Source organism: Papaver somniferum, unplaced genomic scaffold (assembly GCF_003573695.1).
Source record: "Papaver somniferum cultivar HN1 unplaced genomic scaffold, ASM357369v1 unplaced-scaffold_133, whole genome shotgun sequence".
Lineage (NCBI taxonomy): Eukaryota > Viridiplantae > Streptophyta > Magnoliopsida > Ranunculales > Papaveraceae > Papaver > Papaver somniferum.
Window position 1 is genome coordinate 8,345,454 of NW_020622492.1, and position 72,089 is coordinate 8,417,542.

General features: G+C 36.9%; 2 protein-coding genes across 2 annotated transcripts; one reads left to right on the forward strand and one right to left on the reverse strand.

The window, feature by feature from the left end:
- Positions 1 to 26,269: 26,269 nt before the first annotated feature.
- Positions 26,270 to 28,867, reverse strand: LOC113333591 (zinc finger MYM-type protein 1-like). Its single transcript, XM_026580015.1, has one exon. The coding sequence runs from the start codon at positions 28,865 to 28,867 to the stop codon at positions 26,270 to 26,272; it is 2,598 nt and encodes an 865-aa protein (XP_026435800.1).
- Positions 28,868 to 30,321: 1,454 nt separating this feature from the next.
- LOC113333507 (basic blue protein-like) lies at positions 30,322 to 31,128 on the forward strand. The gene is made up of 2 exons (XM_026579953.1): positions 30,322 to 30,595; positions 30,700 to 31,128. Exons 1-2 carry the CDS (start codon positions 30,403 to 30,405, stop codon positions 30,903 to 30,905), a joined length of 399 nt encoding a protein of 132 aa, XP_026435738.1. The 5' UTR covers positions 30,322 to 30,402; the 3' UTR covers positions 30,906 to 31,128.
- Positions 31,129 to 72,089: the final 40,961 nt, after the last annotated feature.

Consider the following 72,089-nt stretch of genomic DNA (forward strand, 5'->3'; position numbering starts at 1 on the left):
ACTCTTTTTGAGAAAACAGAAATTATATTTAGAAATTTAATACTTTGAGGATCGTTCAAGCATAATACGCCTTGAGCTACTTTCCATTGATGATGTTTCATTCAAATCCTCTATTAACAGCTAAGATTTTGTAATATCCGCTAGATACTTCCTTCATAACTACGTAAGTCCCTTCCCATTTAGGAGAGAACTTGGGGGCGGACATGTCTTGCTGGATATGTTTTGCTGTTTTCAAAACAAAATCTCCTACTTGAAATGTTCGGGGTCTTACCATTTTGTTGTATGCCTTGGAAATTCCCTGTTTGTAGGTTTCCACATATTTTTCTACCTTGGTCCTTCTCGACTCAAGCATCTCAAGAGATACTTCGGCTTCATCCCATTGCACTCCACTGGCCGCCGCGATTCTTGTAGAGGGAATCTTGATCTCAACTGGGAGGATAACATCAGCGCCATAGACAAGAGAATACGGTGAAGTCCTAATTGAACTCCTTGGTGCGGTACGGTAGGCCCATAAATCCATGGGTAATTCCTCATGCCACGTTCGTGGATTGTCATGAACTGTTCGACTGAGAATCCAGATCAAGGTTTTGTTGGTACTCTCCGCTTGTCCGTTTCCTTTGGGATAGTATGGTGTGGAGAAAATCTGTTTGATTCCATATTCCTCGAGCAATTCTGCAACATGTTTGTTGGCGAAGGGAGTTCCATTATCTGTGATAATGTGTTTAGGAACACCGAATTTGGTGAAATACTCGGTTGCTGTAATGATGTATTCATGTTGCTTCAAAGATGTTGGATTGATTTTCCCGATAATATCTAGTCCCCAGCTGTAGAAGGGCCATGGACTGCTCATAGAATTTAACGGGAGACAAGGAGTGTGAATGAGGTTACCGTGAACTTGGCATTGATGACATCTCCGAACATAGGCGGCTGCATCATCTTCCATGGTTGGCCAATAATATTTCTCATGGATTTGGAGAAATAATTTCTTCTTTCCTTGGTGTTCACCTTTGTGCATCTCTTTCAAGATTGTAGGAATTTCGTGTTCAGTCAAGCATCTCAGGAGGTTCCCACCAAAGCTTTTGCGATACAAAATACCTTCCATGTAGACAAAATGTTTGGCTCGCTCAATGAGTTTGATTGCTCCCTTCTTCTCTGATGGAAGATCGTTGTCGCGAAGATACTTTATGTAAGGTTCTCTCCAGTCCCAGTGTGATAGATTGTTAGAATATCCAAATGATGAGGCGGTGTCTGACAATTGGGACATGATCCTTGCAGCATCCTCGAATGAGCTTCCATAGAGGTACAATAGTAACCAATCCTTTGAAGCCTTTTGTAGAGTGTGACCACTAGGGTTTTCCCATATATTTCCTCATGTATGCGTTTGAGTTGTTCACTGGCTTATTCATCTCCAAGGCATCGTGACAGGGATCCATTAGGGTTGCGATAATATAATGCTCCGTGCAGTAGGAAAAAGTTTCTCAACTCCTTGAGACTAATTTTCCCCTCCGTAAGAGAACTGCTCAATTCATGAATGATGGGCGCCCGCCAATCGTTCGATTGAGAATCTTCGACTTGAGTAATCCAGGTAGATGATACAGAGCGCCTTTGTACAATGATGGATTTCTCGGACCCTTAAAATTGCAGTTTGGATGCTAGAGTTGATAGACAATAAACATGGTTATTATTGGTACGGCCGGTATGGACAATTGTTGCATCAGAAAAATGAGTTAACAGTCGTTGCGCCTCGGTTCTGAATGGATCAAGTGTTATTTATTTGAGAGAGTATATGCCATTCATTTTATTTACCAGCAACTTTGAGTCACCTCTGATTTCTTAGTGCTTTGCTCCGGCTTTCTTGGCTAAAGATAACCCTAGAAGAAAAGCTTCATATTCTGCCGAATGTTGGTGCAGTGAAAATCCAGCTTGAATGAATGTGAGAAGACTTCACCGGATGGAGATACAAGCAAAATGCCCGCTCCACCAGTATCATTTCTAGGAGTGGCAGATACATCAAAATATAGTAGCCATGTTTCTTCCTGAATGATTGAAATTTCTGGAAACTCACCGGGCACTTCTTCATGCAACATCGTGATGTCTTTTCCAGGGAAAGGAGCAAGTAAGTCTGCAACTGCTTCTCCTTTGATTTTTTTTGGAGGGACACATGCTATGTCAAATTCTGACATTTGAAGTAGCCATTTTGCTGGTCTCCCGATCAAAGCAGGTTTCGACAGTAAGAACTTTATGGGATCAGCTTTGGACACCAGCACGACCCTGTTCGAGAGTAGATAATGTCTGAACCTCTGAATTACATGAACCAATGCTAGACACGCTCTTTCATCCTTTGGGTATCGGAGTTGAGCATCCCTCATTGTGCAACTGAAGTAGTAGATTGGACGTTCGATGTCTTCTTTATCCTCTTGGGCGAGGAGTGCTCCAATAGCAACATCGCTGGAGGCTGTGTAAAGTATCAGCGGTCGTCCTTGCACTGGAGATTTCATGATAGCAGGTGATAGTAATATTTGTTGTATTTTCTGAAATGCTTCTTGTTGAACGACTGTCCACGCAAAATTTGCTCCTTTCTTTAACAGAGGAGTGAATGAAGCAATGAGTTGAGCAAGTCCAGGAATGAAATGTCGGATATATTTGACTTTGCCCAAGAAACTCTGGATCTCTTTCACAGTTCGTGGAGGAGGCATGGTAGTAATAGCTTTTGTCTTGTCTGGATCGACCTTGATTCCTTCTGCAGTGACCAGGAATCCAAGAAACCTTCCAGAAGAAACACCAAAAGCACATATTAGAGGATTCATCTTTACTTTGTATTCCCTGCATATTTGGAATACTTGTCTTAGGATGTCTAGGTGAGATGCCCGAGTCTTCGATTTCACCACTACATCGTCAACATAGTCCTCTACTTGCTTGTGCATCATGTCATGGAATATTGCGGTCATGGCTCGCTGATAAGTGGCTCCTGCATTCTTCAAGCCAAAAGGCATCACTGTGTAGTGGAAGTTTCGAATGGAAGTTCGAAATGTGGTCTTGTTAGCGTCATGATCGCACATCTTGATCGTTGTATCCATTGTAACCGTCCATGAACGAGAACATGTCGTGACCGCTGGTTGCGTCGACGAGCATATCAATGTTTGGAAATGGAAAGTCATCCTTCGGGCAGCACTTTTCCAGGTTTCTGAAATCTACACAACATCGGATCTGGCCATTTTTCTTCTTGACTGGGACAATGTTCGCCAGCCACGTTGGATGTTGAATGGGTTTGATGAATCCTGCTGTTAGTAGTTTCTGGATTTCCACCTTAATTTGTTCTTCAACCTCGTGTTTGAATTTCCTGGGCGGTTGTTTGACAGGTTTGGAACCGGGAGTGATGTGCAGATGATGAGTGATTAATTTATCGTCTAGGCCGGCCATCTCTTCGTACGTACAGGCGAATATATATTGGTACTCTTTCAACATACCTATCAATCCTTCTCGTTCCTCAGGTGAGAGAGCAGAACTGATTAACATTGGCCTTGGGTTCTTGTCTGTTTCGATAATGATAGTCTCAAGATCGTCAGTTGTGGAATCTGTGCCATCATGCAGCTGTCGTGGTGCATCTCGAATTTCCTCATCGGGTGATTGCTCACTCTGGAATGATTTTTCAGGGCAGGGAGACTTTTCATCGAACTGTCATGTTAATTGCTAATCCTTACGACGTAGATAAATGACTATTCCTTATGCATCATAATCAGTAATAAAGTTGGACTTTTTATGAGTCGTACCTTGACCCTGACGTCGCTTGAGTGGTGTGGTAGACAACTTGAAGGATTTAGCATCTGTTGATTATGGTTTGTTAGATTTCTCAATAGACTTCCAACTTGGAGTGGAGTACTTCATATCTTGCTTGGAGGTTTGGGAATACTCTTTGGGGGTTCCAGGAACTCAGCATCATAAACTGGAGCATAAGGAGACACTGAAGCTGGGATGCGGACAATTTTGTTGTTGAACAAAGCCTTCGTACACTGGTGGTACGTTGAAGGAACAACCTTATTGTCATGAAGCCAAGGTCTTCCGAGTATCATGTGATAGTCAGGGTCTTTCTCGATCACATGAAACTTGACAGTGGATTGAATTGGCTCTACTTACAGATCCACATAGACATACCCTTATATGTGACTCTGGATTCCTTCAAAACCCTTCATCAATATGGAATGATGAACGACCTTTATTTGTGGAACTTTGGCCTCCTTGAGAGTCTTCATAGTGATAAGATTCATGGAAGAACCTGTGTCGATGAGAACTCTCCTGAATTCGGAATCCTTAATGGAAACAGTTACGAACATGGATCGAGTATGCCCTTCCTCCGCCATTCGGTCTTCCTCAGTCAAGGTGATGTTGTTGATCGAAAGTTCAGATACCATGGACACTTTTTCAACCACCGGAGATGATGGAACTATTTATGCGTCAGATGATATTTTGTTGAGTGCGGAAAACGTGTCCCTGCGCTGATCTCTGGAGAAATGTAGGAGTTCACATAGACTCTCGATCAAATGTGTGACCTCTTGTTCCACCAGCTTTTCATATGTGGTGAAGCTGTTGGCTCGAGGATGATCATCGGTCGAGGGATTAGCCATCAGCATCGTAGTTTCTTGAGCAGGAGTGCCACTCAAGTCTGATGTCAGTCTGATGTGGAAATTCAATATGTTGTTCAGCGTCTCTTTCATCAGATCCATGTTCCTTGTATGAATCTCCTGTACTCGTGCTAGTTCGATCAAAGTTGGATTTCCGCGTCGGCTGTTCCATTGGAAGGAGTGTTGGAAGGAGGAATATTTTCATTCGAAATATTCTGTCTGGAATTAGAAGTAGTTTAGTTAGACCTAAAACCAACCATTTTGTAAAAATGAGAGATTGCAACCGAGAGATTAATCTACACTGTGGTCTCCAATCTGTGGATGGGGAAAAAAGGTTTGATGGTTTTTTAGGAAATGAGGGAATCACCGTGTGATGGAGATTCCTCGAACCGACCAAACTGCTCAATCTCACATAGATGCACTGCAAAGGGAGTGCTTATATTCGAGAGATCAATCTATAGGACTCCGACCTAAACCAAGTCAATGGCCGTTCTAGAGTCAATTCGGTCGCAAAGAGGGAGATGGGTTGATCTGTAGGAGGGAAGCTGAGAATTGTGCGGGATCAAGGATTGTGGATGTGTTGAAGGTTTCTGCAATAATAGTGAACTGCTGAAGTTGAGTTCTGTGAATAAGTTTTAATCTAGTTGTTGACGAATGGTGATTGATGATAATGATGATAATCAGTTGCCCTCGATTTTGACTTATTTATATTGCAAGAATTATGAAAACCCTGATCCCCGTAAGTGTGACGGTTTCTTGAGTGAAAGAGTGGGAAACTGGAAGATCGTGGTGAAACCAGTCCCAGGTCGTGCGGAGACACGATTGATCATTCTCCCACTACTTTGCTAACTCCTTCAACCGTTTGCACGACATACTCATATTCTCATCATGGATGTATCCACGTGCCGTAGGCCGCCAGACCAAAACCCTAAGTGACATCCCCCATTTGTGACGTGATTGATGTCTCATGAATCGTGTAGTCTGCATGACAGACGTGTATTTAATTAGTCACTTTGACTGATTTAGACAATGAGTCTAAGTTTTCTTGAATTGAGCATGAATAACGAATTGCTCAGTGGAACATTGAGAAAGTATTGCTCGACAAATTACTGGATATCGATGGTTGGATCAATATTCTAGCAATTGAGCAAGTATTGCGAATTACTGAATATTGATAGTTGGATCAACAATTGAGCAATTGCTCAATTTGACGGATTACTGATAAATTACTGAATATTGATAGTGGATCGATATTCGATCAACTGAGAAAGTATTTCTTATTTTAGCAAATTATTGATAATTTACTGAATTTTAATGGATTGAGCAAGTATTGCTCAATTCAACAAATTATTTAGGGATGTCGTGACCCAGTAAAAATATTAATTAAAATATTGGTAGATTACCAAATATTATGCAATTAATCCGCGTGTCGTTTGCTGGATCAACGTCAATTTATTCAGTGTGTGAACATGCTCATAATGATAACTTGTTGAGTGTTTGTTCGAAACCCTAAATTTTGATCGATTGCTCATTAATTAACGGATTGCTGAAAATAGGTCATGAGCGAAGGAGGGACCGACCACATGGGACTATGGACGTCCATGTGATGCCCAATTTCTCGAGTGAGCGTACACCATGGTCCTGAGTTGACCGGTTGGTGAAGGAATTACGATTAAATGTTGGTTTCATCATTTATTGAAATAGTGCTCGATTGAGCATTAGGTGATAAAACCTAATTATGGAAAAGTGAGGGACCGGAAAAGAAGGCATGGAACCGGCCCTTGAGGGTGTGGGACCAGCTGATGGTCGATTGATAAAATCCCAAGTTGTTCGGAAAGAGCTTGGACCCAATATGAGTAATTGCGCAAATTAGGTCAAAATTAGGAAAACGTGTGGGACCGGCTTTGTGCAAGCCCTAGGGACGACCCTGGTCGGTCAAGAGGGAATGCACGTGTTACCATGGTGTCCGTTTTTCCGTACTGAGAGTTTCAGCATTTTCTGATGTGCTTTCGAGCAACATTGTGAATTTTCATAAGAGTTTCATCTTGACTGAAATTCTTGATTTTTGCTGGAATGAGCATGAATGCTCAATTGATCAATATTTTATAAATATCAAAATTAAAATTTTTTTAATATTCTTTTCGCGAATAGCCTAGTCGTTCATGGAACCATGTTGACTTTTGGCTTTTTCATGGTTTGAGCAATATTTGAGAAAATATGGAGAAACCATGATTTTTGCTGAAACAGGGAAGTTTCACAAGATGAGAGAAGTAATAGTTTATGAAAGATTAAGGATTTCAAGGTGTTGGACCGGCCACATCTAGGGCATGGACTGCCGACTAAGTTGCCCGGTCCCGTGACTCCTTTCCCTATTTTATCTTATTATTTTTCATGAAACCACGAAAATATGGAGAAACCATGAAAATATGGAGAGACCATGAGTTTTGCTCGAACAAGGAAAGTTGTTAGAATGGAGGAGTCTTCATGGGTTCATGAAAACAACAAAATAAGGAAAATAATGGAGGAAGCATGGAACCGTCCACGGCTAAGGCATGTCCGGGCGGCCGGTGGACCCGTCCCATGGGCGCTTCTCCATTATTTTATTGTTATTATTTTCTCTCTCCTTTTTTGTGCGGGATTCCTCATTTTTCCATATTTTGGATGCTCGTTCGTGCATTTGGGTGCTCGTTCGTGCATCACGGTTGAGTACACTTGCACCATTTTATGGAACAGCCCAGATGCCCGATTACTGAGTATTTATTACTAATTTATGAAATTCAGTGGAGAATGATCCATGAATTGAGCAATAAAGGTGAGTAGTTTATTATTATCAATTCATAGGATCAATCGTAGATTCGACCATGAATTCGGAATAATAATAAAATAGGTACTACTATTCCATGGGATGATGGATTCGACCGCAGAACCGGAGTAATAAGATAGGTGGTGATATTACCATTTCATGAGATCAGCCATGGATTCGACCATGAAATAGAAGTAATATCTATTACCATTTCATGAGATCAAGCTGTGGATTCGATCATGAAATCGGAGAAATACATTTATCTATTACCATTCCATAAAACCAGTCGTGAGTTTGACCATGGAATATGTGCAATAAGATAATATAGATTATTTTCTAGGAATCCAGTGGTGAATGTCACGGTAGAATTAATCTATTGCAGAAGGGATATCAGCCAGTTAAAGCGTCATACCCATTCTGAGGTGCATAGTCAGGAAACAGCGGATGTTTGCCGAAGTCCCGAAGACGTTATTGCTCTCAACCTTAATGAGAACCTCCTGGGTCTATACACGGTCTCTCTACATAGTTAGGGAACAGTGAGTGTCACCGACGTCCTCAAGGCGTTATTGCTCTCAATCTTACGGAGAACCGCCCAATCATTCTTCTATGTAGAGTGGGGTCTCTCTCATGTATTCAGGGAACAGTGAGTATCACCGACGTCCTGAAGGCGTTATTGCTCTTAATCTTACGGAGAACCGCCCAATTATATAATTCTGCATAGAGGGCATGATGAAATGCGAGGTATCGAACGCTCAGCTAGTGGAGGCCTTCCGAAATGCATAATCACCATGGCTTTGCAAAATATGAATCGTCACATGCCTGAAAGTCGTGTCACAAACATGTATCATAATTTTACGGTTTTGACCTTTATTGAAAATCCACCATCTACACCGTTGCACGCCGCACGCTGTAAACCGCTAGACCAATACTCCAGTAAGTATCAACAGTTTGTGACATGTTTGATGTCTCGAGTAGGTGGGCCAATTCGCGGTACTTGCCGCAAAGAATAACACATGGCGTTGTTAGGTTAAATAACTAAGTTATTTATGAAGCCGATATTTATAAAATATCGCATGTATTCGATGCATGTGAAGCATCACTTTTAAGCAAACAACTCAAAGTAATCGATGTGCATGTTGCATCGTTGTTTTAAAGCTTGATTGAATACGTCGCGGATAAGCGTATTAAAGGAGGCAACATGATCGACCACTTTTGGGTGATCGTTTGGTGGCTCTAGGGACACACCATCACTTGGTCGGTCACCGCTCGTGGAAGAGGGGTGATCGGTTATCTAAACCATCCGACCAAGCTAGCAAAGTTGGTCGGACAAGATGATTTTCGGCAGTTGAACGCTGCCGCTGATTATTTTTTAGGGTTTGAAGCTGCACAACCAACCCTCTTTGAGCGTGCGTTCTAGGACATCGAACCCTTTTCCGAACAGGCCGATCGGCCATGTATAGAGGTGGGTCAACGGTGATCACACTGATATCTTCGGGGCGCCTGAGATTGAATCTAAGCCACTTGATTATATTTTTTGATGGTGTTGTAGTAAATAGGATTCGTTTTAGACTTGTGAAGGAAATGGAATTTTTTGATTTAAAAAAAATATATATACAAAAATATTAACAATGGGCGAGAGGTACTGGGACTAAGGATTTGGCCGAATTCACTACACAGGGTTCATTCATATATTCTTTGACAATTTAAAACTCAATAAAATTAACATGGACTCTGATTTTGCCAAGATAGATTCTCAAAACATCGTTGTAAGTCCTAAGCATGATGTATCAAAACACCTAAGCTAAGCATACATCATCAAATTAAATAACAACCAATTAATTCAAATCATATTTTAATTTTAAATTAATGCAAAAGTAATAAAAAAGAATAAAATAAATTTACCCGTGTATGAAATTCACCCTCCTCCGTCGTCCCAGTGTTGGTTTTAGCTCATCATGATAAAAACACGCTCAAAATATTTATTTATTGCTCAAATGGTGTTTACAATGAAGAAAAGAAGAGAAAATGGTGTAAACAGCTAATGTGCGACCCACAAGAAGCGTCACAAAAGAACGATAAAAGAGAAGTGTTATTGTCGCTGTGGTTCTAAGACCCACACCTACGACCCACGCCTGTGAGTCTGTTTCACTGTTGATAAACGACTGTCCCTGCGAGTCTGTTCTTCGTGTTCTTGGTGTTCTTTATCATCAGCAGCAGCAGAAACAGAGTTTCATCAACTCTTGATTTCTCGCTCCTGAGCTCTCCTATCGACCCCAAACTCTCGACACCCCTTCCTTGTACCTGTAGAAACTTATTTATACTCAACAGGGCCCTCGAATCTCTCCATAACTTCAAAATATTTCCCATGACTCGGCAGTAAAGAGAAAATATTCTCGGATTGTTTTCTTTCCTTTCTTGCCTACTCACGCTGTCAACCAGTGTTTACACGCTCCAAACATGCTCCCAGATCATCAAGGAATGTGTCAAGACGTTGCAAACGCATGACATCTTCCATACAACATCGACACAATCCCGAGTATCTTTTCTCAACCACGTATTCCTTGATTTCTTTAAACCGAGAATCAAGCCCAACTGGATCGATTCCAACAACCAAAATAGCTTCCCATATCCATATCACGTCTACCCAACAAGAATCAGAGGTTTAGTCTACCTCTAACCCCTCCAAATATCCGATTGAAATCTCACAGGGAAGAAAAAAAATTTCCCTCCAAAACTGAAATTTGAATTTGAGAAGAAGGACACCCCTTATCAGTGGTCGCCCCTTATCCGCTGCTGGAGTCCGAATAACACATGTCCCTTGGGGTATCTTTAGTAATTTTTCTGGGGTGCTTCCGGTGCATTTTTGCGGTGCCTTTAGTACTTTTTCCTGGGGTGTAAAACACTACTTTTCGAGCCCATTTCGCCGCAAGGACTTGTTTCTCTAAAATTTCCTACAAAGACATAAAATAACACAATAAATACAAAATCGAGCACTAACAATACATACAAATGAGACATATTAGACACATAACTGCGTCTATCAACACCCCCAAACTTATTATTTGCTAGTCCTCGAGCAAAACTAATATGGAAAATAAAATCTTAACTCACTAAGTGTCCCTAGTGACCGAGTTAATCTCGGGAGGGTTTACCAGAGGTGTGCCCACAAAACCATTACTCCAGACCCTAGCTATCTACGCAGAACCTTGGAAGGCAATAAAGAATCTCCTTGGTTGACATACTTATTGACTACAGGAGGAAGTACCCTGATGCGAAATTCCAATTGTTGTACACGAGTTTACACTCAAGCATACTAAAATTCATATAAAGTGGCAGAGCTCTACTCCGATAGTTGTACTATGGACATCATATTCGGAGTCAAACTAATCATATGGATAGAAAAAGGAGATGGAAATAGAAAAATTTAGATGGTTTTGATGTTAACTAAATGATCGATGTTTCACATATTTGTCTGAAGGCCACTGCCAGAATGAACCTATCCTAATAGACTGAGATACCGGTCTGACTAATATCAACACAACTGGCATATACAAGGGAACCAGTGGTCAATAACTTAAATCTAGATCAACAAACTGGCAAATACAAGGGAACCAGCAGTTGACTACACAGAACAATAACCATTTTTTTTTAACTTAACGACATGAATAGATCTTTTTGATCCAAGCGCATGCTTCTTGTCAGCAGATTACACGATAGTTCCCACGGGTCCTGCATTCCACGCTTGCTTAGGCGACGGAAACAGGGAGAACACACGCATATTGCTATCCAAGTGTTAATACTTATTCCGATTGGTCTAACTGGTCCAATCTCTTTTTTTTTTTTTAGTAACTCAGTCACTCTAATTCTCCCTAGCAGTGGTAACAACTTGAATCGTGTGCCCCACCTAATCACTTAGAGAAACATAGCTTAAAATCAAAAAAAAAAATAAAAAAAAAATGAAAAGGACTCAACGAGATATGGTGCAACTATCATGTTATTTCTAACACCTGAGCTCTGTGCTTTTATGAATAGACTCTATAGATATTTCCATCTAATCAGATTGGTTCCTCAACTCCTACAACCAAGATGCTTCCATCCACTTAGATTAGTTAGTGCCATCCTGAATACGCATAAATTTCTAGGCTATGGAGTTTAATAATTGAAACTAAAAAGTTTCTCCCATACCCCCAAACTTAAATCTAACATTGTCCTCAATGTTATAAAGATGAAACTAAAAGCATGAACAAGGAGAAACTGTTACCATTTGAAGAGAAAGAGTTAAGGAAAGATATTACCGTGTTGCATGAGCATGGGATACCTCCCAAGAAGTTCTAAGTTTAAAGTCTTCAGCCAGACTTAGGAAAGGATTAGTCAACTCGAACCATAAAGTAACAGTCGAAATAATTGTGGGTCTTCAAAATTAAATAGAGATGACCAAAGGAAACTGCAATGAACCAAGAAAGTGAACAAGACTAGCATGCCCTTACTTAGTTTCCTGATTAAGAAATTTATATCTAATTGTGGTTCAGGTTCTATGAAAGGGTCTAAATAGAAAATTTTCATTGGCTGCGTTTCTTCATAGGTGGGATCCGAATCATTAGGTCCTAGAGTCTGAAAAAACTCAAATATGATCTTAGAAGCGCACAATAATAACCTAAATAACTGAGGATCCTCTAAGTCAATAATATTTGACTTACATAATTGACCACAATGAGAGTAGTGGTCATTCTTAAGCAAATGTGTCGATTCTAATTTCCTGAAGCATTTAGGTTTAGTCTCACAACTTAATATTCGACACATTTGGAATATAAACGTTCCCACAGTTGGAAGAAAACTATTTGGTGGGAAAAAAAAGTCAATCTGGGGATCATAGCCTGGGCAAACCACATCAACCAGAGGATGGGTTTCTAACGACTGAACTTCTTCCTGGACATCATTAGGTTCGGGAAAACGAGTATGAAGGTAATCTTGTAAAATTGTCGAGGAAGAGATATCAAGTCCTAAGTGAAGGGACTTTCTGAGAGTTAAATGTAAGGAACTAGGAAGGTGATAATCACCCCCAAACTTAGAGTTTTCAGTGTCTCTAGATAGACTAGTTACAATCTCCCTAATTTCTGGATCATTAGATTCTTGAAAATGGTCAATTGATTCTTCTAATTTATTATCAGGTATTGCATCTTTACTCATCTCTATGGGTATATCTTCTTCATCTAATACTATTGTTTCTAAGTCTCTAGACTCTAAAACAGCATTTTCGGAATAGACTTGTTCCTCTAAACCACTATCGGCTTCGTAATCAAAAGGAAAAACTACATCGTCTAAAACGGTGGCATCCCTAATCAAATCCTCGTCCTTTTGAATAGGTGAATAATCATAAAAATTATTTGGATTTGAACTAGAAATAATATAATCATTATAAAGCTCAATTGGATTAATAGATTCCTGATCACTATGCCTACATATTTCAGATTCTTCATTACTACTATCCTCATCATCATAATAGTACAAAGATGATTGAACATTATCTAAATAAGTAGTGTCTTTTATTCTAGCCTCGTCCTCTAAATTAGGAAAATATTCACTATTGATATCAAGGGAAGAATTAGAAACCCTATTTTGGAAATTTAGATTATTTCGAGCAGCATTAGCCAACTGTTCCTTTTCTGCCTCTAGACGTGCCTGAATTTCACTGAGCATAACACTTATACGTTTACCACTCTCGTTTATCATCTCAGAATATCGTGTAAACTCTACTTTTGAACTATTCATTGCAACTAAACGTTTATACGTCCTTTCAATCCGTTGTTGGGTCTCTTCTAGAGATGGAACAGGTTCAGAAATATCATAATCAGGACTAGTTTCCAAAAACGAGTAACCCGTACTACAGTGTTCCTGATTTTCTTGCTCGTAAGACCAATTCGCGTGTGGATAGTAATTGGGCTCACCATGGTATGAACCATAACCTTGAAAAGGTTGGCGTTCCCAACTACTATTCCCACCATGGTCATAAAAATGATGATGTCCATATTCAAATTCAGATCGATACTCATTGTATTGGCTTCTGTCATACCAGTTCGACATTCTTAATTGCAAGGGAATTCTACACAATCACAAACAAGGCTGACTCGACCAAATCAAACCTACTGATTTCTAGCAAACAAAAAGCATGATGGCTCCACTTAGATTGTTTTCTAGACCAGCTTCTATTCCTTCGAAAAGGAATTCGTTACAATTTGAGCACACCCCTCTGGAATCAATCCGAGCTAATGTAAGTTGAATCGAGGCGAGGGAAGCTCAGTGGAGCTTTGATACCCAAAGCCTCACCGGTATTACAAGGCGCCGCAATCACGCATTCAACTTACAGAAACCATCAAGAACTTTGAAGTATGCTTAAATGAGTAACCAATATTTTTCGAAAGATTTTCCTACCAAGCTCGTTACCCTATCGGTCTCGTTCTAATCAAATTTTAAGCTTGGGTTCGCGTTAGGTTTCGTTTTCCTAAGGAAGGCAAGAAGGGAACGGTGATGAAATCCGAACCCTTATCTTATATGGCCAGTCTTGCCCTTTACTATGAAATTAAAGCAGCCGGTTCAGTCCTCAACATATAATCACCTTAAGGCAGACAGTAAACCCGCTGACAGGAGATTCGCGGGTGTTTAGAAGTTTACCTCTCGTACCAGACGGGCGAAGAACCGCTGTAGTCGACTCGGGCCACTGACTCCGGTGTCAGTGTGCGAACCCGAGGGGCCGAGACGATATTGTAATCGTCGTCCTTCCCTGCAAACAGTTTTTTTATTTTTTTTATTTTTTTTTATATAACCCTTCTGTAGGGTTTAAAATTAAAATAAATTGTCCAAAGTCCAGTCCAACGAAAAGAAATACAAATAATAATAATAATAATTACAAAAATAAAATAAAATGGAAAGTCTCTTAAAAAAAAAAAAAAAAAATCTCTCTCTTCTTTTTTTTCTCTCTTTTTTTTCTTTATTTTTTTTTTGCTTTGTCTTTTTTCCTTCTCTTTTAGCTTTAAGCTTTGATTCCAAGGTCTTTAGTATCCAACTTCAAACCTGTAATACAAAGACACAACCAAAGAGAAGTAAAAAGAACAAATGGAATAATAAAAAATAATAAAAACCTAAAAATTCTACCTAAGCACAAATCCGCGTCGGCGGCGCCAAAATGATTATATTTTTTGATGGGGTTGTAGTAAATAGGATTCGTTTCAGACTTGTGAAGGAAATGGAATTTTTTGATTTAAAAAAAATATATATACAAAAATATTAACAATGGGCGAGAGGTACTGGGACTAAGGATTTGGCCGAATTCACTACACAGGGTTCATTCATATATTCTTTGACAATTTAAAACTCAATAAAATTAACATGGACTCTGATTTTGCCAAGATAGATTCTCAAAGCATCGAATGTAAGTCCTAAGCATGATGTATCAAAACACCTAAGCTAAGCATACATCATCAAATTAAATAACAACCAATTAATTCAAATCATATTTCAATTTTAAATTAACGCAAAAGTCATAAAAAAGAATAAAATAAATTTACCCGTGTATGAAATTCACCCTCCTCCATCGTCCCAGTGTTGGGTTTAGCTCATCATGATAAAAACACGCTCAAAATATTTATTTATTGCTCAAATGGTGTTTACAATGAAGAGAAGAAGAGAAAATGGTGTAAACAGCTAATGTGCGACCCACATGAAGCGTCACAAAAGAACGATAAAAGAGAAGTACTATTGTCGATGTGGTTCTAAGACCCACACCTACGACCCACGCATGTGAGTCTGTTTCACTGTTGATAAACGACTGTCCCTGCGAGTCTGTTCTTCGTGTTCTTGGTGTTCTTCATCATCATCATCAGCAGCAGCAGAAACAGAGTTTCATCAACTCTTGATTTCTCGCTCCTGAGCTCTCCTATCGACCCCAAACTCTCGACACCCCTTCCTTGTACCTGTAGAAACTTATTTATACTCAACAGGTCCCTCGAATCTCTCCATAACTTCAAAATATTTCTCATGACTCGGCAGTAAAGAGAAAATATTCTCGGATTGTTTTCTTTCCTTTCTTGCCTACTCACGTTGTCAACCAGTGTTTACACGCTCCAAACATGCTCCCAGATCATCAAGGAATGTGTCAAGACGTTGCAAACGCATGCCATCTTCCATACAACATCGACACAATCCCGAGTATCTTTTCTCAACCACGTATTCCCTGATTTCTTTAAACCGAGAATCAAGCCCAACTGGATCGATTCCAACAACCAAAATAGCTTCCCATATCCATATCATGTCTACCCAACAAGAATCAGAGGTTTAGTCTACCTCTAACCCCTCCAAATATCCGATTGAAATCTGCCAGGGAAGAAATAAAAATTCCCGCCAAAACTGAAATTTGAATTTGAGAAGAAGGACACCCCTTATCCAGTGGTCGCCCCTTATCCGCTGCTGGAGTCCGAATAACACATGTCCCTTGGGGTGTCTTTAGTAATTTTTCTGGGGTGCTTCCGGTGCATTTCTGCGGTGCCTTTAGTACTTTGTCCTGGGGTGTAAAACACTACTTTTCGATCCCATTTCGCCGCAAGGACTTATTTCTCTAAAATTTCCTACAAAAACATAAAATAACACAATAAATACAAAATCGAGCACTAACAATACATACAAATGAGACATATTAGACACATAAATGCGTCTATCACCACTCAACTAGGCTGGCGAAGATGGTTGGTCGCGATTGATTTGTGACGGTAGGGCGTTGCCACAAGCACAATTTTAGGGTTTTCAAAGCATCTCGTTTAAGCTACTTTGGGAAAACGATTTGGTATGCTCTGGTTTTTCCATGGAAAGGTCGATCTACCAAGGAAGGAGTTGGGCCAACAGTGAACACGTTGGCACTTCTTTGGTTGCTCGAGATGCGATCCAAGCCGTATAACTAGGCCGACTAAGTTGTACGGTCATGATCGATCTGTGACATCTGTGTATCGCCGCGACCCAAATTAGGGTTTTGCTCACAACGCGTTTGCTCGAGTTTGGAAATCGATTTAGTGCCCTATAGGCTTGCCGAGGGAAAATCGGTCAGGCAAGGGGAGAGTTGGGCCGCCAATGTGCATGCTGGCGCCTCTTTGATCATTCCAGGGAAGATCTCGGTCGTCCAACTAGGCTGGAAAAGTTGGTCGGTCATGATGTATTTAAGACCCTTTTTAACGGTCTTGGATCGTTGGAGCTTTCTTTCGAATAGCTCGAACACCCATTTTAGGGTGGACGTTCGGAGCACTTGTGGATGACAGAGTGGGACTCGATCAACTAGGGCGCTAGTGGGACCGCTGGCGGTCAATACCGTGATTGCCTAGTCCTGTTAGGAGTAAGCTATGCTCGTTAAATCGTGCGGCCAAGTTGTGTGGCCGTGATCGTTTCTGAGACTGATATTAACAGTCTAGATTTTCTTTAAGGAATAAATATGTGTTCGATCATGCTAAATTTAATTAAAAACTGTGTGAACGCGTTGATCTCTTTGTCAGAGAGATGTAGCTTGTATGAGTGTTTTTATGCAGATCCCAATTCTAGCACTTCGGGAGATTCATGCTACTCTGCTGAGAGTGAGCATTGATCGTCATGTCATGTCAGTATTGAGAGTTCGGCTGGGAACATAGCATGGAAAAATACCAGGCGAGTCATGCATTAGTTAATAATGTTGGTATAAAGTAGAATTCACAGAATATTTGGGATTGCTACTACGCGCACCATTCTGAATGAATTTAATATATATACTGAGTTGTTCAATACATGTATAAGTAAAGAGGTTTGAGTACTCGTTACCTTCAAACTCTTTTATTCCTTTGCAGGATGAAAGCGCTAAATATAGGGTTTTACGACTTTTACCTTAAACTAAAAACCACCATCAACAATCTTATAATTCCAATTCCATTCCCTTCCAGGTGCCCATGTATGAATATTTTCTTCGGAAATGGGAGCCAATAAATCTATCCGGAGCCCCTCATGGACCTCATGGATGTAGTAAAATAAAAGGAAAACTCCGAACATGACCATCTCAAGTGATGGGTAAGAATTTATCCAAAATTCACTCCCAGGAATATTATGCGGGGGTAGAGAATATTTATGGAACGTCTCAATATCCAAATTAAAAGATACTATGCCGATATCCTGTTGATAACAATCCTTCCGAAAAATACAACCATATGGGTACACACCTGAACTCCGAAAAGTATAAGGAATCTCCTCTGCTATGTTCCTCCATCCCCTCTTGTCTCCTAGAGTGTGTATTTGAACTTTACCATCCATGTGAATTCGAAATACCTTATACTCATTGGTACGCTGACAATAGCCGAAACCCCCAAAGTTGTATCGTGGATACCACGAAAGTACTTGATCTCGTGCAATTGGGATACATAGTTGTGGCAGATGGAGGTGCTCACCAGTTTCTGGATTCAAAACATATACAGGATCTTGTATGTCGTTGTGTGAAACATAATAACATACCATACCATTGCAAGATCCAACTATTGGGTGCAACTTAGTCCAATCATCATAGGTTCCATCATTCGGGGCGTCGTAGGTTCCATCATTCGGGCGTCGTGATTGTCGGCTGTTACGATCGGGCTGAAATCTTCCTTTCTATAAAAGAGTTGGATAACTTTATCTTTCCTCATTCTTGGTGTGACACCAAAAAGGAATTCAATTTTTTTGTCCCCAAGGATAGTATTCCATTCTTTGCATACACATTTGCTTGCTAAAGCGCTTTCTACAGTTTGGAGGCGCTGTAGTATCTCGGTAGTTAATTCCGGCAACATATCCATCACTATTATACTGATGAAAGATTATGAAAACAAATTACAAGCATTTAGGATTTTCTTATTGTAGAATGCCACAAGAAGATACGAGTAAAGCTTATATATATAGACATCCAATACACCTGTTGGCGAATGGTCGCGTCCTTAATGACCAACCATCATTCTAGGAGATTTTTGGATCCTCTCGTCAACTTCATATCAACAGTCCCTCTTAGCAGAAATCATTTTCCTCTCCCTCTTAACAGAACTCAGTTTTATCTTAATACTCTATGTTTTTTTTTCTATGCTTGGTGTAATTTGAAAACTCTAATTTTTTTGGTTTTCCATCATTATCTTAAATCACTATTCTTTGATATTTACACCAAATATTTCAATTTCCATATTACTGAGATATTGTAGCAATATAATGAGATATGAAATGAATATTTTCATGTTTATATAATTTCCTTTTTAATCTAATATACATTTTGAACATAACAAACTAAAATAAATCACGATCTCTTAGGAAATACCCAAATAATTTTTCTACTTTTCAACTAATTACCTAGGTCAGTTAGGGTGGCCCGGCCGGCTGGATCATAGGTGTAACGCAAAAAAAGGAAAAAACCAAAGGTTGGCTAGTTAAACAACGGCCCAACATTTAGAGGCAACACTATCATGTTGAAAACTGAATTGTACATTTCAACGTAGAAAAAAATTCAAACACCAGAAAAAAAAACAACACAACTACAAGAAAAAAAGAGCTACAACCCAAGGAATAATTGTACATTTCAACATAGAAAAAAAATCCAAATACCAAAAAAAAAAAACACAACTAGAAGAAAAAAAAGCTACATAGATAACCTAAGGAATGTGTTAGTGGCATGGACATCATTAGTACACGTTTCCGATTGTCCACCAAAATTCTTCAACGAGACAACGCTCCTCATTGAGGAATAATTGCAACCTTGCTTGTTTCCCATGGTAGTGTCCCCCAAATTTCCGTCCAAGTTCTGGTGAGTGTATTGTAATGCAATAAACGCCTATTCTGCCACAATAGGTGAAAAAGCGGGGGTCTAACAGCACCACCCAATATTTCGCTTAGCAATCTGTATGGACAAACTCGAATATACTTTTAAGAGAATCAACAAGACTCAATCAATTAAAAGTATATCAACGAGTTTATATCTCTCTTCTTGATTTGATTTACTCAAGCAAGAACTGCGAGTTCTAATCAAATACAAGGAATAACTTGGATGGTACCAAAGACCAATATCCAAGGATCAATCAATGACAATCAACAACCAAAGGTTGGATTACTCTAATTGATGATCTAACACACAACCTGAATTATTTCAATTATAAAGATAAAACAATATAATGCGGAAATTGAAATAACACAGACACCAGAAATTTTGTTAACGAGGAAACCGAAAATGCAAAAAAACCCCGGGACCTAGTCCAAATTGAACACACATTGTATTAAGTCGTTACAGACACTAGCCTACTCCAAGCTAACTTCGGAATGGGCTGTAGTTGAACCCCAATCAATCTCCCACTGATCCAAGGTACAATAATGCTGCCACATTTCCATCTAAGACGCGGATCTTATCCGTCCAAGGTTACCAGCTAACGCAGGGAAACCTTTTGGCTCGATGCCAAGCCCTAGTTTTGGTCGCGCCCAAACAATGCCAAAACCCTAGCTTTTGGCCGCACCTAAACTAGGCCATATTAAAGCCATGTCGGTCATGCTTTCATGCCACTGGATACCAAACGAAGGGTTGCAATAATAAACGGCTACCCTTCCTCTTAAGATGCAAAATCTCGACCGTCGAAGGTCACCAACGAGCCGGCAAGTCTCCCAAGCTCAACTTGCCAAACAACAGCAACATGCTACATGTTTTCCACGAAAACACTCGAGACATCAACACATGTCATAAACTGGGGGATGCTCATTGGGTATTGGTTTGGCGGTTTACAGCGTGCGGCGTACACTACGCCCGTTACAAGACAGTGTCATAAGGATGAGGCGGTTAGTAAATACAGGGAGTAATGGTAAAACACTTTTTTTTATGGAACATCAATTCCAGGCGTTACCGGTGACCACCTCCTCCCATTTACTCATCCGTTTTCCATTTCTTACGAGACCAGAGTACGTTTCACTTCGACTTGTATAAATAAGTCTTACCTATTTCCACCGAACAACAAGTTCTGATCAGGAACATACAACACTCAGAAACATTTGCTAGATTTCCCATCTGTTAGCTTCCCACTTTCTGATGCAAGTCACAAAACAACTACTCTTCCAGGATCAACTATTCTGGTCTCAACACTTTCTTCGCTTCCCTCCCCAAAACCAACCCTTCTCCTCCTCTTTGTGACCGAAGCAAGTCTGGAACGACCATTTATTTGTTTAGGCCGGTGTACATATTGATCTCTTGAATCTAAATTACTCCCTTGCGGTACATTGTTTAGGGTTTAGACTCGTTTCTCACCCACACACCCGAAATTACCGAAATCAGCAGAAACTGTTTCACCCTCAAACAGTAACACTGCGAGTTATTGGAGGCATGCTCGGTTATTTAAAAGGGATTACCCAGGGTTTCAAAATACAGGAAAGATATTGTTTTCCAGTAAGACACAAAGTTTCGGACCTGAAAATCTTGTGGAATACCAAAAATATACGCAGAATATATTTTGTTTCCATTGTCCGAATCTTCCCAAGCTGGAAGGTTTATTTAGAATTCGAAAATCTCAAATAAATCCTATTTTTTTGGAAGATCATGTTGAACACGAACATTTTTAGACAACCATGGATTCGCAGCTATCCATAAATTGCACTCAACTTTTTCAGATAAAAACACATATTGATATTGTGCTCTCGTTTTATGTGCTTTTCCCATCATGAGCACAACAGAATGGGTTCGCACAATCTCCATACAACTAGGTTGTATTGGAGTAAGCCTTTTCTGGCTTACATCGAGTATCAGAAACATAATTCATGTTTCTCTTTGGGAATTTCTGCCCAAAATATTTTCTTCCAGAATAATGATATTTTCTAACTCTAGAGATATGATCTTGTGGAGAAGATGTACTGATATGAGATTCTTCAGAGATAGTTAAATCTCTCTTAATTCTATCAATGAGATTTTCATAAGATTTCTCATCTTAAGGATTTCCTTATGATGCACATCAGTAAGATTGTCTGAAACAATTATCCGGAATTCCTGATTGTTTCTTTTGGAAGAGATTCTTTCTTTCCCTTTCTTCTGGAGTCGTTCTTCATCAAAACGGGAATTGTTTCGATATGAGTGAGGTGGAACCTTTTTCCATAAGCGATTATCAACTCTTTCCTTTGATTCTTTTGAGTTAATCTTATTGGGTAGAAATAAGTTATGTCTTTCTACTGAGGAGTGATCTTTCAGTTTTTTAAGACAATAAACTTCTTTCAATAATTTTACAACCATCTTTTGAAGAAGTATGAGTTTCCTGTCAAGAGATTGAAAATTCTATTCCTTAGGATCACCTTTACGGAATCGGTTCAAAGTTTCCTTTGGACAAGATTTCGTTTGATCATCAGTAGATCTAAAAGCTGGTTTCTTATCTTCTTCTGATTTGATGTAGTTCGGTGGACTACCATCATCATGATTTATTTCCGTTGTGACCAGATTATCACAATCTTCAAAAGTCGAGCTAGGACTTTTTGTTTTCTCATTATCAGAAGAAATTAAAACAACATCATTAGTCAGGATCATATAATGATTCTCTTTATCATGAGTAAGAGATTTACCCAGAGATTCTAGTTTGACGGTGAGATCCAAATTTTCTTTAGCTAAAAGATTTAGTTGAATATCTTTATCTCTGATCTCATGTTTAAGAAGATTTGACTCTGTCTTTAATATTAGCATTCTTGTAGACAGAGATTTAATTGGCTTTAGGAGTTTTACAAACTCTTTATCAGCATCTTCTTTTTAATCAGAGATAGTTCAGATGTTCTCTCAATTTTCGTAACTCCTGGATCATGAGTTAACAAAATAGGAACATCTTCAACATTTGAGTATTCATACTCTTGCATTATGTTAATTGAATCAGACATGAATTCAATTTCTTATAGGTTGGATCACACCAAACACAGATTGTTAGATTTTTTCGTGTTTGCCGGCTCTGATACCAATTGAAAAGACGAGGGTACCCAAATATAGCTCAATCTAAAACTTTTCCACCTATACGTCCTTTTCTGAAAGTGATTCTCTATGGACTGATTCGAGACAATACAACTAATCGGTTCACACTTCGTGTGATCGTCTATGGATACAAGATAGAGACAATACAACAGTGAAGTATGTTTACTTGATAATAGGTTCGGACTTAACCAAAATCTAGGGATTGTCTATCAAGTAAAATAGGAATTAACGTTTGTGCAATTTACTTTAAATTATAATAAACACAATTATAATTGCGAAAAATAAAAGTAAATGACACAGCAAGATTTTGTTAACGAGGAAACCGCAAATGCAGAAAAACCCCGGGACCTAGTCCAGAATTGAATACTCTCAGAATTAACTCACTAGACAAAATCAAACCAACTTCGTATGGTTGAAACCAAGCAACTAAACCTATAGTTCACCTAGTTCCCTCAGTATCCCTGCGCCTCCAACTTACGCCTCTGATCCCAGCAGGATACTGCGCACTTGATTCCCTTAGATGATCTCACCCACAACTAAGAGTTGCTACGACCCAAAATCGCAGGCTTTGACAATAAAAAAATATGTCTCCCACAGACAAGTCTATCAAAGAATCAATATGTCTCCCACAGATAAACCCTAAAGGTTTTGTTCTGTTTTTGGATAATAATCAAGGTGAACATAATTGATAATCCGGTCTTATATTCCCGAAGAACAACCTAGATTTATCAATCACCTCACAACAATCTTAATCGTATGGTAGTGAAACAAGATGTTGCGGAATCACAAACAATGAGACAAAGATGTTTGTGATTACTTTTTATATCTTGCCTATCGGAGATATCAATCTCAAGCTAATCAATATGATTGTACTCGTACGATAAAAGATGCAAGATCATATCACACAACTACCATAAAAGTAGTATCGGTCTGGCTTCACAATCCCAATGATGTCTTTAAGTCGTTAACCTGGTTTTAGAAGAAGAAAACCAAAGGTTAAAGGAGAATCGACTCTAGCACGCAAACTAGTATCACATGTAAGGTGTGGGGATTAGTTTTGCACAATATTAGATGTCTCCTTTATATAGTCTTTCAAATCAGGGTTTGCAATCAATGTTAGCTTAATAACAAAGCATTCAATATTCACCGTTAGATGAAAACCTGATTTAGATTCAAGTTAATATTTCTCAACCGTTAGATCGAAAACTTAGCTTGTTATACACACTTGACAATGCACGCTTCTAGGTTTGTTAACCGTACCCAAACGTATGCACTTGTTGGATCAAAATAATTGTAACGATGGACAATACAATTGCGGGATTGATTGCTAAGATTCCTTGATTTATTATAAAACAGAATGGGGGTTAGGCTTACCTCAGTAAAGCATGATAAGCCTTTCAAGGCTAGACATTGATCCAAATCACCAGCTTGGTGAGCTAAAGAAATGCAACTGGGGGCTGGATCTATTTCCTTATCAGAGCTCAGAGGAATGATTTGAGTACTTCTTTGAGTCCCTGGTTTTTGCAATAGTTTCCTTTTTTTTCCGGTTGTAGCAAGAGGTACCTGGAATCCGACTAGAGTGCATTAGACTTGATAGAGATTTTAATTTACTTTTGTTAACTGAGAGGAGATTAGAGAAAATTAACAGGGTAAGATAAAAATTGAAACCAATCAATTAAAGGCTACAAGAAAAAAAGAGGATAGCTTAATGAAGGGTCAGCTATGATAAAGAACCACTGCAGAAGAAAGGTTTCAGAAGAGTAGATTCAATCAATCAAAATTAAATTCGAATTGAGTCTAGAGGATTCAAAGACCAAACCGATATAAGCAATCTTAAATAAGTACCTATTACACTAGCAGAATCCAAAAAAAAGACAAGAAATAAGAGAAAGAGAGTAGCAGATAAGATGGAGAAAAAAAGGGGGATTCCGGTGATTTCAGATCTGAAAAAAGAGCTTTGAAACTCTGAATTAATCAAGGGGTCTTCGAACCAAGGATGGCGGCAGCAAGGAGTCTTAGTAGCAATTGGTAACAAAAGAGTCTTAGAGATTGTATCTTGATTTGTAGCACGGTGTCTTAGTAACAGATGAAACAAAGTGGCTTAGTAGCAAAGGTGGACAAAGGGTCTTTGAATCTGATGAGAAAACACTCTTAGGGGCATTCGGATCTTGATTTTTAATTATGAAATTTTTTTAATGGTGATTTCCGATTGCCATCACCGCCGTATGATGGTGGCTACTGGCTATATTACGGTGGTTAACGGTTTCATTTTGGCTGTTTTAGTGGTGGGGAGTTAATACCAAGAGAGAGGAAAGAGAGAGTCTCTTGGAGGTTTGGAGGGGAGGTTTGGTTCATGGGCGCGTGTGAATCACATCATTCATACAGTGATATGACAACATATAATATGTACCAAATATTTGTTGTCTTAGTTGAGAAGCTGTAATTGTCGCATTTCTAGCTCCATATTCTGTGGTTGAGTAGTTTAAAGCCCTCGTATATACAAATGTTGCCATAACATGCCTGGGTGCGTGAAGTTGATTATATGTTCTCGGCGAGGACAACCACATATATGTATGAATATTTTTGTGGGAATGTTATAAATACCCTCCATTTTTGTTGATTTTGTACAAATATTCTTGAGGGGTAAAAAATATATTTTTTGGAAGCAACTTGTGCTAGTTGCGTCCACTTTTTGGAAATAACTTGTGCTACTTGCGTCCACTTTTGAAAGCAACTTGTGCTAGTTGCTTCCACTTTTCAGAAAGCAGGGATATTTTTAAAAATTGAATAAGGGTATATTTTAAGCGGCGGATTTTGAGGAGTATTTTAATAGGGATAATTGGAAAAATGCCCCAAAATTGGATGCCCCGTTGGGAAAATGCCTCGTCAAATAAAATTATGAGAAAATGTCCCACCGTTACATTTTCCATCCAATACTGGTTAAGAGGTCAAACTGTTGATACGTGCGGGATTGCATGTGCGAAAAGAAAAACGTTTCATTGTAATCCAACGGCTACTGGTATGCCACCTAATCTGTTTAGTGTTGATGAATAGCACGAAATCATCATCTTCTTCGTTCTTCTAAGCCCTCGAACAGAAAACTGAATCCTGAAATCCCAAAGTTTATGAACCCTAAAAATCTATATCCATTACAAACCATTGAAAAAGTTGATTATATATGGTTTTACGGAAGAAAAAAAAATGAATCGAAATCATTTATATCATCATCCTTGTCATCAGTAGTAGGTGTAGTTAAGGTTTGAGGAGGAGGCCAAAGGATAGGAAATAAATGCAATAGAGGTACACGCGATGAATTATCAGGGATTGATGAATTGTTTTACGTTCTCAATCATCGGTTTGAATGTTTAATGGAGAGAGACGGTAGAGAAGAAGCCCGTCGGAGAAGATATTGACTAATAAATGTAGCGAGTTTGACCATTTGACTGAGATTGGAAGAAAAGTGTAACGATAGGGCATTTTCCCATAAGTTTTATTTGGCGGGGCATTTTCCCAACGGAACATCCTTGTAAGGGGCAGTTTCCTAATTTTCCCATTTTAATAATGTTCCCTTATTTTTCCCCTGGCACCAAAACAGCTTACAAGGACTCAGGGTCGGCCCTGGCATTTTGCTGCCCCAAAGCTTACCTAAAAAATATTCCCCCCCCTCAGCAAACTACAGTCAGGAGCATAAGATGGTGTACAAACTATGTTAGCCTCATTTTCTGTCATATTTAAGCCTATAAATACATATATTAAGTTCCCAAATGTTTCCACAAGCTTGTCAAATATCTCAACAGAACATATATTCAAAAAAACAATAATAATAACAGTTCATTCGATTCGGATAATAACACAGATTACCATCTATTCGAAAATGACCCTTCTTGCATTCCTGGATGCAAAATCAGAAAGTACAATTTTAAAATCAACTTGCATAGCCATGTCATTTTCAATTGCTAACATAGATAATCCTACTAGTCTTTCCTGCGACATAGTTGATCGAAGATACGAGAAAATCAACTTTAGCATAGAAAAACTTCTTTCCGCGGAGGCGACTGTGACTGGAATCGTAAGCAATATCCTATAATCAATCCATGCATTAGGGTAACAACCACCCATTCTTAGTAAAAATTGTAAGACATCGATTGGCTTACTACACGAACTAGGTAGTACAATTCGCATGACGATTAGTTCCATACATAATTCCCTGCCATCAATATCACTAGATCTACCATGCTTCAAATAAGCTTCAAGTGCAACACATGCACTCATCAGTTCATCCTCACTCATATATTTCAACTTGTTCAAGTCATACAAAAACCCAAATATTTCTTCGTACATTTGAAATTGTTCAAATCTGGTTCGGAATGAAGACATAGCACTATCTACTATATATAAGAAGTAATTTTTTCTAAAAAACTCCTCACCTGATGTTGGTTCGGTAGTACGGGTGTTACGAACTTCACGAAATGTAGGTTCAGTTCTCATCGCTCTTGCAATCTCCTTAGCTTCATCCATTGCCTTTTGAAACCCATTTACTCTAAAGTCTTTAAAAAACTCAATAAGACCTTTCATTTGTTGTATAGCAACACCAATGTCCATATCTTTAGATTGCAATGACTTACTCACAGTATTAACAGCAAACAGAAGTCTATACCAGATAGTCAAGCTAAGATAAAATTCAAAATTATGCAAGTCAAAACTTACTAAGCTGTCGGCAGTGCTGACTTCTTGAGAGATAGGGGATGAATCTCGCAATCTCTCTAAAGCATTTCGAATTTTTGGAGCTTGGTATCTTATTGCTTTAACACTTGCGACACGGCTTTCCCACCGTGTATCTGACAACGGTTTAAGTGTCCATCCCTTCTTTCCAATCTCCTCTTTAAATACATCCCACCGGTTGGTTGAAGCTGAAAAAAGTGTATAAATACGTTGTATGGATCCAAAAAAAGAACTTGCTTTAGGACAAGACTTGGCCATATCTGAAAGTATGAGATTAAGACTATGACAAGCACATGGTGTGTAGAAAGCTCTTGGATTGATCTCGAGTAATCTTGCCTGCACACCTTTATGTTTTCCTTTCATGTTTGCTCCATTGTCATACCCTTGTCCTCTTATATCATCAATGTTTAACCCAAGATTGATTAATGCATCTTCAAGTTCAAAAAATAAACCTTCTCCTGTTTTATCTTCCACTCGCAAAAACCCAAGATAATACTCTTCGATTCTTGCTGTTGAAACATCTACGCATCGGATGATAATAGACATTTTTTCCCTGCGAGAAACATCAGGAGTACAATCAAGAATAACTGAAAAGTATTTGGCTTCGTGGATTTTCTTGACAATAAGCTTTCTCGTTGCATCGGCAAGCATTGAAATCAGTTCGTTTTGAATCTTGTGGCTGAGATAATGAGTACGCATTTCATTCTTTTCAATGCTCTCCAGATGATACTTTAACACGGGATCATATTTTCCAAGTGTCTCTATGAAGCTTAAGAAGTTACCATTGTTTTTTGTATAAACTTTCTCATTATCGCCACGAAATGTTAAACCATTCTTCGCTAGAAACAACACTCCATCCTTCATCCTCTCTAATACTTCTTTATAATGTTTTCTCTCTTTGTTGATCTGTTCTTGTATTCTTTTGTCGATAGTTTTTTCCTTTCTCAATCTTAATTCCAACTCAAGCCAATAATACATACAACGATGATGCACTCCACAGTTTTCATGACTTGCGAATCTTCCACTTAGGTTATTCCAATCATTAAACCCAGTACTGCACAACTGATAATTACTTTCCCTTTTCATGAACAGTTTACAACAAAAACAGAATACCTTGTCCAAAGTTTTCGAATACACTAACCATCTTCTATCTTGTTTCTCAAAATTGCTCAATTTCCGAAAGTAATGATAGCTAGAGAAACAATCGTTCTTGTCATCTCTAGGGAATATGATATTGTCAACTCTTACCGGACCCTTCTCTACCAAAAAATCAACAAGTTTTTTATCAATTGTTTCCCAATTACCTGGATCAAGCATGTCTCTATCTGTTAACTTATCACCACAATTTCCAACTTCATTATTTTCTGCTGTTGTGTTTGCATCATCCTCATTTCTATCTCTATTATCACCATCAGCACCTTTAATCCCCTCATTAACACCATTATTAGCAACACCAACATTCACATTATCCTCCTCAATCTCATTATCAGCAGCCCCATCACTTACATTCCCCTCATTCATGCCATTATCAGCAATACCATCGTTCTCATTCCCCTCATTCATACCCTTATCAGCTGTAGCATCATCTTCGTTGGTGGCGTTCCCAACTATTGGTTGATTCCTAATCAAAAACTTATCAAAAGAACCTGCAAGAGATTTAGTAGATGCCAATCTCTTTTTTTGGTTCTTCCTATTTTGACATCCAGATGATTGTTTTCTTTTCAGAGGCATACCTGCCATTGATTCAACAAAGAAAAATGCTCAGCAAACAAGAACAACAAACAAAAAAATTTCACTAAAAATTGGGGGTTCAATTAAAAAAAAATTTCCCTAAAATATACAATTAAGTAATGTTAACTGAGAATCAAAAGATAACATTTAAAATCAATCATAGAACATACATGATAATCTATTCTTATGATTGAATTGGGGGTTTAAAACTTTTTGCCCTAAAAATGCACTTAAGTTATACTAACTGAAAACCAAAGATTAGATGCAAAATCAATTATAATATATAAATGTCAATCTATCTTATGCTTCATGATTGAATTGGGGTTTTGATTCTACTTACCGTGGAGATGGTGGTGTCGCAACAATGGAAGAGCCGAAGACGAAGAGCCAGAGGAGCAGGGAAGGGAAAAGGAAGAAGACGAGATTTTGATAGAAAAATCGAGAGAAAAAAATCTCTGTAATATATGATATTTATTATATATTGAGCAAAAGGCTTTTAAAGTAAGTTCTTATTCATAATATGCCCCCTACTTATCTTCCTATACATCCTTTTTACTTTCTCTACTCATGTTTTAAACCTTCATTTTCATTTTTTTTATCACAAATCCCCTAAATAAAATCCTATTTTTGCTGTCCCTTTAGCTGCTGCCCCAAAGTCAACCTTCGTTGACTTTGCCTCAGGGCCGGCCCTGCAAGGACTATGTACTCACTGCTCATCACCTTGACTGCACTTCCTTTCTTCATGGCCTTAATGTCCGGGTATATTTGTTTTATGTAATCTTTTACTTGTAAGATGAGCGAGTTTCCCAAAATGTCTTTTTCCAAGCTAGCGATGTAAAAGAGCTCATCGATTATATGGACTTGAGAAACCGCAATTGCGAAGTTTCTCAAATCTATATAATTGATGAGCGATGTTCTTGCCAGTATTTTTAGATCTTGAATATCAATTTGGAAAGAGCTCGGAAACAGTGAGAAAAACTAATTAATCCTAGGTAAGCTTCACTTCATTTCTTCAAACATCAATTTAAATATTCAAATAAATGAATAATAATTGAGTGCTAATCTACTGACCTTCACCAGGTTAATTACGTTCGTTAAGAGTCTGAAAAAGACAAGGAAGAACATGCAGCTTCAAACGCTTTTAAAGACAAGAACAAACAGTTCAAACTCTGGTCCCCACGTACGTTACATAATAGAAATTAGTAAAATTAGATAGGCAGATGTGCTCAGTATAGAGGCTACAAGTGTAGAACCCACCCCAGTGAGTCAGTGACGAGCATTAATTCATCGCAGTTGGTGAAATTACACCAATCAGTTAGTCTATAAATGATTGATAATGGAGGTTGGATGATGCAATTTTAAGTCAACTCCGCCCCCACATGCATGCACACCATTGGAATCTTTCTGAAAATACATAACTAGTTTCATCAGAAACACTTGTATATATGTATAGAGAGAAAGAAAGAGAGATGTAAAAGTTAAGAGCTAGATCTTCATTGTGATTAGTAGTTTTGAGTGTTGAATCTCAATTAAAGGGTACTGGCATGAAAACATCAACGTTAAGCAATCATGCAGTGATAAGTTTCTTCCTTCTTATCGTCGGCTTATCTTCAATCTTTGTGAGCGTTAACGCCTCGAGGAACCATATTGTCGGTGGGGTTCATGGATGGGGTTTCCGTTCTGGTTCATACAATATTTGGGCTCTTCATAGATCCTTCGCTGCAGGGAATACGCTTCGTAAGTAATTATGCACTATTTATCTAATCCACAAATTAATAATACCCAACTTATGAAGTTCTTTCTAATTTGGAATAAATTATCGACCTATGTTCAATATACAGAATTTAAGTACACACGTGGAGCACACAATGTTGTTCGAGTTCATGCTGCTGGGTACGAGAAGTGCAGGGCAACGGAAAAGGAATCAGCGAAAGCAATGTCGACAGGAAGTGACAAGTTAACACTTAAAAAAGGAATGAATTACTTCATTTGTAGTTTCGAAGGACACTGCACGGCAGGCATGAAGATCAAAGTACATGCTAAGTAGTGTTTTCCGAGGTATAGAGATGCGCGCATCTCATTTCGGAATAACTCTGATTTTCCCCTTTCACAATGAGCATGGTACAATAAGTTAGTTTAATGGGAAGGCAATCAGATATAACAAATTAGCTTCCACGAGTGTATTGTGAAAATTTCATTCCTTCTATTGATTTATAGATCTTTATTTGTCCTTGTAACTGGGGATGTATGCCATGGGTGAAAACAAAAATGAAAAACCTCTATCTTTTTCGTGTTAATCGGGAGGCGTAAACTGGGGCGGATCATGCGATCCCCCAAGGCCCTGACCATTTAGTTATATGGGGTGGCGAGCCGGGCTATATTAAAACAACAAAGTAACCGTAGCATGTTCAACCATTTTATATGAGTGTGACGGCGAAAAAAATTTGCTCGCGCACTCTTCGGGACATGTTGATCTAGCAGATATCACAACCATTTTACCTATAATTGGTGTGATTATACTTGCAAAAATATTTTTTTTATAAAAAATTTGTAAAAATTAACTAAATTGACTAAATGACGTTCATGTCTTTAAATAGTTGATTGTGATATCTACTAGATTAAAAATATTTGAATACCCCACGAGCAAAATATTTTCTAGTCGGGGTAGGCTGGACAACAATGGAATTAATGAACGCAAACTTTTATCTTTTTACAAGGAAAGTAAAAACAAAAAAAAGGTTATGCAACTCTAAATAAATTGCATTCATTCTTTATGAATAAAAATGTATTTTCATTATCAAGTCATATTTTAAGATCGCTAAGTGTTCAAACCAAACGACCATGTTCGAAACTGAAGAAATCATTTTCTCTTTTTAACTCTTAGTGACCCAATAAATTAAGGGTTTGGTTTCACCTTATTATCTTGAGTGGTTATCCTTGAGTATGTTGTATAGTATCTATAGCAAATACATTTTGGCACCGACATAAGGGTATACCGAATTCTATTGAACCAAAATCTACGTAGAAACCACTCCAAAGTCTTTTTTTTTTTTTTTTTTTGAAGAAACATAGATTTTATTGAAAGCAACAGAGTACACTAAATCTGAAAGCACAAGCAAAAAACAGAAGAACATCAAAACAATCAACTACACCTTCTAAACACAACAAACAAAAGACTCCTACCGAGAATCCTTACGACAAAACAAGAACGGAAAAACCAAAGCTCGGAAATTAAAACGCAAGACCTAGAAAATCTACAGAGGCTAACAAACTTAAACCTAACCCTTTAAACTTCCAACTGCATATCACACACTTATATTATAGATGGATTGAGGTAATAACTTCGGGAGGATTAGAGACCCATCGATCATTACATTGATGGATTCTAGCATACTTAGATAAAATATCATCTGCCTTATTACATCTTCTATGATGATATTGAACCTGAATGTGTGATAACTCACTAATCACACTGAAACATTTCAATAACAAAGACTTATCTTCCCATCTAACTCCTTCCATTTGACTTGTTCTCAAGGCTTCCATGATAATTTTATTATCACCTTCAATGATAATCTTACTGAGACTCTTATTAGTAATCCAATTAGCATCTTGGAACACAACAAAAGCTTCAGCTTGATCAACATCTCTAGCCTTCAATTTGATGGCCACGGCTTCCAGAGAAGTTCTTGTATGATTTCAAACTACAAAATCCACACCAGCATAATTAGAATTAGGAAGAATAGAAGCATCTACATTTATTTTAAGCCAATCAACAGGTGGAGGATGCCAATGCTTATGACTAGTTGAGCTAGATTTCATAAGAATACTAGAATGAGTAGGATGTATGAAAATATGATACTGATGACAGAAATTAAAGATTTGGTGAATTATAATTCTAGGATGCAAATGTTTTCATTTAAATACTTTCATACATCTTCCAAAGCTGCCACATAGTAATCACAGCCAGATTAATCAATTCTTAGCACTACAAACCAAATGATTTCTTTCTGTCCGTGATAAGATCCAATCTCGCACAGTAAGATAATTATAAGCATCTTGAAGAATATTTTGAGAGACACCAAGCCAAACTGCTCTAGCATATAGACAATGAAGCAACAAATGATCCTTAGTCTCTAGTTGTTGATCACACAGTAAGCAATTACTATTATCAACTCTAGCAATTCTCTGAAATCTAGTTGCAACTTGCAGAATATCTCTTGTGATTTTCCACATAAATAATTTTGACACTTAAAAGGAACATCCAGATGCCATATGAGAAGCCACATTCTCTCTTGTTGCTTGGAAACTTCCTGCTGAGAATGTTGCCTTAAGATAGAATTATAAGTAGAGTTGACTGAAAATGCACCATTTTTATTAAGAGACAATCTCATAGTATCCACTACTGGTTGAGGAGGTATTCTTATTTCAGTGATTTGAGAAACTTGATCATTATTAAAGATCTAATGCAGAATATATTGTCTCCAATTTCTATGTTGATGATCAATAAGAGCAGAAACTTTAAGAGTAGAAGTATTCATATCAGAAGACATCTGAACTTGATGTGACATGCCAAATCAATGATCATTACCCACATAAATTTTGGATCCATCACAAATCTCCCAAACATGAAACCTATTAACCCAATGTAAACCTGGTTGTATCCCTCGTCATATCCAAGTTCCTTTTTTTTTTATATTCCCATATAAAGGATCAATATTTTTGAAATATCTAGCTTGTAACAGTTGGACCCATTTAGCATCTGTCCATGAAGCATTTTCCATGCAAGCTTAGTTAACAATGCTTCATTGAGAAGTTTAGCATGCTTAAACCCTAAACCTCCCATGCGTTTTGGTCTATTTAGTTCTCTCCATCTAATGATTCTGCCACCCCTAGAAGTAGATTTATTCCACCAGTAATTCCTTTGCGGAGATTCCAGTTTCCTAACTGATTTTTCTAGAATTTGCAAGCATCCCATCCGAAACTGAGCCATTGAAGCGACATCAGCTTGAATTTGGGTACTTCTACTAGCTTTATTAACCAACTTCCCTTGCCATGATTTTAATTTAGTGATACGTGCGTAATTCATATGATTTTAGTGTCCATTCCATACTTGTTTTAGCTATTATTCTTGCATATTTTCGTATTATTACTCTTGTTTCCTCTTATTTGTCTCTATTAGGTGCATAATCCAAAAAGGAGCTAAAAAGTTCTAAAAAGAGATAATAATAGAAGTATTCCAAGTATCCAAGTGCCCAAGTCCAAGAGAAGTTGAAGAAGTGCGACGAAAAGGAGCAAAACGCTCAAAATCAAGAGACGGACCAAAGACCAATCTTAACTCGTTCAAATACAAGATTTCTTATCACCATCTTGAAGATAATTGAAATAGGAAAAGCATGCAAAAAGAATGAGGTCATTCTGAGTTTGGACGAAGAAGTTACGGCCAAAACGATTTTATCGAATACCGAAGACAAGTCCGTTCGCAAGCGGGAGTAACTGAAATTTCAGTTCGCAAACGGTGTTCGCAAAAAATATTACCTGGATTTTATGGAAAAGTTTTGTTCGCAAACAGGGTTCGCAAACCATGAAGGCCAAAAATCACGAACTATTTTTAGGGTCTTTCTTTCATAACTTAAGGTCGGGTTTCTTAACCGACTTAGATACTTGAGGGAAAAGTAATGTAAACCTATATAAATGGGTATTAGGTCATATGAAAGGATACATATAGGGATCACGAAATTTTAAGTCTTGGAGAGGAGAAACTACACACGGAGCGAAAGCTAGGGTTTCGGAACGGATCATCAATCGTAACGATATCTCTTAACTTTTCTTATATGCATAACATGGATTGTAGCACCCCGAGTTCCGGATCAGGGTCAAACCCGTATGGAGATCGGAACTCAAAGCGTTACGGGTCGGAACAAGACTTATGCATATATTATTTTTTTTGCTAATTCACTTTTGTACCAAACATAATTGAAACGTTTATACATGAATTGAAGCATATGAATACATTAAACATCGTTCAAAACATTTTCAACGAAACATTTCTTTTACTTCAATTTACACTTCAAACAATACAAGAAAACAATGCAATCACTAATCTACTAATTTCTAGCTTCCACTTCCAACTTCCATAAATCTTCAAGGAATGTCAATTTGGGTGAGATGACAGCTCAATAGAATGCATTCCCTTTCTCAAATATAAGCAAACATGTCAACCAATCAAACACAATACGCACAACATGAGTATATGGTGTAACTTCAAGGATTTAATTATGTACATATTCATCAACTAAACTCACAATCTATCAAATCCTCTTAAATGCACGAGTATCCTCGGTTCTTGCCCCGCCTATCCGTGTATCCTCGGCACGGGACCTCCAACTTCACTTGCACAAGTATCTTTAGGTCGTGCCCCACCTATTTGTGTATCCTCGGTACGGGCACCGACATTCAAACAAATATATTCATTCATCTATCGTAGCACGAGTATCCTTGGGTCATGCCCCACCTATCCGTGTATCCTTGGTATGGGCACCGCCATTCAAACAAATATATTCATTCATCTACCGTAGCACGAGTATTCTTGGGTCGTGCCCCACCTATCTGTGTATCCTCAGTACGGGCACCGCCATCCAAACAAGCATACCTAATTATTTACAAAATGACTTTATAATACAATACACATCTTGATATTCCAAACCACTTCATCAACAATTTTAACCCCAACTAATGATGTAATTCTTTTAAGTATTTAAGCAAAAACACACTAGCTGCAAAATTATATTTAATAGGTTTCATAATGATAACTTGATCCGATCGTCTTTAAATTTTAGGCGAACATTACTGACATATATATATCTATCACATATCCAAATTTAACATCAAACTAACATCTCAATCAAAAGATATTGATTTTGCAAACGCATTACAAAATCTGGGCAGATAACATCATTTTACCAAACTATTCACCATAAATTCATATTAGTCTCAAATCTAGCAAACTCAAAGCACAGTAAAAGATAATACATTTATTTACAACTTTTGTTAAGACCTAAAATCAGTTTAACATCATTAAGACTGCCTAAGAACATCAAAACCACACTACCACAACAAAACGAAACTGTCCAGAATTTCAGAAATCACAATCCAAATTACAAGGAACATTCAACAGTGAATTTGCGTAGGAAAATTCTCAAATTTTAACAAGAGATACCTAATCATGTTATAAATCAATAGGATAAGCCTGATCATCAATAAGAGATGTATATTTATTCAATTAAATTTTACAAACCTAACAATAAAAAGGCATACGAAATAAACACCAAAGATAAACACCAAAAGAGAAAGGGTTTCACATTCTACCTCTCAATTGCTACAAGCTCCTCCTAATTTTCTTTATCCTTCTTCTCCAAAATATCTAGCTCTCTCTTCTTATCCTTCTCATCCCCATTCTCTCTAACTTTTGGATTTCAAAAATCTAAAATTATTTCTCTTTATATTAATACACATAAATATATTTATTGTTTTTCTTAACTATTTTATTTGTCTTTTCATTTTATTTAAATTTATTTATTTATTAAAATAAATTAGGTGACTTTATTTCCACCCTAACTTACAGCTCTTGAAGTTCAAACAACCCAACTATGCTAAGGCAAAAGAAGCAACAACCTAAACGAAATGTTAGCTAACTCGGGCAAACCGAACCGAAACAGTAAATAAAAATACAGGGTATTACATGGATGCTGCTACATCCATGAGTAGCTAAATCCATACTTGATTGAGGATGAATTCTAAGTTGTAAACTTGATTTGATTTAATATATGAATCTATTTTGATTTCTTCATATGATTATCGTTGTTTTCTACTATGAATAAATATTATGATTGATTGATTGTTCTAGGTGACCAACTAAATCAGTTTATTGATTAATCTAAAGCTAGTAAAAGGTTAGCGTATCCATGTAATTGTTGAATAACCTCTACACAAGTAGAAAATGTGAAACCTTGTTGAGGGATTCTGTGGAGCAATCGCGTGTAGAAACAACACTAGAAAGTGGACCTTGAGCTAAGAGTCTAACTACTAAGATTAACCTAAGTCACAAAATATAAAGTTTTCGACCAAGCTACACCTTGAGTGCGCTACTAGTTGGTGGTTTGAAAGAATAAAATCTGGTATTCGAGCGCTTCGGTATCCAGTGACCAAAGGACTTAAGAGAATAACAATGCTCCAGATGCTTTTATACGGTTGGTGATAATCTATGATTAATGACGAATAGATGAATATATTAACTCATTCACGGTTTATTAACAAATAAGGATTCCTCGATTATATCTCTCTCTATTGCTTACAACTTAATATTTTCAATTGTTTTTATTTACTTTTGTTAGAGCATTGCTCGGTTGAACCCACCAAGTGTTGGCGTGTCAAGTTTGGTTGTCATATTTTAGTGAATCAAAACTCATGTTAAGAGTCGCTTGATTATGTACTAGAGTTAAACTTCGTATAGGTTAGCTTGAAAGCATTAGGATATGAGACATTACAAGTATTGCGAAGTCTTGAAGATGTGAAGAAGCAAGGAGCTACAACGACAACAATCATCCTTCCAATTGAGGTTAGTGATATTTGACTTGAACTATTTCATTACCTAACATATCTTTCAAGTCGTGCATATTGAAAACATTACTGCGAAGCATATATGAACTCTAGATAGACATAGTATTAAGGAATACAATACGAGGTTTATTGCTTAACCATTAAACTTTGTAGATAAGACATCGCCATAATCATTTGAATGCCATTGTGATTATGTATGGGTATGAGGTGAGGATTTCATCCTAGGGAACAATGTTTACATGTGTTCTAAAGAAGTAAGTTCATAAAATTGTTTGTGGACCGAAAAGGAAATTGCCAGGAGTTATTGGTTTTGTTATTCATTGCATATGTTATGAACAACCAATATGTGTGATAGAGTATAACCTCTCACAACTTGTTGTGTTCTTGGTAAAACTATTCACAAATTCCTGACTTTTGTATTGGTATAACTTTTATTAGTAAAACCAATCTTAAGTAATCACCTGTGGTATGATCGGATTATGTCTTCCTTGGGGAAAGGGAACCGATCCTTGTAAGGGAAAGGGAACCGATCCTAGTAAGGGAAAGGGAACCGATCCTTGTAAGGGGTGCAGTACATCAAGGGGAACCGATCCTTGTATGGGGTGCAGCAAGGTTTATATCAGAAAGGGAAACCGATCCTATGGACATGTACAACACATATATGTTAGATACCATATATATGTGGGGAACCGATCCTAGTACCTAGTCAACCGAATCTTTGGGAAGCTAGTGTGACTGTGTGTAGTACTCACATGGAGGTAGAACCGAAACTTGTTTTGGTAGAACCGTAAACCCATGATTGTGATTGAATGTTGGTTTCATCAATCACATAGTTCTTGAAACTCAGATGAACCAATTCTAAACTTGTTTAGAAGTGTGGAAAACCGGTTTCAAGGTTGTAAGTGTGAAAGAGAACTTACAAAGTAAAGATGTCGACAAACTTTGAACACGTGTTGTGAATTTTTATTTCTATAATGTTCGAAGATATTCCTTAACGACTAAGGGAAGAGAATCCCAGAATCGAAACATAAGTAAGTTAAGAATCTTTTAATTAAGGTTATTAATTTATATTTGTAGGGAAATTACAGAATTAGTAATGTGCATTTACTAGTTAGATTTTTCGAGAGATTTCGATTGTTATTTTTGGAAAGAGCATTTCCAGGAATTATGAAAACTGAATCTGTGCATTTATGAATATCTTGAGAATATTTTCGGTTTTGGAAATTCCTTGGTGTCCAAACTTCCTTGTCTATAAATACACGAAGTTTTCCTTTCTAGCAAACTAATCCTTCGTAACAACGGACTTCCTCTTTTGTCTTTGTTACTGGTGCAGCCGCCTATCGGAGAGGAGAGTAATCTAATTAGGTGAAATCTCTTACAGACACTCGTTTTAAATTCTTCTTTGGGATTGAGAAGCTCTAGCGTGACCTGTTGGTGGGAAACTAGATAATTGCGGTTTATCTTTGTTTTCGATTGATTTGATTGACTAACGGTGGTTGAAATATGATTGCACCTAGTTTGTTTATTCTTGAGAATCTTCTCTTATGATATAAGATTCACTCAAACTAGTTCAGAGTTTCGACAGAGATCTTTAGACTGTTGTTAGTTCTAAAGACGATCTTGTCATAATCCATTGTTAACAGACTCCATTCTGTGCGTGATTGATCACAAGAGATTCAAGTGATTGTGTGCAGGTTTTTATTGAAGATTTAAGAATATTTGAAGACAAAGAAGATATTGAAGATCTGACTTGGGTTTTATAATCTTTGGTGTGTACAATACTTGTTTGTGTAAAATATGATCCAATTAATAATCGGTTTATCCATGTGGTAGATTGGATTGATTAATTGAGTAGATTTGCATCAACACAGTTCTTCGGATTAAAGGTGTTGTTGACATAATCTTAATCGGTTACCTTTGGGTGATTGAACATAAGATAGATCTATACCCGACGAAGGAGTTTATGTTGAGATAAACGGAAGAGCCTTTGTCCGACTCATATCACTTGGTTGAATAGAGTTGATACCAAACAGATTTCTTGTTTCTTTATTGTTTGGAATACGAACCAAAGGGATTGTTCCAAGTACGTGAGTTATTCATAAGTCAGAGGCGTGGGAATACATACGGAACTAGGTGAACGATAGGGTTAGTTACTTGGTCTCAACTATACGAAGTTAAGTGTAATTTTGTGTAGCGGCTTAATCCTGAGAGTATTCAATTCTGGACTAGGTCCCGAGGTTTTTCTGCATTTGCGGTTTCCTCGTTAACAAAACCTTGCAGTGTTATTTACTTTTATTTTTCGCATTATAATTGTTTTATTATAATTAAAGTAAATTAAAAAAAAAGTCAATTCCTATTTACTTGATAAGAAATCCTATTGTGTTTGTTTAAGTCTGAACATTTATATCAAGTAAACATACTTCGTTGTTGTATAGTCTCGATCTCGTATCCATAGATGATCACACGAAGTGTGAACCGATTAGTTGTACTGTCTTGACTCAATCCATAGACAATCACTTTAGGAGAAAGGACTTATAGGTAGGAAAAGTTTTATATTGAGGTATATTTGGGTACCCTAGACTTTTCAATTGGTATCAGAGCAGGAAAACACGAAAAGATTTAACCATCTGTGTTTGATGCGATCCAACCTATAAGACATGAGTCAAAGTAGAGTTAAGCGAGAGCGAAAACTAAAGAAAGACTCAGTTAACGTATCGCAAGACGTTGAAAGTTTTGATTTTAAGAAATGATTAAAAGGAGCTTCTTCATCAAGTTCTACTTGCTCTTCTGAGAATAAGTCTGAAGGTTCTCTAGAGGAGATTAAATTAAGCCCTGTATTCACAATCAATGATTCAGACTCCGAAAAATCTCTTTTTGATAACGAGATGTCTTTGAGTTCTATACTGGAGATTTCTGATGAAATATCAAGTGTAAAAACATCTGAACTAAAGGAACTGAGCAAACAATTTCTTAGTTATTCTAATGAACTTCTATCAACAGTTGAAAGAGAACGAGATTTAACTTTACAGTTTGAAAATCTCAATGAAGAGCATAACTTGCTGAAAGAAGAATACTCACAAAAATTGCTTACTTTCAAAAATGCATTTGAGAAAAATCGGGATGATTCTAAAGCAATTCGTATTGTTTGTGAAAAGATGCATCAAAGTCACAAAAAGGAAAGGGAAGATACTTCTCAACAAATACAGGGTCTTGAAGAAAAAGCAAACGCTAGTCTCTCTCAAGAAGATCTGTTAAAAGAGGAGCGTGATGCTGCTCTTGGAAAAATTCATTTGTTGGAAGAGAAACTTGTTGAATATTATGCAAGGATTAACTCTCAACAAAAGAGTTTTGAAGAGAAAGAAGGTGTATATTTCTCACAATAAAAACGCCTTGACGCTGATTTAGCTAGTGCTCTTGATAAAATCAAGATGTTGGAAGAAGAAAATTTGGACCTTAAAAAGTTCAGTGCTAGCTCAAACAATTTAACCTCAATGTTAGAAGCAAGTAGAAATCATCGTGATACACGAGGATTGGGCTATAAGGGAATAGATGCTTCAAATATTAGCAAAGAGGTAAAATTTGTTAAAGCTACAAATTCTTCTCAATCATAGGCTTCCACTGATGACAAAGATGCTCATATTTCTTGTAAAAAAGAGAAGTCTGCCAAGAAGGCAACAACGTTGAACAAGGATAAGAAGAAGAAAAAGAAAACTCGTCAAGCTCCAATGCAAGAGGATCCACAAAAAGGTAACATTAAAACTCATACTTCGTATATATTTACAAAGCATTGTTATTATTGTGGTAATATAGAACACTTGCAATGGGGATGCAAAGTTCGTAAGATGCAAGATGCACTTCCTATTGTATCAAACGGATTGGCTAAGTTTTTCCTCATAAGAACTCAGATCGGTATTGTCCTAAGTTTAGGAAAAAGAATTATTATAATGATAGTTCAAATTTTGCATATCACTCAACAAGGTCGCTTCATAAAAGACCCAATTATAGAAAGAGAGATGACTTTTTAAATGCAAAAACAAGATCTGATGTTCCAAATTGGAGAAAGGTTGTTTCGCAAAATGTTCAAAAGGACAATGATCCTAATGATATGAAGGCGAAAGCTGCTCCTGCGAAACCCAACTCTAAATGGGTCCCAAAGTCCTCCATATCCAAGAAGGAACCAAAAGTTAGCCACAAGAATGACTCTCAGCTGTTAATTGTTGGTGACAATAATTACAAGAGTCTTCTTGAAAGACTAAAGAAAGACATCATGTCTGAAATATCTTGTACTAGTAAAGGTTGTGATAATGACACTCTTTATCACAAGTCAAAGAAGAAAAACAAGAGATGGAACAAGAGAAAACAAACCAAGCAAGAGGTCAAGAATGATGATTCGGTGTTAGTCACTTGTGACGAACAAGACAAGGATCAACTTAACAAAACCTAGTTGTGTTAGAATGTGCATGCTCTCCTTAGTGCTCAATCTTTTTAAAGGTAAGGAAGCACATGAAAAACCGAGCACATGATCTCTCCATTATTATATGACTAATTAACATCTTTAGGAGATTTATTTTCTTCTATACTCATACTTTCTCTATCTATATTTGAGGTTTTGATAGAAACGGTAATTGTGAGTTTATGATGTTGATATCTACTGATCATATATGTATAGCTCTTGTTTTTACAGTTAAAACAAGCCAAAAATTACTGAATTCGGGCATCGTATGCAAAAGTTATGTCGAAAACAGTTTAGTGTTGTGATCTGTCACAAGTAACTCTTGGGAACAGATCCTAGTACCCTGTCATAGTGAGGGAACCGATCCTAGTACCATTTCATGGTGAGGGAACCGATCCTAGTGAGAGGTCCCCTTACGAAGAAGTGTAAAAACTGTTTTGCGCATAACTTGTTCGTCTGAACTTGGAATGACCTCATTCTTTTTGCGTTGGTTTCGTGATTCAATTTCCTAAAAGATTGAGGTAATTGCAATATTTGATTTTATGTTGAATATTTATGGTGTATTGCAAATTAATTTATGGGATGTTTGATTTCGGTTTTACTACCTTAATATTCAATCTCATATATTGGGAACCCTCATGGTTTGGGTGACTTTTTGATTTAGTGGGATTAAGTTCTAGCCCTAGTAGGTAGGATTTATCAAAGAATTATGAGGGGTTCTAATAGAAATAGTATGTGAAAAAGTCACAATATGTTGAATCGGTTTTGGTTTAGCATAAAAGCATATGTGTTTCGATGGTTTTCAACTTTTGCTTGCAATTGTTAAAACCTGTTTTCAACCTTTCTATGGTAAAGGTTGAGGTGTGTTGTTATTCTTTTGTTTATGCATAAGGATGACAACGTGGTGATATTTCGATATCAATTCTCCCTAGACGAAGATGCTATCATATTGGAGAAGTAGATGCGAAATTTGAGGTAACAATCTTGTTAGTTAATTGTTTTCCTTTTTAAGAAAAGCCTAAGTTTATATTATATATATTTGTTGCTTTTGCTTAACAAAATTTAGGTTCAATTGATATTTATTCCATGATGTGTGTGTGGATGTGTGTTTCAATTGGTTCCTGTTAAGAAAAACTATTGTTATCTTGCTTTATTGTGTAATATCAATCGTTTAGGGTTACAAAATTTCGGTACAATTGATGTGTGTGTGATTCAATTGGTTCTGCTTAAGAAAAACTATTGTTATCTTGCTTTTGTATAGTTTCAATGGTTTAGGCTTACAAAATTACGGTGCAATTCCGGTGCTTTTAATGTCTATGTTGTTTCAATTGCTTCCGGTTGAGGTGAATAATTATGCAAGTTGATTTATTTTGGTTTGTATGAATTATTTATGGCTTAACGAAATAATATGTGTACGGGATGAGTTGTTTAGTCCAATTCGATTCCGGATAAGAAACTAAGTTAATTCTGATCTTAGTTTGTCTTATCGAAGTGAGGTGTAGGTTGTTCAAGTCTAATCGAATGCGTAAACAAGGAAATGCTAGTTAAATAACCTAGTATTTGGTTTGTTTAAAATTGAAAGGTTTAAGTTTATGGATAATTATAACCTGATGAGAAAAATGGAGTTTATCTTTATTTTGGTCTTATCGAATTAAGCGGTTGTTTTTGAACAATCGGTTTAGCAAAGGGACTAATTTTATTAGTTGTTTTTGGTTTGCTAAACTAAATGGGAATTTTTTTTTCGGGCAATTGTTTCCTTGGTAAAATATCAAAATAAGACTACTTGTAGTTTCAGTTATGATATTGGTTATCAGAACATGATGTGTGGAACCCTCGTGCCTAACGTTACAGGTTTGCAAGTCTATTCTGATATTTGTAAGATTCTTTTCATGTTGTCCTTTATTTTTCATTTCTTTGTCATTTTTGTGACAAAAAGGGGGAGAAATATATGGAGTAAAAAAGTTATACTGGCATTGATTTTATATTAATTGGTATCACTAAGGAAAGGAACATTGGTACTTGAATGTTTTATCTAACGAAAGAGTGAAAGCACATACTAAGGGGGAGTAACATGTCATATTGATTGGTATAACAAAGACGTGCTGATTGAATATCTATCTATCTTCCTTAGGGAGAGTATTAGCTTTGTTATTATAATGTCAACCGCGGCATTGTCAAGTTTGGTTGTCATATTTTAGTGAATCAAAACTCATGTTAAGATTCGCTTGATTATGTACTACAAGTAAACTTCGTATAGTTTAGCTTGAAAGCATTAGGATATGAGACATTACAAGTATTGCGAAGTCTTGAAGATGTGAAGAAGCAAGGAGCTACAACGACAACAATCATCCTTCCACTTGAGGTTAGTGATTTTTGACTTGAACTGTTTCATTCCCTAACGTATCTTTCAAGTCGTGCATATTGAAAACATAACTGCGAAGCATATATGAACTCTAGATAGACATAGTATTAAGGAATATAATACGAGGTTTATTGCTTAACCATTAAACTTTGTAGATAAGACATCGCCATAATCATTTGAATGCTATTGTGATTATGTATGGGTATGAGGTGAGGATTTCATCCTAGGGAGCAATGTTTACATGTGTTCTAAGGAAGTAAGTTCATAAACTTGTTTGTGGACCGAAAAGGAAATTGCCAGGAGTTATTGGATTTGTTATTCATTGCATATCTTATGAAAAACCAATATGTGTGATAGAGTATAACCGCTCACAACTTGTTGTATTCTTGGTAGAAATATTCACAAAGTCCTGACTTTTATATTGGTATAACTTTTATTAGTAAAACCAATCTTAAGTAATCACCTGTGGTATGATCGGATTATGTCTGCCTAGGGGAAAGGGAACCGATCCTAGTAAGGGAAAGGGAACCGATCCTAGTAAGGGAAAGAGAACTGATCGTTGTAAGGGGTTCAGTATATCAAGGGGAACCGATCCTTGTATGGGGTGTAGCAAGGTTTATAGCAGAAAGGAGAACCGATCCTATGGACATGTGCAACACATATAAGTTAGATACCATATATATGTGGGGAACCGATCCTAGTACCTAGTCACTCGAATCTTTGGGAAGCTAGTGTGACTATGCGTAGTACTCACATGGAGGTAGAACCGAAACTTATTTTGGTAAAACCGTAAACCCATGATTGTGATTGAATGTTGGTTTGATCAATCACATAGTTCTTGAAAGTCAGATGAACCAATTATAAACTTGTTTGGAAGTGTGGAAAATAGCTTTCAAGGTTGTAAGTGTGAAAGAGAACTTACAAAGTAAAGATGTCGACAAACTTTGAACACGTTCTATGAATGTTTATTTCTATAATTGTTCAAAGATTTTCCTTAACGACTAAGGGAAGAGAATCCCAGGATCAAAACATAAGTAAGTTAAGAATCTTTTAATTAAGGTTATTAATTTATCTTTGTAGGGAAATTACAGAATTAGCAATATGCATTTACTAATTAGATTTTCCGAGAGATTTCGATTGTTATTTTTGGACAGACCATTTCCAGGAATTATGAAAATCGAATCTGTGCATTTATTAATATCTTAAGAATATTTTCGGTTTTAGAAATTCCTTGGTGTCCAAACTTCCTTGTCTATAAATACACGAAGTTTTCCTTTCTATCAAACTAATCCTTCGTAACAACAGACTTCCTCTTTTGTCTTTGTTACTGGTGTAGCCGCCTATCGGAGAGGAGAGTAATCTAATTAGGTGAAATATCTTACGACCGCTCGTTTTAAAGTCTTCTTTGGGATGGAGAATCTCTAGCGCGACCCGTTGGTGGGAAACTAGATAATTACGGTATATCTTTGTTTTCGATTGATTTGATTGACTAACGGTGGTTGAAATATGATTGCACCTAGTTTGTTTATTCTTGAGAATATTCTCTTCTGATATAAGATTCACTCAAACTAGTTCAGAGTTTCGACAGGGATCTTTAGACTGTTGTTAGTTCTAAAGACGATCTTGTGATAATCCATTGCTAACAGACTCCGTTCTGTGCGTGATTGATCACAAGAGATTCAAGTGATTGTGTGCAGGTTTTTATTGAACAAGAATATTTAAAGACAAAAAAGATATTGAAGATCTGACTTGGGTTTTATAAGGTGTGTACAATACTTGTTTGGGTAAAATATGATCCAATTAATAATCGGTTTATCCTTGTGGTAGATTGGATTGATTAATTGAGTAGATCGGCATCAACACAGTTTTTCGGATTAAAGCAGTTGTTGGATTAATCTTAATCGGTTACCTTTGGGTGATTTAACATAAGACAAATCTAGACCCGACGAAGGAGTTTATGTTGAGACAAACGGAAGAGCCTTTGTCCGACTCATATCACTTGGTTGAATAGAGTTGATACCAAACAGATTTCTTGTTCCTTTACTGTTTGGAATACAAACCAAAAGGATTGTTCCAAGTACGTGACTTATTCATAATTCGTAGGCGTGGGAATACAGACGGAACTAGGTGAACTATATGGTTAGGTACTTGGTCTCAACTATACGAAGTTAAGTGTAATTTTGTGTGGCGGATTAATCCTGAGAGTATTCAATATTGGACTAGGTTCCGGGGTTTTTCTGCATTTGCGGTTTCCTCGTTAACAAAATCTTGCTGTGTCATTTACTTTTATTTTCCGCATTATAATTGTTTTATTATAATTAAAGTAAATTACACAAACGTTAATTCCTATTTACTTGATAAGCAATCCTATTGTGTTTGGTTAAGTCCGAACCTTTATATCAAGTAAACATACTTCGTTGTTTGTCTCGATCTCGTATCCATAGACGATCATACGAAGTGTGAACCGATTAGTTGTATTGTATTGACTCAGTCCATAGACAATCACTTTCGGAGAAAGGACTTATAGGTAGGAAAAGTTTTAGATTGAGGTATATTTGGGTACCCTCAGCTTTCAACTTTGTCCAAAATCTAAAACAAACCCCCCCTTTGTGACACGTTGACAACTAAAACTCATTTTTCTTCGTGGGAACGATCCTTGTTTCCATTATATTTCCAGTTAATTGTATGTAGATAAGTTATTTAATTTGATTGCACTTACGACAGCCATCATTTAGAGCCCATTTTATTTGCTGTCTCATCAAAACAAACATTTTTATTTCTACCAATGAACAAATTTATACCCAGATATTTCTCATGCAAAGGTATACACTTCATCTTCACCATTGTAGTAAGATTTTGTTTAGCTGCATCACTTAAATTCTTACTAAAATGAATGATAGACTTCTAAAGATTAACAATTTGTCCAAAGACAACAGTGAATTGATTAATAATTTCCATTAAGTTTAGAACATACTTTATTGATGCCTTTGATAATAATATGCAATCATCCGCGAAAAAAAGATGAGAGATTTCAGGACCTCTTTTGGCTGGCTATAATGGAATAATCAAACCATTCTTTTCAGCTGTCTGCAACATTCTGCTCAAATCTTCCATGCAAAGAATAAAAATATATGGGTATAAAGCATCACCTTGCTTCAGACCTCGAGAAGGAATAAAAGAAGCAATATGATAACCATTTAACAGGAATGAAATATATGAAGTACTAATGCATTGATTGATAAGTTGACACCACTTATATCTAAAACCCAACCTCTTCATAATATTAATGATGAAACTTTATTCCATTTCTACCAAACGCCTTTACCACATCCAATTTAATTGATCTTGCCCCAGAAAACATATTAGTCTTTTTTATATAATCAATGACTTCATGAGCAATAATGGTGTTATCTAGAATGTTTCTACCTGGCACATAGGTTGCTTGCCAAGGAGAGATTATATTATTAAGATGCACTTTCAGCCTATTAACTAAGGTATTAGAGATCACCTTATAAGCAATATTACACAAACTAATAGGGCGAAAATATGAAGGAGTTTCAACACCTAGCTTTTTTGGTGTTGAAACTCCTTCATACTTACCAAGTGCTATCATACATAATTTAATTCATGTGGGTTCATATTCAGGAACTTCAAGCTAAGATACATGAGATTCAGCACCAACCATGGTTGGACCAACAAATTATCAATCAACTCCAAGATGAATGATGTGATTTGTAGATAGCGGTAAAAAGTGATTCGATTCTCGAACTTGTGAAGGATGACTTTAGACTTAAATTCAAAACCATATAGAAAACTCACTAATAATTATAACAAACACTGACAAAGTTAGTATCAATATTAAAAGAACACTGAGGCTAAGATTCCACTATTTTCCAAGTTCAAAGTGATTTGGTCCAAATATTTATATTCATGCAATTTTCTCGTTTAATTTGATTCTAAAATATTGCAACTAATAGATTTTCAAAAGTAATAATTGTAAATACCAAGTATGAAGCATCAAGAGTCTATAAACTAGGCATACTCCATCAAAATAGATCACAATCACTCAAATAAAAATCATATTCAATAATAGTTCAAGGCAAATAATCATAATAATAATTGCAATAGATTAAATAAAATAGATTGTACCGCTTTTTGTTGGAAAAATAGCTTCCTCTATCGCCTCAGCAATGGGGTTTAGCTCCTCATATTAATGATGATCTCAAAATAATTGTTTATGGCTCAAAAGATGATTAAAAAGATGAAAAGTGATAATACAGACGATTCGCAACAGTTTGTTGGTGTTGCAGAATCACTGTTACAGGGAGAAATAGTAGCTAAAGACCTAATGCAACCGCTGTGATGAGCGACACATAGGTACTGCTGTGAAACAACGATAGTTTGCTACGACAGTTGCTTGTGCGTCAATGTTCTTCGTGTTCTTGGTGCAGCAGCAGCAGAAAACAATTTTCAACTCGTGATTTCGGCTCTCTATTATCCTCTAAACTTCTCCTAAGGTTGCGTACCTCTTATATGACTTATCCCCTCTCCTTTTATAGACCACAACTCGATTAAATCTCCCCCAAAATCTTGGTTTATCTCCACAGCAAGTTTCATAGTTTTCTTTCTGCCAAACTCTCTTCACGCGTATTTAACCCCTCCCAATACTTCCAAACTCTTTATTAGATAACTACGAATGTTGGGGAAGCTTTTCTAGCCTTTAATCTCCCTTAATTGTCGAAAAATACTCCAACAACAACCCGTGACCACAACACCTCTGTTTCCTTCTCCCTGTTGATCTAACCCAATTCATTCGATCCAATCACATATACCGACCCTTTTATGCTCTAAGAAGTCCATCCCAACAAAAATCCGAGATTGAATCTCCTTAAATCTTCCCAAGAATGTGAACCCTAATCTGCATGCATGCTGGTTTGTTTTCCTGCCAAAAACCAGAATTCAAATAATGAAGATGGTTTCCCCCTATCCAGAGTAGGGGTGCCTTTTAGCAGGTGTCTGTGGGTGTCGTGGGGTGGCCCTTATCCAAAACGTGGGTGCCAAAATCCATTCGTCCGGGTTCTATAGACAACTTTTCGAGCCGATTTTTCCAAAAATGTTTATTGGCCAAAAATACCTACAAATAAATAAAACACCATAATAAGTACAAAAATGAGCCTTAACAATATATGGAATCAAGACAAATCAGACACAAAAATGTGTCTATCAAATACCCCCAAACCTATTATTTGCTAGTCCTCGAGCAAAATTAAAATATAAAATAAAATCCTAACTCACTGTCGCATGCATCGACGATTGCATTTAGCGTATGCAATAATCCTTTAAACCCTTAGGTGTCTCTAGTGGCGGAATGTTGTCTCTGGAGGGCTTACTAGAGGTATAACCACAAAACCTTTATACTCCAGACCCTAGCTATCTACACAGAACCTTGGAAGGCACTAAAGAATCTCCTTGGTTGGCATACTTATTGACTACAGGAGGAAGTACCCTGATGCGAAATTCCAATTGTTGTACACGAGTTCGCACTCAAGCATACTAAAATTCATATAAAGTGATAGAGCTCTACTCAGATAGTCGCATCCAAACTCAGAATCAAACAAATCACATGGATAGATTAAGAAGATGGATATAGAAAAACATAGATGGTTTTGATGTTGACTAAGGTGAACGGTGTTTCTCATATCTGTCTGAAGGCCACTGCCATAATGAACCTATCCTAATGGACCGAGATACCGGTCTGACTAATATCAACACACTGGCATATACAAGGGTACCAGTGGTCGATAATCCGAACTCTAGGTCAACACAACTGGCATATACAAGGGTTCCAGTGGTCGACTTTATTGAACTTATTCCAGTTGGTCTGATGGTCTGGTCTCAATTTCTCTATTTTTATTTTTATTTTTTTTGGCTATCTCAATCACTCTATTTCACCCTAACAATGGTAACAACTTGAATCGTGAGCCCCACCTAATCACGTAGAGAAACATATTTTAAAAATAAAAAAAATAAAAATAGAAGTGAAAAGGACTCAATGAGATATGACGAAACTACCATGTTATTTCTAACACCTGAGCTCTGTGCTTTTATGAATAGACTCTTTAGATGTTTCCATCTAATCAGATTGGTCCCTCAACTCCTACAACCAAAATGCTTCCATCCACTTAGATTGGTTAGTGCCATCCTTAATAGGGATAAATTTCTAGGCTCTGGAGTTTATTTATTGCAACGAAAAGGTAACAAAAAGTTCTACCCCACCCCCAAACCTAAATCTAACATTGTCCTCAATGTTTCTAATCAAAGAACAATACCAAAAATATAAGTAACATGAGGAAATAATAAAGAGAGAAGTCGGAAAGATAGTACCTGGGTGAAGTGTAACCAAAAACCTACAAAAATAATATACAACATACAAAATCGCCTCGATGGTCAATCAAGGTAAACAGGGTCCTCCAGAGGGACCTCCTCAACATCACCTGTAGGAAAAGGCTCTAAAAAGAGCTTCAATCGCTGACCGTTAACCTTCGAAGAACTACTACCATCTGGTGTCTCAATCTCAACAACGCCATGAGAAAAAAAGTACGAACCACAAAAGGACCGGTCCATCGAGAGCGCAACTTCCCGGGGAATAGATGCAACCGAGTGTCATATAGAAGAACTTTTTGACCTGGAGAAAATGACTTTCGTAAAATATTCCTATCATGCACAAGTTTCATTTTGTTCTTATACTCCTTAGCACTATCGTATGCATCTCTACGAATCTCGTCCAACTCATTGAGTTGGAGCTTTTTTTGAGCTCCTTCCTTGTCAAGTGAAAAGTTTAAGTTCTTAATAGCCCAATAGGCTCGATGCTCTAACTCAACAGGCAGGTGACATGCCTTGCCAAATACTAAACGATAAGGTGACATTCCAATGGGTGTCTTAAAACGCAGTACGGTAAGCCCATAAGGCATCAGTAAGCCTCGACGACCAGTCTTTCCTATTTGGATTAACTGTTTTCTCTAGAATACGTTTAATTTCCCTATTGGAAACCTCTACCTGACCACTAGTCTGAGGGTGATATGGAGTTGCTATTTTATGGGTAATACCATATTGTTTCATTAAAAGAGCAAACGGTCTATTACAAAAGTGTGAACCTCCATCACTAATTATAGCTCGCGGCGTACCAAAACGTGTAAGTATATTCTCTTTCAAAAACTGGACTACGACCCTGTGGCATTTGTTTTACACGGAACCGCCTCAACCCACTTATACACATAGTCTATGGGAATCTTTACACAACGAAGGCCAGTAAAATCCACACTGGAAAATCTTAGCAGCAGTCTTCTTAGCACTAAAATGACCCCCACATGCATGTTCATGACACAAGGAGATAATACTTGAATGGTCACTCTCAGATACACATCTCCTAATAATCTGGTCCAGACAATACTTAAACAGATAAGGATCGTCCCAAAAGAAATGCTTAACCTCGGCTAAAAGCCTAGAACGATCTTGCTTACCCCAATGTTGAGGCATTCGACCAGTAACAAGATAATTAACTATATTTGTATACCAAGGTGATTGGGAAACAGAGAACAATTGTTCATCAGGAAAACTATCCCTTATAAGAAGGGAATTATTAGGGGAACTAACAACTAGCCTAGACAAGTGGTCTGCTACCACATTCTCTGCATCCTTTTTGTCTCTAATGTCTAGACAAAATTCTTATAAAAAAAGAATCCATCTAATCAATCTAGGTTTGGTATCCTTCTTAGACAAAAGGTATTTCAAAGCAGCATGGTCAGTATAGATTACGATCTTAGAACCTAATAAATAGGAACTAAACTTTTCCAAGGAAAACACGATGGCTAGCAATTCCTTCTCGGTAGTTGTATAGTTCATTTGGGCATCATTCAGAGTTTTTCTAGCATAGTAAATCACATGGAGTAATTTGTTTTCTCGCTGACCTATCACAACGCCTATAGCATAATCTGAAGCATCACACATAATTTCAAAGGGTAGGTTCCAGTTAGGTGCCTGGACTATCGGGGCAGTAGTGAGTAAAGTCTTAAGCTTATCAAAAGCCTTTAAGAAAGCATCATCAAAGACAAACTTAACATCTTTTGCAAGCAAATTGCAAAGAGGTCTAGAAATCAAGCTAAAATCCTTAATGAATCGACGGTAAAAACCTGCATGCCCTAAGAATGACCTAATATCTTTTACGGGTTTTGGGGCCTGTAGAGTTTTAATAAGGTCAATTTTGGCTTTGTCTACCTCTATATCCTTTGAAGAAACGGTGTGCCCTAATACAATTCCTGATTTAACCATGAAATGGCATTTTTCCCAATTAAGCACTAACTTCTTTTCCTTACACCTAGTCAACACTAATGTCAAATGATGCAAGCACTCATCAAAAGATGAACCAAATACTGAAAAATCATCCATAAAGACCTCTAAAAACCGTTCTACCATATCAGAAAATATGCTCATCATACAACGCTGAAAAGTCGCAGGGGCATTACATAACCCGAAAGTATGCGTCTATACGCAAAGGTACCAAAGGGACAGGTAAAAGTGGTTTTCTCTTGGTCTTCTGGGGAAATAACGATCTGATTATAACCGGAGTAGCCATCTAAGAAGCAATACTGACTATGTCCAACTAATCGCTCTAGCATTTGGTCGATAAAAGGAAGGGGAAAGTGATCCTTCCTTGTGACCTTGTTCAATTTCTTATAGTCAATACACACACGCCATCCCGTGGTCACTCAGGTTGGGATTAATTCATTATTATCATTCTGGACTACAGTGATACTTGATTTATTGGGAACAACCTGAAGAGGGCTGACCCACTTACTGTCTGAAATTGGGTAAATAATACCCGCATCTAACAACTTAAGCACCTCTTTTCGAACTACCTCTTTCATGTTAGGGTTCAGTCGACGTTGCATCTCCCTAGAAGGTTTGGAGTCTTCCTCTAAATGAATCTGATGCATACACACAGTAGGACTTATACCCTTAATGTCTGTTATATTCCACCCTAAAGCTTCCTTATTGTCTTGAAGTAATTTACTAGCCTACTTTCCTGATCACTATCCAAATCGGAAGCTACAATCACAGGTAAAGTCTCAGATGGGCCTAAAAACACATTTTAGAGTATCGGGTAGTGGTTTAAGGTCCAACTTTGGGGGCTCTTCTAAAGAAGGAATTAGGGTAGTCTCAGAAACTGGTAACGGTTCGAACCTAGATTTCCATCTATCAGTGTCTAACACAGGGGTAGAATCTAGAGCATTCACTTGTTCAATAGTGCTATCGTCATCAAAATCTAAACCAAAATGGGATAGACAACTTTCTAATGGGTCTTCAAAAAATGTTTGGTAATGACTTCTGAACTAAGGCTTCTATCATGTTCACCTCTTCAACACATGTGTCATCTAGCTCATAAGGTAGCTTACTGACATTAAAAATGTTCATCTCTATAGTCATATTACCAAAAGATAAATTCATCACACCATTTCGACAGTTAATGATCGCATTCGACGTAGCTAAAAACGGGCGACCTAAAATCACAGGTATCTGGTTCTCTGGGTCAGGGACAGGTTGAGTATCTAGGACCACGAAATCCACTGGATAGATAAACTTGTCGACCTCAATAAGGACATCCTCAATAACACCTCGAGGAATTTTAACAGACCTATCAGCTAACTGCAGTGTTATCTGAGTAGGTTTCATTTCACCAAGTCCTAGCTGTAAGTACACATGGTACGGAAGTAGGTTCATACTGGCTCCTAAGTCAAGTAAAGTTTTTCTACCCGGTGTTTACCTATTGTACAAGCAATGGTAAGGGAACCTGGGTCTTTGTACTTTGGAGTTGTAGTGTTTTGGATAATTGAACTTACGTGACTAGCTAAAAAAGGCTTTCTTATGGACGCTAAGTTTTCGCTTTCGCGTACACATATCCTTAAGGAACTTGGCATAAGTAGGAATTTGCCTAATTGCATCTAATAAAGGAAGGTTTATGGTAACTTGCTTAAAAACCTCCAATATGTCATTAAAGTTCGATTCCTTCTTTGTTGGTACTAATAACTGAGGAAATGGGGCTCTAGGCACAGAATCAGACCTCTCAGGAACTGAGTTGGCATCATCATAAATTTTATCAGTTTCCTTAGCTAGTGGTCCTGGGGGGTGAACTACAGTATGTTCACTATCGGGCATGGTTACCTGATTGTCTACTATTATACCACTCCTAAGGGTTCTAATAGCATTCAATTGATTCGATGGTTTTGTACCTACTTCATGAACTCCTCTAGGATTGGGATTAGTCTGACTAGGGAACCTACCATTATCTCTCTCACTTAAGGTCTTAGCTATTTGGCCGACTTGAAGTTCTAACTTAGCAAGGCTCTGAGAAGTAGTTTGAAAATTCTGCTTGGTTTCCTGTTGAAAACTAACATGGCTCTGTGCTAACATTTCCTGAGTTTTTGCTAACATCTTAATAGATTCCTCTAAGCTAGTCGTTTTATTTTCTGGGCCTGATGTATTCCTAGTGTAGCCAAAACCTGGGGGAGCATTAGAATTATTAGACTGACCCTGACTCTGGCCCTTAGACCATGAAAAGTTCGGATGGTTTCTCCAACCAGGATTATAGGTTTCTGAATATGGGTCAAACTTCTGACGATTATCAAACCTAGTGTTATTATATAGAGCATTGGCTTGCTCTTCATTATTCTGGCCTTCCCAAAAAGGCTCCAATATACCACTAGTGTTACCCACTTCTAAAGCTTCTAACCTTTTCGCTATAACATCAATTTTGTCCTCTGATTCATAGCCTCCTTCTACCCTATTAACGTTTCCTTTGCTGAGAAGAATTGTTTTCTGCGGTCCCCTACTACTTTCCCATTGTTGGGTCTTTTCGGCGACTTCATGCAAATATGTCATCGCGTCATCAACTGTTTGGTTCTCAAATCCACCAGTACACATAGATTTTACTATGGTTGTAGTGGGATAATCTAAACCCTCATAAAGGATCTAAACTAACCTAACCTTCTCTAAATCATGATGAGGACATTGGGCTAATAAAGCATTGAACCTTTCCAAATACCTATACAAAGTTTCTCCCTCCTGTTGAGAAAACGTGCAGATTTGCGTCCTAATAGACGATGTTTTGTGCCTAGGGAAAAACTTTTTCAAAAAGGCATATGTAAGTTGTTCATACGTTTCGATTGACCCGGAAGCCAAACTATATAACCACGATTTAGCTTTATCTTTCAGGGAAAAGAGGAATAACCTAAGTTTCAAAGCATCATCATCTAGGTTTCTAATCTTGAGGGTACTACAAATTTCCTCAAAGTCCCTAACATGGAAATAGGGGTTTTCATGTTCTTTCCCTAAAAAGATTGGAGCAGCTGTAAGGTCCCAGGTTTAAGTTCATAAGTTGCTTCCGTCTCAGCTAATCTGATACATGAGGGACGAGTAGTCCTAGTTGGATTCAACAAAGCTTTCAAAGTTTCCATTACTGGCGCTATTGGAGCAACAAGGATTCTCTCCTCAGTTAAAGGACGTTCAAAAACAGACTCTTCAAAAGTCGTACTCTCTAGATTAAGGTAATCGAGACGCTTAGAACTACTAGGTTTCTCTTTAACAAATATACCTAGTGCGTCTCTTTTACGTTCAGGCATACAATAGAATTTTCTAAATTGGAAGAGTAAGCAAATACAGATCAAGGCCGACTCAACCAAATCAAACCTATTGATTTCTAGCAAACAAAAAGCATGATGGCTCCACTTAAATTGTTTCTAGACCAGCTTCTACTCTTCCAAGAGGCAACTAGGTACAATTTTAGCAAACCTCGTAGGACGATCCGAATAAAGTAAGTCGAAGAGAAGTGAGAGAAGCTCTGAGGATCTTTGATACCCCCACCTCTGTGGCAAACGCTTCCCTGGGTTACAAGGCGGCTCTAATCGACTTCCAGTAATCTTCCTGAACTTTGAGTTAGGCTAACAAAATACCCAATACAATCCTTCTGGACGACTTTCCTATAAGCTCGTTACCTTATTGGTCTCGTTCTAGTCAAAATTTGAAGGCTTAGGTTCGTGTAGGTTACGTGTTCCTAAAGCGGACAAGAAGAGAACGGTGATGAAATCCGAACACTTATCTTGTATGGTCAGTCCTTTCCCTTTACTAGAAAAATAAATGTCCGTATTCAGTCCTCAACATATATGCATACGAAGGAGTCCAGTAACTCGCTGACAGGGGATTCGCGAGTGTTTAGAATCTTACCTCCGGTTCCAGACGGGGGATGAATCAGTTGTAGTTGACTCGGGCCACTGACTCCGATGTCAAGTATACGAACCCAAGGTGCAGAGACAATATTGTAATTGTCCTCCTTCTCTGCAAACAGTTTATATTTCAAGTACCCTTCCGTAGGGTAATAAAAAAATAATATCCCAAAGTCCAAAAGTCTAAAAAGAAAAGAAAAATTACAAAAATAATAAACTCTAATACAGTTTTATTTTTCTAAAAGAAATAAACAAACCCTAAACTAAAATTGTCTAAAATAAAATTGTCTTCTTTTCTGTTCCTTTTGCTTTAATCTTTAGCTCCAAGTCTTTATGAAATCACCAAACTCTTTGGCTCAATTTTCTTTATGATCCAGAACCTGTAGACACAAGATAAATACCCAAAAACATAAAAAAAGAACAAAAATAATAATAAAATAAATCTAAAACCCTAAAAACAAGTCCGCGTCGGCGGCGCCAAAAATTGATGTGATTTGTAGATAGCGGTAAAAAGTGATTCGATTCTCGAACTTGTGAAGGATGACTTTAAACTTAAATTCAAAACCAGATAGAAAACACACTAGTAATTATAACAAACACTGACAAAGTTGGTATCAATATTAAAAGAACACTGAGGCTAATATTCCACTATTTTCCAAGTTCAAAGTGATTTGGTCCAAATATTTATATTCATGCAATTTTCTCGTTTAATTTGATACTAAAATATTGCAACTAATAGATTTTCAAAAGTAGTAATTGTAAATACCAAGTATTAAGCATCAAGAGTCTATAAACTAAGCATACTCCATCAAAATAGATCACAATCACTCAAATAAAAATCATATTCAATAATAGTTCAAGGAAAATAATCATAATAATAATTGCAATAAATTAAATAAAATAGATTGTACCGCTTTTTTTTTTTGGAAAAATAGCTTCCTCTATCGCCTCAACAATGGGGTTTAGCTCCTCATATTAATTATGATCTCAAAATATTTGTTTATGGCTCAAAAGATGATTAAAAAGATGAAAAGTGATAATAAAGACGATTAGCAACAGTTTGTTGGTGTTGCAGAATCACTGTTACAGGGAGAAATAATAGCTAAAGACCTAATGCAACCGCTGTGATGGAAGACACATAGGTACTGCTGTGAAACAACGATAGTTTGCTGCGACAGTTGCTTGTGCGTCAATGTTCTTGGTGCAGCAGCAGCAGAAAACAATTTTCAACTCGTGATTTCAGCTCTCTATTCTCCTCTAAACTTCTCCTAAGGTTGCGTACCTCTTATATGACTTATCCCCTCTCCTTTTATAGGCCACAGCTGGATTAAATCTCCCCCAAAATCTTGGTTTATCTCCACAGCAAGTTTCGGAGTTTTATTTCTTCCAAACTCTCTTCACGCGTATTTGACCTCTCCCAATACTTCAAAACTCTTTATTAGATAACTACGAATGTTGGGGAAGCTTTTCTAGCCTTTAATCTCCCTGAATTGTCGAAAAATACTCCAACAACAACCCGTGACCACAACACCTCTGTTTCCTTCTCCCGGTCGATCTAACCCAATTCATTCGATCCAATCACATATACCGACCCTGTTATGCTCTAGGAAGTCCAGCACAACAAAACTCCGAGATTGAATCTCCTTAAATCTTCCCAAGAATGTGAACCCTAATCTGCATGCATGCTGGTTTGTTTTCCCGCCAAAAACCAGAATTCAAATAATGAAAATGGCTTCCCCCTATCCAGAGTAGGGGTGCCTTAAGCAGGTGCCTGTGGGTGTCGTGGGGTGGCCCTTATCCAAAACGTGGGTGCCAAAATCCTTTCGTCCAGGTTCTATAGACAACTTTTCGAGCCGATTTTTGCAAAAATGTTTGTTGGCAAAAAATACCTATAAATAAATAAAACACTATAATAAGTACAAAAATGAGCCCTAACAGTATATAAAATCAAGGCAAATCAGACACAAAAATGTGTCTATCAATGAACTTCAGAAATGGTATCAAATTAAAGCAGACATCAGTTTTCAACAGTCCCGAGAGAAAATTCTTCAAAATCAAGATAGAAACTCAAAGTTTTTTCATGCTAAAGTAAATTTCAGAAGACTCTGAAAACAGATTGATTCTATCAAGGATGCCAATGGAAAGTGGCAAGTATAGTTTAGTTGTTTAAGAAGATAACATGTTATGAAGTTTTTAGAGGATGAGAAACCATCCAATTAGGTGAATTCACCTAATTAGATTCATCTGGGAACTCGTGAAGTTCTCCTGTAATGAGAATCTTCCTCGGACTCTCCTTGGCAGATCCAAGAATAAGCATAAACGCTGTTATAGCATCAGATGCTATGTTAGACAAATGTCGAGGCATGTTATCTAATTCAACCGCATTCTTGTTTAGCTTTTCACTAATCTTCTTTACAGTGTCAGGCAAGAACTTAGCAATACTTGTTCCTTGGGTTTGGACAAGCTTTTGAGCCAATACAGGAACTCCAACAATAGATTTATCCATCTTTGAAAGAAGTGGATGTGAATGAAATAGCCTTGCCTCTTCAGCCCTAGCTTCGTCGTAGGTCTCATCACCGATGCGATTTCTCACGCAAACATAACCAAGGCTAATATTAACGTCATCAGCAAGAACTTTTTCCTGTAAACCTTTAGGAGATTTATCAACTCTTGTGACTACAGCCAAAGTTCTCTGGAACTCCTTTTTTGTCAACTACCAGAGTAAGGGGTATTTGAAATGCACTTACCATTCCCTGCAATCTTTTCGGTTGCAGAAGAAATCGCTTCAGAAATGTGTGCTCCATCAGCATCCACCACCTTTTCGCAAAACTCTAACTACAGTTTCGGTTCAGGTGAAGTGTGATTTTGGAGACGCATTATCGAAGGAACACAAGCACATATCCCTTGGCCTCGAGGAAGACTAATACCAGCCAAGGATTTGACAGCACTAAATTTTCGGACGATTGATCACCTACTATAACAACGGTAGGAAGTTGTATGCCTTCATTCATTACCTGCAAATGACGAAGTTTGTTGTCATATACAGCTTTTGAGAGGCTGCTCTTAGTAGATTTTGGGATGTCTCGAGTAGTGAATTAGAGACGTTGTTAGTTAAAATGTCTGTTAATCAGTTACTTAAGTAGTGAATTAGAGACGTTGTTAGTTAAAATGTCTGTTAATCAGTTACTTAAGTTTTAAGCTAATTAATTATCTGTGTGCTGGACAACCCACGTGTAGGAAGTACATGTGTAGTCGCTTTCATTTTAAGGTTTCAGTCTCTATTTATTGCTTTAGCCTTCCCTGTAAATAACTTATGATGAAAGAATAGAAAAGTCTGAACTCAATAGAGTTTCGGAGATTACTCGAAAGTCTCGAATAGCTTGTGTCATTGATTAACCAAGTACAACAGTCTTCAATCACAACTTTTTGTATTACCCAGTGGATCTTCGAAGTACTCTGGTATGACCGGAGGTCCTTCCATAAAGGATGTCGACCATACTAAGAAGATACTGACTCAACTGGTTAAGATTCAGACAGAGAGTCAAATGCGTGCTGAGGAGAAACGTGATGCTGATGCAAAAGCACAACAGATCATAATGACTCAGTTAGTAAAACTATCAAAAGATACTTAGAAACAACTTCAAATCTAACCCAAATCTATAGATCTAAACCATCAAACTCCTTTTTCTGGTCGCTCTCACCAATATCAGAACACTCCCATTCAAGGATCTATCATCAATACACTCAAACCTGCAAAACTACATTTTCTTAGGTTTGATGGAGAAAATCCAAGAAGCTGGTTGCGTAAGTGTGATTGATTCTTTCAGATGCATCCAATGCAGGAGTAAGACAAGGTTGTCTGCCATCTACATGGATGGTAGAGTTGATTCTTAGTTCTTTGACTTTTGTTATGGTAGAACTTTTGTTCTTTGGTCTGAATTTTCTAATCATCCGTGCCGACGTTTTGAAGATTTAGCAAATAATAACTATGTTGGTTGTTTCAACAAACTCACTCAAATCACTACTGTATAAGAATACTTCCAAACCTTTGAACGACTTAAAGCTATATGCTCAGTAAAAATTCAACTCTAGATGAGGAGTATTTCGTCTTAAGTTTCATCAGTGGGTTAAAACCAGAGATAAGCAACTCAGTTCGTATGCGTTTTTCTTAGCGAGATTACAAGAACATTCTCTCACTACACCACCTAAACCATCTATCACCAAACAACCCACTACTTCTTCTTAGTTCCCTAAATCCTCAAATTTTCAGAAATCTACTCTTCTACCTCCAATTTCTAACTCAACACCCTATGCACCTACTAAATCACCTTATGTCCCTCCCATCAGACGTCTAACTCCATAGCAACAAGCTCAAAGACGAGCCTATGTGCTACAATTGCGATGAGAAACATATACCAGGACATAGATGTAAAACTCAACAACTATTTATGGTGATAGCAGAGGAGGAGTCTACTTCTACAGATAACCTGACACCTGAATGTGAAGGACAATCCCCTCCTATGATGGATACTGACATGGGAATCTCACTCCATGCTCTCACTGGTCATCAAAGTGGAGATACAATTCGTATTCCGGGTTTCCTCAAAAAGCAGGCTATCACAGTGTTGGTAGACACTGGTAGCACCCACGGTTTCATTGATACTACCTTAGCAAAAAAGATTATTTTGTATCATCCATCCTACAACTAACATTCTAGTCACAGTAGCTAATGGAAAGAGAACAACCAGATCAGGAGTTTTTCAACAACTCAAATGGAAAATGCAAGGACATCATTTTACAGGTGACTTACATGTCCTTCCATTGGGGGCATGTGATATAGTGTTATGTTCAAATTGGTTAAGAACCTTGGGAGATGTTATGTTCAATTTATCTAAACTTTCTATTTCCTTCGACCACTTAAGCACCAATATCACTCTCATGGGTTCTTCAAAAACCTCAATCATGATGATAAGTGGTAAAGCTGTTCAGAACTTCATAAAAAAACATACATCTGGCCTAATATGTCAATTCTTTGCCATCTCAGCTGAACCTATTTTTTCTCCTCTTCCACAACAAGTTCATGATTTATTGGAACAATTTGTAGATGTTTTTGCTGAACCAACACGGTTACCTCCCCCCAAGAGCATTAGATCACCAAATCCTTCTCAAACCTGGTGCTCAACCTGTGAACCTCACCTTAAAAAATGTCCTTATATTCACGAGTCTGTGGTTGAATCTTTGGTACAATAATGCTTAGATTTGGGTCATTCAAGACCCACATAGTCCCTTTGCTTCTCCCATACTTCTGGTAAAGAAAAAGGACAACACATAGAGATTATGTGTTGATTACAGGAAACTCAATGAGCTTACAATTAAAGATAAGTATCCAATTCTTGTTGTTGATGAACTTTTAGATGAATTGCATGAGTCTAAGTTTTTTACCAAATTAGACTTGAGATCTGGTTATCACCAAATCAGACTATTTGACGCTGATATTCATAAGACTGTATTTAGAACTCATCATAGTCATTTTGAGTTTAAAGCCATGCCATTTGGGTTCACTAATGCCCCAACCACCTTTCAAGATCTCAGGAATTCAATTTTTGGAGTTTATTTAAGAAAATTTGTCTTAGTATTTTTTGATGATATCCTAATTTATATCCGATCATTATCAGATCATTTATAACACTTATCTATAGTCCTTACCCTTCTTAGACAACACCATCTCTTTGCTAAGTATTCTAAGTGTTGTTTTGCTCAATCTTCTTTGGGGTATTTGAGTTACATCATAACAACTGAAGGAGTAGCAGCTGACCCAGATAAAATTGCTTGTACATAACTGAAAAGACGAGGGTACCCAAATATACCTCAATCTAAAAACTTTTCCACCTATAAGCCCTTTCTCCAAAAGTGATTGTCTATGTACTGAGTCGAGACAATACAACTAATCGGTTCACACTTTGTGTGATCGTCTATGGATACGAGATCGAGACAATACGACAACAAGATAACTTGTGTGATTGACTATGGATACAATATCTAGACAATATGACAACGAAGTATGTTTACTTGATAAAAGGTTCGGACTTAACCTAACACAATAAGATTGCTATCAATTAAATAGGAATTAACGTTTGTGTATTTTACTTCTAATTATAATAGAACAACTATAATTGCGGAAATAGAAAAGTAAAAGACACAACACGATTTTGTTAACAAGGAAACAAGCAAATGCAGAAAAACCCCGGGACCTTGTCCAGAATTGAATACTCTCAAGATTAAGCCGCTGTACAAAATCTAAACCAACTTCGTTTAGTTGATACCAAGTAACTAAACCTATAGTTCACCTAGTTCCGTCTGTATCCCCGCGCCTCCAGCTTGTTAATAAGTCACGCACTTGGAACAATTCCTTTGGTTCGTATTCGAAACAGTAAAGGAACAACAAATCTATTTGGTAACAACTCTTTTCAATCAAGTGATATGAGTTCCACAAAAGGCTCTTCCGTTTATCCCAATCAACTTCTTTGTCAGGTCCTTAAATCTATCCAATAACAATTACCAAAGTAATTGTCAAGATTTTGCAATCGATACTTTTAATCAGAAAGAAACGTATTGATGCCGATCTACTCAACTAATCAATCAAATCTATCACAAAGATAAACCAATTATAGTTGGATCATTTTCCAGCCAAAACAAGTATTGTGCACACCAAAGATTATGAACCCAAATCAGAAATCTTCTCCGTCTTCAAATCTTCTTAGATCTTCAATAAACACTTGCACACAATCAACTTGAATCTCTTGTGATGAATCACACACAGAACGGAATCTGTTAACAATGGATTATCACAAGACGTCTTTAGAACTACAAACAGTCTAAAGATCCCCGTCGAAACTTCGATCTAGTTTGAGTGAATCTTATATCAGAAGAGAAGATTCTCAAGCATAAACAAACTAGGTGCAATCAAAGTTCAACAACCCTTAGTCAATCAAATCAATCGAAAACTAATAATAAACCGAAATTATCTAGTTTCCCACCGACGGTACTAATAGATCTTCTCAATCCCAAAGAAATCTTTAAACTGAGCGGCCGTAAGAGATTTCGCATAATTAGGTTACTTTCCTCTCCGAATAGGCTGCTCCACCAGTAACAACACAACAAGGTAGATGACTTGGTCTATCTAAAGTACCAGCCATATAGAAAATCTTTCATTCCATTGTGTAGGAACTTCAAGTTTTGTTTTTTTTTACTGGTGTAGCCGCCTATCAGAGAGGAGAGTAATCTAATTAGGTGAATTCTCTTACGACCGCTCGTTTTAAAGTCTTCTTTGGGATTGAGAAGCTCTAGCGCGACCCGTTGGTGGGAAACTAGATAATTACGGTTTATCTTTGTTTTCGATTGATTTGATTGACTAACGGTGGTTGAAATCTGATTGCACCTAGTTTGTTTATTCTTGAGAATCTTGTCTCCTGATATAAGATTCACTCAAACTAGTTCAGAGTTTCGACATGGATTATTAGACTGTTGTTAGTTCTAAAGACGATCTTGTGATAATCCATTGTTAATAGACTCCGTTCTGTGCGTGATTGATCACAAGAGATTCAAGTGATTGTGTGCAGGTTTTTATTGAAGATTTAAAAAGATTTGAAGACAAAGAAGATATTGAAGATCTGACTTGGGTTTTATAATCTTTGGTGTGCACAATACTTGTTTGGGTAAAATAGGATCCAATTAATAATCGGTTTATCCTTGTGGTAGATTGGATTGATTAATTGAGTAGATCGACATCAACACAGTTCTTCGGATTAAAGGTGTTGTTGGCTTAATCTTAATCGGTTACCTTTGGGTGATTGAACATGAGATAGATCTAGACCCGACGAAGGAGTTTATGTTGAGATAAACGGAAGAGCCTTTGTCCGACTCATATCACTTGGTTGAATAGAGTTGATACCAAACAGATTTCTTGTTCCTTTACTGTTTGGAATACGAACCAAAAGGATTGTTCCAAGTACGTGACTTATTCATAAGTCGCAGGCGTGGGAATACATACGGAACTAGGTGAACTATAGGGTTAGTTACTTGGTCTCAACTATACGAAGTTAAGTGTAATTTTGTGTAGCGGCTGAATCCTGAGAGTATTAAATATTGGACTAGGTCCCGGGGTTTTTCTGCATTTTCGGTTTCCTCGTTAACAAAATCTTGCAGTGTCATTTACTTTTATTTTCCGCATTATAATTGTTTTATTATAATTAAAGTAAATTACACAAATTAATTCCTATTTACTTGATAAGCAATCCTATTGTGTTTGGTTAAGTCCGAACCTTTATATCAAGTAAACATACTTCGTTGTTGTATTGTCTCGATCTCGTATCCATAGACGATCACACGAAGTATGAACCGATTAGTTGTACTGTCTTGACTCAGTCCATAGACAATCATTTTCGGATAAAGGACTTATAGGTAGGAAAAGTTTTAGATTGAGGTATATTTGGGTACCCTCGCCTTTTCAACTTTTTTCAAAATCTAAAACAAACCCCCTTTTGTGATACTTTGACAACTAAAACTCATTGTTCTTCGTGGGAATGATCCTTGTTTCCATTATATTTCCAGTTAATTGTGTGTAAATAAGTTATTTAATTTGATTGCACTTACGACAGCCATCATTTAGAGCCCATTTTATCTGCTGTCTCATCAAAACAAACATTTTTATTTCTACCAATGAACAAATTTATACCCAGATATTTCTCATGTAAAGGCATACACTTCATCTTCACTGTTGTAGTAAGATTTTGTTTAGCTGCATCACTTAAATTCTTACTAAAATGAATGCTAGACTTCTAAAGATTAACAATTTGTCCAAAGACAATAGTGAATTGATTAATAATTTCCATTAAGTTTAGAACATACTTTATTGATGCCTTTGATAATAATTTGCAATCATCCGTGAAAAAAGATGAGAGATTTTAGGACCTCTTGTGGCTGGCTGTAATGGAATAATCAAACCATTATTTTCAGCTGTCTGCAACATTCTGCTCAAAGCTTCCATGCAAAGAATAAAAATATATGGGTATAAAGCATCACCTTGCTTCAGACCTCGAGAAGGAATAAAAGAAGAAATATGATAACCATTTAACATCTTTACCACATCCAATTTAATTGATACTGCCCCAGAAAACATATTAGTCTTTTTTATATAATCAATGACTTCATGAGCAGTAATGGTGTTATCTAGAATTTTTCTACCTGGAACATAGGCTGCTTGCCAAGGACAGATTATATTAAGATGCACTTTCAGCATATTATCTAAGGTCTTAGAGATCACCTTATAAGCAATATTACACAAACTAGGAGTTTCAACACCTAACTTCTTTGGTGTTGAAACTCCTTCATACTTACCAAGTGCTATCATACATAATTTAATTCATGTGGGTTCATATTCAGGAACTTCAAGCTAAGATACAGGACATTCAGCACCAACCAGGGTTGGACCAACAAATTATCAAACAACTCCAAGATGAACTTCAGAAATGGTATCAAATTAAAGCAGACATCAGTTTTCAACAGTCCCGTGAGAAAATTCTTCAAAATCAAGATAGAAACTCAAAGTTTTTTCATGCTAAGATAAATTTCAGAAGACTCCGAAAAAAAATTGATTCTATCAAGGATGCCAATGGAAAGTGGTAAGTATAGTTTAGTTGTTTAAGAAGATAACATTTTATGAAAAAATGCTGAACCATAACCACCAAGTCATCAGAAACCTCATCCCAACATGTTTGATAAAACCATACCTGAAAGCCATCAGGGCCTGGAGAAGCCCACACTTTCATCTGAAAAAACCACCTGCTTTATTTCCTTATTATTAGGAATTCTTGTAAGAACTTAATTATCTTATTGAGAAGTACCAGGAGTGATCAGCCCTAAAATCTCCGAATTATGCAGAGGATGACTAGTTGTTGTAATAGAACTAAGTGAGAGATAAGAAAGCCTTGAATTTCCTCTTGTATTATTCCACTTTCCATTGGCATCCTTGATAGAATCAATTTGTTTTCGAAGTCTTCTGAAATTTACCTTAGCATGAAAAAACTTTGAGTTTCTATCTTGATTTTGAAGAATTTTCTCTCGGGATTGTTGAAAACTGATGTCTGCTTTAATTTGATACAATTTCTGAAGTTCATCTTGGAGTTGTTTGATAATTTGTTGGTCCAACCCTGGTTGGTGCTGAATCTCCTGTATCTTAGCTTGAAGTTCCTGAATATGACTATCCAAATTACCAATGTGCAACTTCTTCCATTTTCGAATACCAGTACGAGCATAATTAGTTTCTTTGTAAATTGAGTTGCATGAGAACCAGACTTTGAAGTATCCCAATACTCTTTAATCATAGTTTTGAATGAAGCATGTTTAGTCCAGGTTTGATATAAATGAAAAGGTTTATAGAGCTTAGATAATTGAGGAGAAGTATCCAATAAAATTGGAGCATGATCTGAACCCACATGAATTAAATTATGTATGATAGCATTTGGAAAAATAGAGAACTATTCAATGAAAAATAAATCCCTATCCAATCTTGTGGTAACAAATAAAAATTATTTACGATGATTATACCAGGTAAAATGGCTTCCTGTAAAGGGATTTTTTTGAAGACCAAAATTAGAAATAGTTTGGTGTATAATAGTTGAAGTAGAAGGCTTATGAGTAAAAAAAAATTGCCTATCATAACTGGAAAGTGTAACGTTCAAATCTCCAATAATGACCCCCAAGGCAAATCCATGTGTAATCCCATATCTCCAATAAGACTCCATTGTTGATTTCTCTCCTCAGCATAAAAAGAACTATACATACATGTTAACACCCATTGACAATTATGAGGACCTGAATACACAATGAAATTTACCATATTATCAGTAAAATTCATGAATTCTATTTTAAATCCATCATTCCATAAAACAGCTAAACCACCCGCTCTAATCTTTTGATTATGACACCATACATTAGGATAATTTACAACATGCGGGAGAAAATAAGCTTTCTTATTTTGTTGTACTTCAAAATCATTAGGCGATAACTAGTATCATAAACCAAACGGATTCCTTAACTTTAAGTTCATTTATTTCTAAATCCTATAAGTCCAGTCTTTACTTTCAGCTCATTTACGTTTATCACTTGCAAAATTTACTTTCTTTACGATTTTAGTTTATCTACTTTCAGTCTTTACGAGCTTATTTTCATTAATTTTCAATCAAGCAACCAGCTCTGCTCCGTGTTTGTATTTCATTTTTAAATATCAAGATAGTAGAAGTTGTCTTGTGAGTTCTCAGTACAAGGAACACATGCTTCAAAATTCACCCACGGATCGTCTAAAATCCCTAATAACTAGCTTAGTCTAGTTTTCAGACAAAAAACTTCTACTGGTTGTTATATTACTATATACATCATGCAAGAAAAACGTGCTTTCAAAGCCATGTTGTAATTTACTTTTCGCAAATAGAAAGTCGCTCTCCAAACACACATAAATAAGGCGGTAATATATATTAGCATGGCGCAACTTCGTAAATCTAGATTTAACGCTCACAACCTCATTCCGAAAACAGTGTATAGTCCACGTAAATTTCATTTCATCCTTCCCACATTTTCTTCTCATACCTCTAGTGTTTTTTTTTAAATCAAAAAGGAGCAAGGTGAACCAAACTAACTTTTTTTTTGATTAAAAAGGTTAAAATTTTATTGAAAAAGAAAAAAGAGAGTACAAGAGAAGAAGACGCCTAAGCGCAACAAGAGCTGCCACAAAGCTAGCAAACCTAGCAAACTAAAAGAAAAGTTCAAGAGCATCACGAGAATTCTACAGCTTCTTCTTGGCAGAAGCTCTTTTTCCTCTACCTAATTTCTCACTGCTCGGACCCAAATCCTTGTCTGTTTTCAAGGATTTGTATTTATCTACGATGCCACCAAAGATGTTTCTCGCCTCAGCTTCTTTATCTCCAATAGGTGCTCCTAGCAAGGAACTTAGATTCATTAGAGTACCTATATGTTGCTCTCTCGACATTGTTTTTCTTCGAGAGATATCCTCTAAAGGTTTCAACTTTCAACACACAACTCTTCCATATCAGTTCCTTGCTCGAGATATTGAGATTGGTCGAACCAAACTAACTAGAAGCTACATTCCAAGGAGTAGCTATATTAGTCGAGATATGGAGATTGGTCCATTCATTTTGGACTCTGTGAGATAAAGCATAAGTATCTAACAAGCGAGCTGCAGTATTGGCGGGCTTTGGTACGTAGTTGAAATTGCAGCTATGTAAAAGATCAGACTGTGTTTTTATATCATCTCTTCACTTCCAGATTCTCCAGGGGGGGTCTTGAGGTTCCATTCAAGCAGTGCACACCTGAATGTTTCCTTCAATGATGATGGAATCGAGATTCAACTTGATTTTTAATTCTATTGCAAGTAGAAATCCATCTGCTTCAGCATAATTCACCGTGTCAGAGTTGCCGAATCTTGCACTAGTACCAATGGTAGCTCCCGCAGCGCTTGCATAGGAGCCATCCTTCCATGTGGCGTCGACATTTATCTTTATATATGGTTCTTGAGGAGGAGTCCAAGTTGCCATTAAATCTGCAGAAGTAGGGATGCATGATTCTGATGTAACAAGATCTATAATTAAGTTTCTAATAATGACGATTATATTAATATATGGAGGTAAATTCCTTATGACGGGACTAGAAAAAACTATTAATATTAAAATGTGGAGGTTATTACTATTTACAACTGGCCCAAGTTAGGACTTTGATTTTTTATTTATATATGGAGTATCAATAGAGTTTTTACTGTATATATGGTACGTTTCAAACAACCAAAAAGTTTTTCCAAAACCACGCCCCATAATCTTTAGAAATTCACAGACAAATTACCGTTTTGCAAACATAATTAAGTCAAGTAAATCCATGTATTGGAATGATGACATTCGCCACAACAATAATATTGCAAGTAATAGGAATTTGTTCATATGTATCAACTACTCTGTCATGTTGCCTAAATAGGAGATAGCACGATCCGCATATCTATCAAATTCTGTCAAAACACTACTTCGGATATTGAATGCGTCCAACTACTCCGGTTATTAATTAATTTCAAAAAAATGGAGGAAAAACAATATTTGCATCAAGTTTCAACTATTTGTAATTATTTTGCATTAAGTTTCCGTTGTGATAAACCATCATGTCCGGATATGAATACTTTTAATTATTTACATTCATTTCACTGGAAGTTTCCTCCATAAAATTCCATTATGTATGTATATTTTCAAAAAAAAAATTATATCTGTCTCACATTAAGTTCCTTCACGGCAAACTCATCATGTTCGGAGATGAATAGTCCCAATCATTTGTATTTGTTTCGCACTAATTAATCTTTTGTGACAATCAATCATGTCTGAAGGTAAAAATTCGTACTTATTTGATAAAATAAAATATATATTTAGAATAAGATAGTACACGAGTCGTGAAGGTGCCGATACAAGAAAAACATCATTAAATCCTTTACAGGTGTGTATTGGATCAAGATTTGTACGGATAAAAATGGATACTAGTATGCCTGAATCTAGTGGATTTATAATGTTTATTTAAACATTCTTATGGATATATCATTTTAGATTATTATAGATTAATTGGGATCAGTTTAGATTTATATTAAATTGCAACATATTTTTCTTTCACAAAAACCCATCCATAAGTCAGAGGTAGGGGTGATGGCGCGCGCAAGTCGTAGTGACAATGGTTGTTATTGGTGGTGGGTGGTGTATGTGGTGGTCGTGGTGATTGGTGGCTGCGGTGATTTATTTCGGTGGTGTTAGTTGGTGGTCGATGGTTGTGGTCAGTGATGGTGGTGGTGGTGGTGATGGTGGTGGTGTTGGTCGGTAAGCGGTGGCGGTGGAAAAACATAGCATGATGTAATAAAAAAATCCATAAGAATCCATGAAACTCTTGTGGTGTGAGTTGATATTGATATGAGATAATAACACACATATTTTGCCTAAAAATATCCATAATAATCCATATATATCTTGGCCCTTAACTATCCAAAGAAATCTTAAATGAATTTAATACCTACGATATTTGTGGAATCTGAAACTATCCAAATTGAATACCAAGGATATTAAATGATTCATTATAAATCCTAATTGAATACGTAGGAGTTTTTATGATCGTTAAATATCCACTTAAATCCTAATACACCCCTGTTAGTGTAAACCAAAGAACATGAGAAAAAAAATCATTCCGAACAATGAATTCTAGATCTCATCTCGACACCCCCGAATGAAGTGTACGTCATTTAGTAATGACAACAGTAAAACATTCCCTACACAGAATTACACGGACTAAAAAAAAGTAAGATCATAATCATGACCAAGACATTGCCAGCATCAGCTACAACCTTGATAGCATGATAAAGTTTATTCTCAGCTTCCATCTTCACTGTCAAAACAAAGAGCTACTAACTTTCCAGACAAGTAACCTTCGTCTTCAACTTCCAGATATTTTGATGGACGTCAAGATAATAATAAGTCCTCTCCTTAAACTTTTAAGTATAAATTTCAGAGAAGTGAAGTCACGACATGAACAATTTTTCGGTTTTTCAGATTCTTTATCAGACTTAACCAGCTACTTTCTAGATCCCGCAAGTTCCGCAATAACATCTCACCAAACATTATCAGAGTTATTTAAAAGAAAAAAAATGAGAGGCTACCATTAGTATTACAACACTTCAAATCATAATCGCAAGAGAAAAATACAAGATAACAAAATACTTATTGCTGAAAACAATTGCACAAAAAATAAATCTCATAAGAACAAATCTCAAACAACTGAGTCGCAGAATAGGTCGCTCTTTTTAAGGTGTTTATCGACTTTGATTCTTGATTATATATGCTAGCATTCAACTCTTTTCTAAATTCTTATGGGATAAAAAAACCGATAACTCTCTTGTTCGATTTCTCTACACTATGAGAAATCAAACCAACAACTACTCTTTCTAACACTTGCTCAAAACTCAAAATAGATGAAAAACATTATATGTTTTCATCATCTCCAAAAATGGTCTTTTATGATTTAAAAGTAATCAATACCGTTCAAAGAAAATAAATTCGCTAATTGATCCCTACGAAAAATCCTCCATAACAGTCATAAAATTTCCTGAATATAATTCCCAAAATTAATAAAATTAATTATAGAATATTAAGTTGACAAAACCATTTTAGAAATCAGTAGTGAAATCTGCAAAAAGATATTTTTTGAAATCACTAGACCTTCCAAGGCCCCACTCCCATACTAATGTAATATAAGTACATAGTGTATAATATATATACCCTAGTGAAATTGTATGGGACAGGACTTGAACCCATGTCTATAGTGTGACATCCCATACCATCACACTATTTCTCTAAGTTCGACATAGTATCACAAAAAAATAAAATAATACCATCACACTATTTCTCTAAATTCGACATAGTATTACAAAATTATGTT

Excerpts from the sequence above, each read along its gene's own strand:
- LOC113333591 (XM_026580015.1), bottom strand. The coding sequence starts at position 28,867 with ATGGCAGGTATGCCTCTGAAAAGAAAACAATCATCTGGATGTCAAAAT.
- LOC113333507 (XM_026579953.1), top strand. The coding sequence starts at position 30,403 with ATGAAAACATCAACGTTAAGCAATCATGCAGTGATAAGTTTCTTCCTT. Across the intron at positions 30,596-30,699 it reads CGCTGCAGGGAATACGCTTC|AATTTAAGTACACACGTGGA; the intron begins GTAAGTAATTAT and ends TTCAATATACAG.